This window comes from Indicator indicator, chromosome 17 (genome assembly GCF_027791375.1).
Source record: "Indicator indicator isolate 239-I01 chromosome 17, UM_Iind_1.1, whole genome shotgun sequence".
Classification (NCBI taxonomy): Eukaryota; Metazoa; Chordata; class Aves; order Piciformes; family Indicatoridae; genus Indicator; species Indicator indicator.
This window is the reverse complement of record NC_072026.1, coordinates 20,435,517-20,503,580: the sequence shown is the minus strand read 5'-3', so window position 1 is coordinate 20,503,580 and position 68,064 is coordinate 20,435,517. Positions and strand designations below refer to the sequence as shown.

The 68,064-nt window shown below is 54.1% G+C and overlaps 3 protein-coding genes across 3 annotated transcripts in view; 1 reads left to right on the top strand and 2 right to left on the bottom strand.

Moving 5' to 3' along the window:
- Positions 1-6,215, bottom strand: part of LOC128972489 (sestrin-3-like) — a 6,297-nt gene extending 82 nt beyond the window's left edge. The window contains exons 1-10 of the mRNA XM_054388501.1: positions 6,150-6,215; positions 4,293-4,295; positions 3,118-3,318; positions 2,772-2,954; positions 2,436-2,666; positions 2,241-2,352; positions 1,880-2,001; positions 1,328-1,518; positions 543-687; positions 1-8 (exon numbers count right to left, since the gene is read on the bottom strand). The exon at positions 1-8 is cut by the window's left edge and continues 82 nt beyond it. Coding sequence (XP_054244476.1) covers positions 1-8; positions 543-687; positions 1,328-1,518; positions 1,880-2,001; positions 2,241-2,352; positions 2,436-2,666; positions 2,772-2,954; positions 3,118-3,318; positions 4,293-4,295; positions 6,150-6,215 — 1,262 coding nt within the window. The remainder of the gene's footprint in view (positions 9-542; positions 688-1,327; positions 1,519-1,879; positions 2,002-2,240; positions 2,353-2,435; positions 2,667-2,771; positions 2,955-3,117; positions 3,319-4,292; positions 4,296-6,149) is intronic.
- Positions 6,216-10,085: 3,870 nt separating this feature from the next.
- On the bottom strand, positions 10,086-14,129 carry IL2RG (interleukin 2 receptor subunit gamma). The gene is made up of 8 exons (XM_054388579.1): positions 14,009-14,129; positions 12,104-12,194; positions 11,683-11,867; positions 11,387-11,529; positions 11,117-11,279; positions 10,550-10,658; positions 10,393-10,477; positions 10,086-10,289 (listed from the first exon to the last, which is right to left on the bottom strand). Exons 1-8 carry the CDS (start codon positions 14,127-14,129, stop codon positions 10,086-10,088), a joined length of 1,101 nt encoding a protein of 366 aa, XP_054244554.1.
- A 1,224-nt stretch (positions 14,130-15,353) lies between these two features.
- On the top strand, positions 15,354-60,383 carry MED12 (mediator complex subunit 12). Its single transcript, XM_054388578.1, has 44 exons — positions 15,354-15,452; positions 15,815-15,919; positions 16,706-16,897; positions 18,091-18,250; positions 19,525-19,700; positions 19,959-20,069; positions 23,495-23,749; positions 25,797-25,943; positions 27,421-27,520; positions 27,932-28,068; positions 28,876-29,007; positions 29,403-29,529; positions 30,185-30,414; positions 30,831-30,911; positions 31,460-31,633; positions 32,860-33,061; positions 33,871-33,989; positions 34,109-34,252; positions 35,011-35,174; positions 35,426-35,557; positions 38,620-38,847; positions 39,494-39,638; positions 39,905-40,025; positions 40,717-40,818; positions 41,521-41,634; positions 41,904-42,067; positions 45,369-45,548; positions 45,725-45,796; positions 46,086-46,246; positions 46,338-46,499; positions 46,579-46,690; positions 46,902-46,991; positions 47,380-47,489; positions 47,969-48,104; positions 48,368-48,529; positions 49,029-49,406; positions 49,715-49,868; positions 50,064-50,260; positions 50,700-50,780; positions 53,803-54,020; positions 54,744-54,897; positions 57,919-58,065; positions 58,192-58,273; positions 60,074-60,383. Exons 1-44 carry the CDS (start codon positions 15,354-15,356, stop codon positions 60,115-60,117), a joined length of 6,501 nt encoding a protein of 2,166 aa, XP_054244553.1. The 3' UTR covers positions 60,118-60,383.
- Positions 60,384-68,064: the final 7,681 nt, after the last annotated feature.

Here is a 68,064-nt window from a genome sequence, read left to right as displayed (position 1 = left end):
ACATGGACCTAATGGAAAAGCAGGAGAGGTTCAGGCAACTGCAGTGTGCAGCCAGCAGTGCTACAAGCAAGCACCCACTCAGGCTACTCAAGTCTTCTGGCATGGGAAAAAATGCCACCAACTTTTCCAGCACAGGCAGCTGTCCTTTTCCCCTCTTCCCAGTCCTGCAGGCTGTGGCTGCCTCCCAGAGCCACATGCCAGGGACACTTAATACCATCATGCCAGGCTGGGGTTGGCATTGGCACAGTCCCCACCACCCACAGCAGCCACTCCTTTGAGTTACAGCTGGACCAACAGTTCACCTGGAGGCATCCACTGATGGGCTATAATGGCCTGGGGGATGCCCGTGCTGCCAGGGGCCCCTGTGCTCACCACAGTGCAGGCACCCCCATGCCATGCCAAGCCCAACTCCTTACAAACAGCCAATTTCCATTTCCCCCCTGCCTGCCTCAAACTCATTTGGTGGCTCAAAGGTTTCTGGTACCCCCACAGCCTGCAGCCCCTGCCCGCTCCTGGCCCCAGCACACCAGTGGCTATCTCACCTTTTCACTGTGCTTGAATTGCTTCCAGAACCTGTTGAACATCTCGGTATTGGTCTTCTCTGGGTAGCAGGTGACGGTTTTGATGTACACCTTGAGCACCCTCTCCAGCAGCTGGTTCACCTCTGCATAGTCATAGTCATCGTACCTGCCAGCACAGCAGGGAGTCACAGCCAGCATCACGGCCCCACGCAGCACCTCCTCTGCTTTGCCCCAGGCACAGCACCACTGCAGGCCAGGGCACACGGCCAGAGAGGCTGAGCAGCTCTCCACTGCCTGGCCCAACATCCAGGCAGGGAATTCACAGAACTGAGGTTGTTCAGCCTGGAGAAGAGAAGGCTCCAGGCAGACCTAATAGCAGCCTGCCAGTACCTGAAGAGGGCTACAAGAAGGATGGAGAGAGACTGTTTGCAAAGGCCTGCAGGGACAGAACAAGGGGCAATGGCTTCAAACTAGAGCAGAGCAGATTTAGATTAGATGTGAGGAACAAGTTCTGCACCAGGAGGCTGCTGGAACACTGCAACAGGTTGCCCAGGAAGGTGGTTGGAGCCCTGTCCCTGGAGCTATTCAAGGTGAGGCTGGACAGGGCTCTGGGCAACCTGATCTAGTGGAGGATGTCCCTGCTGACATCCCTGCAGGGGGGTTGGACTGGATGAGCTTTGGAGGTCCCTTCCAACCCAGACCTTTCTGTGATTCTTTTTCATTTGCAAGCCAGCCCTAGGGCCCCACCCTTCCCCTGCTCCTGGCAGCTCAGTTGTGCCCGGGGCACCATGAGGTTGTTTCCCTACCTAATGCCAAACATGCAGTGGATATAGTTCCAGATGCCCCGCTTGAAGACAGAGGGTTCACAGCCCTGCCTCTTGGCCATGGCTGTGCTTTGCAGGCCATCCACCATCCGAAACTTCTCATCTAGAAGATGCCCAATGTCCGAGTAGAGCCGGTTGACCAGCGAGAAGCCATGGTCCTCCCAGGAGTAATCCTGTTGAGCACACAAAGAGGCTTCTGCAACTGCAAAAGGGGTCCAGGGCATGTTCCCAGGAAGGGCTAGAGACTCTGGGACACAAATCACAATATCTCTCATCAGCCAGCTTCTGAATGCTTCTGACCCTTGCCTCTGTGAGGCCCTTGAGAACAGAAGTCACAGGATCACCTCCCTCTCCCCAGGCCTAGTGGGGCAGGTCCCCTCTCAGGGCTGAGCTCCCCTGCTCAAGCATTTTGCAAAAGCAGCTGCACCAGATCTGCATGGGTCCACCCCCTCCAGACTGTCTGCTCTCCACCAGGAGGCAAGAGGAGAAGACAGGAGCCCGGGCTGCTGCCCATGGGGAGAGCAGGAACCTCACCTGGACTCTGAATACCTGCGTCTGATTCTCGTCACGCCGTGCAAAGTCCTGGTATCCAAAGTCAGGGTCCTGCATGTAGCAGGCAAGGTTGGTGGCACCGGTGACTTCCCCGATGGGATCAGCTAGAGGGAAGAGCCCTGCACATGAGTCAGTGACACAAGGCTGCCCTGTGCCCAGCTGCAGCATGCAGCAAGATCTGGGCCTTGCTTCTTCAAGAAGCACCACTGCCTTCTTCCCGCCCCGCCAGCATCCCAGGAGCCCCTCTGCAAGCCATACATCACACAAGATGTAAGTACAGACATGGAGGGACAATACTCACGTACTCCCATCCTGCTTACCCCCCTCCATCCCTGCCCCTCACCTTCCTCCTGATCCTGCTGCAGCAGCCTCATCTCTTCCCTGCCCTCGGTCTCCACGTGGATCTGCTGCATGCGTTCCCGCAGAGAATCCAGCTCCATGCAGGAGTCCAGGGACTGCACAGACACAGGTTCAGGGGTGAGGGCAGCAGCCCTCGCCATGTCCCCATCCCCCTGCAGACCCAGCCTGCAGAGCTCACCTGCTTGCGGCTGATGCGCAGCAGCTCCTGGCCACAGCTGTTGCTGGATTCACAGAAGCACTGGGTGCCAGGGGACAAGGCCTTCAGTGAACCTCGGCCCCCCAGCCCCTCGTCATGCTCGCAGCCACAGCCGAAGACAAAGCTGGCAAGGGCATGGCAGTGTGCCAGGAGGACAACAGCGTGCACCAGCTCTGCCAGCGACCAGCTCCACTCACTGATCTTCAGCAGCTTCTGCAGGACACAGGCAGACATTGGTGTGCTGCGGGCAGGGTGCTGGCACCCCTGGGCATGCCGCTGTCTGCACCGCCACCCCACACCCAGAGGTCCCCTCAGTACCTCAATGTGCTCCTTGGTGATGAGCCACGGCCGGTGTGCCAGGATCTTGTTGATCTCATTGAGGTTGCGGATTTTGGGGGGGATGTAGTCGAGGCCACGCAGCCACTGGGGATCGCCCCCCGCCTGCAGGAACTGCAGCACGTGCAGGTTCACCAGGTAGCGGCAGTGGTGCCGGGCAGCTGCCTGCAGGAGCAGTGTGTCAGCATCCCCACACTGCACCCCTGGGGCAGGTGTCCTGCTACCCAGCGCCCCCCTCCCACCCACCCTCCAGTCTGTCACACTTACGGCCTCTGCAGCCAAGCCCATGGCAGGGCCAGGCAGGAGCCCCCTGCCCTCGGCAGCTCACCATGATGGCAATGTAGTGGCGGCAGTCGAAGGGCAGTGGCCCGTCCATGTGCATCAGGTAGTGCTGCGTCTTGAGGAAGCTGTCGAGGTACTGTGGATGGTAGCCCATCTGCTGGGTCACTGCCTCCAGCCGCCCTCGGTTTGCCAGCACCTTCACAAACAGCAGCTGGGGGCGCTCGGGGTCGCTGCTGGACATCTTTACCTGCCAGGAACAGGCTCTGCTTAGCTCTCCTAGAGCAGTTCCTGCTGCAACAGCCCACGTCAGCCAAGCCTGGGCTCTGTTGGGGCTGGGATCCACTCTCCCAGCTTGGTGCCCCTAGAGGGACACCTTCAGAGAGCTGGGGAGAGTACTGCTCAGTGGGGTCACTGCTAGCAGGAGCACAGGCTGCAAGAAACACAGGTTGGTCTCTGCCTGGGTGAGGGCATTACCTGAGGAGCAGAAGCAAAGGGCCAACTACACTTGATGTTTCCTTGCAGCCTTAGTGACAAATGCAAGGCCAGAACAAGAGAAATGTGACAGGTGGAAGACCTTCCAGAATGGAGCAGCCCATGAGCCTTATCTCCTGACCCCTGCACCACCAGCACTGAGGCCTCCCACCCAGCACTGGGACAGGAGAGAGCTGTGGTGCTAGCTGAGCCGCTCCCATGCTTCTACCTAACAAGCCAAGGGGCAAGAGATGCTCCGGCATGCACCACAAGTTTGGGAGCACACAAAGGGACTCACGGGTCTCCCTACACGCTTCCCAAGGAGGTCCCACAGCATGTGGTTAAGTGGCACAGATGGCACCAGCTGTACCCACTGGTGGAAAGACAGATGGGCAGCTTGGTGAGGGAGGTCCATACACACCCAGCAGCACCCACCCCAGCCATGAGCCGCACTGCCCCTGGCCCTCCAGAGAGGGTGGTGGGACCAGTGGGTGGGGATGCACAAAAGTCACCCTGGCAGCTGCTGCACCCCAACAACCCCCTTGCCACATCAGCCTCCTGACCGCAGGTTCTGCACCTGCAGCTCACCTGCACCAAGTCATGGGTGCAGAAGATGCCAGATCCTGTCACACAGCCACGGCTGCCACTCACATGCAGCAGCCCAGGCAGCACCCTCAGATGCAGAGGGTGCACCTCCCACCTGGGGCTCCAACCAAAGTCTCACCTGGGAGCAATCTGCCACCCTGACACCACCTTCCTCCCACCTGTCTCTCCAAAGGCTGGTGGCACAGTGACCATGGTGACACAGCAGCATATCAGAAGCATATCTGTAAATCAGCCCCAGCATGGCTGCGAGTTGTCACTGCTGGCAGGACACACACAGAGCCTGCAGAGCCCTAACCAGGAACCCTGATGCCCTGGGCACCTCACCTTGCCAGCAGCTATCCTGCCAATCAGAGAGCCATTAGGGCCTTCGCTTCTGCAGCAGCTTGATGTGCTGCCATGGGGTGACCCAGAAGGTCGAGGCAGCACCAGCAAGGATGGCAGAACCAAGGGGCATGCAGTGGAGCACCCCAAGGTAAGGGGGAGGCAGAGAGGGACTGAGCCACACAGCTGCCTGAAGCAACTGCACTCACGCAAGCAGCACAGGGAAGCAGCTCTGGCTATTTAATGCTGTCCTGCACTTGTGACACTCTGGCTCAGGTATCAAGAGATGTACATTGTGCCATTTGAAGCTTTCTCTCCACTTTTGGTCAAGCGGGTCCAAAAAACCCCCAAACCCTACATTAAAACGGGGAGAAGAACAAGGAGTTCTCTGTGCTTTGAGAGAAGGTGCAAATCAGAAGTGACCTGCAAAAGTCCCTGACAGAGTCCCTCTGCTAAGGGAAATTAGCTGCCCTGAGGACACCCCTGGGTCTACAGCTACTGGTCTTTTTCTGGTGGGCAGAGGTGGAGGAGCTGGGGACCTTTCCACTCCAACCAGGGGAAGATGGTCCCCAGTGATGAGCCTTGTGGGAGCCCAGAGATCAGCCCCCAGGCCACCAGATCTCCTTGTTCTCTTCCAGGTGGTGACAGCTGGATTGGAAGGGGAGGATAAAGGAAAGGTGCAGGGCAATTCCCCACCTCAGTCCTCATCACCCAGCTGGGCACTGCCTGCTCTCCATGATACCGGCTCAGCCCAGGGAGCCTCCTGATGTCACCATACACAACCCCCCCCGCCTCACCTCCCTCTTTCATCGCCCCCGGTGCCACCTTCCTCACCTTTCCTGGCCATAACCCTCCTCCTTCCCTGTGCCCATTCAAAGACCTGGCCACAGGGGACCATCGCCCCCTCCCGCTGCCTCTCTTTCCAGGGGGGGGTTCATGTGCCCACAGCAACCTTGAACCTCAGCAGCACCCCCAACCTCACCCGCTCCGTGCCCAGGCAGGGGCTGTTGGGGAGCTATGCCTGGCGCTGCCCGAGCAGTCAATCGCCGAGCAGCAGTTTGCATGTAAAGCAGGCAGGAGGATGGAGGAACTCGGCCGCTCCAGTGTCCCGCGACCGGGAGCAAGCCCGGGTGGTGCCGGGAGCCATGGGAGAAGGGCTGGGGGACCCCGCCTCGACCCCGGCCTGGCAAAGCTCAATGATGTGATCCCCACCTCCTTCCCTTCACGAGAGGAGACCACAGCTCCGCCAGTGCCAGGGACCCTGCCGTTGGTGTTCGCTGGGGGCGCAGCGAGCACCTCTCGTCCGGTCCCCTGCCCCGGTTCTCGAGGGGACAGGGGAAGTGCCAGCGCCTGCGGTGCGAGGCCCGGCGCCGGCAGCCGGTAACCGGGGCCCATTGTGCGGGCGGCCACGGCGCCCCCGGTGGCCGCTGCGGGCAGTGCAAGCGGAGAGAGAAAAACAAGTTTGATTGGCAGTGATGGAGGCACGGCGCCTCCCGCATCCCGCACAAAGGGGACGGGGAAGGCGCCACTGCACTGGCATCGCTACTGGGCTGCCGGTCACTGTATCAGGAGATTAGGCCTTGCTGGCCCCACAGCCGCGCCGGGCCGGAGGCGGCGAGCAGGGCCGAGTCCAGTGCTCCGGCACGGGCTCCGGCGGCGGCGGGGCGGGTCTGGTCCTACCTGTCCCGGCAGCCGCTGGCACCGACTCCCTTGGGGATGCTGCACGCTCTGGGGACACACGATCATGGTGAGACGGTGCCCTCTGCAGCGCCAGTGACCAGCGCCGGTCCCTACCGCTCGCCCCCTCCTGCCCCGTCCCGGTTGCCGGCAGCGCTGAGCCGGGCACCGCGGGGGCGGGGTCACGGCTCCGCTTCCATCAATCACCGCCGTGAGGGGGCGGGGCCATCGCCTCCCTTCTACCAGTCACCACTGTAAGGGGGCGTGCCCCCGCTCCGCCTTCACCAATCGCCGCCGCGAGGGGGCAGGGCTGCCTGCGCCGCGGCCCCTATCGGCCGCGAGGGAGCGGGACCCGACGCACCACGTGGGCAGGTGGAAAATTTCCTGTCCGCCAGGCGCAGAGGCACCGCCTGCCCTGGGCAGCCGCTAGGGAGCGCAGTGGGGCCGGGCTCGAGGCGTGTCCCGGTGTCCTCGTCTTTGTTTTCGCCTGTCCTGGTGTCTCACTGTCCTTAGGTCCCCCTGTCTTTGTTACCCTTTCTCCTTGTGTCCCCCTCCCCTCGTCCCCTTCTTCGGTTTCCGCCCGCCTGCTCAGCCCAGGGTGCCTCCTGCTGTTATCACCGGCCACGTCCCACCGGCCTTGCCTCTCCGGCCTCGCTCATCGCCGCCGGTGCCCCCTTCCTCACCCTTCCTGGCCATAACTCTCCTCCTATCCTGTTCCCACTCGAAGATCAAGGCACGGCAGAGCATCGCCCCCCTCCTGCTGCCTCCATTCCCAGGAGAAGAACCCCTCCACAGCACCCCTGAACCGCGGCAGCACCCCCGACCCCTTACACCCTCCCCTGCCCGGGCAAGGGAGCTATGCCCGGCGCTGCCCGCGGAGCCAGTCAGCCAATGGCTGGACAGCAGTTTGCATGTGAAGCAGGCAGGAGGATGGAGGAGTTCAAGCCGTTCTTGTGCCCTGCGACCGGGAGCCATGGGAGAAGGACTGAGGGACCCAGCCTTCTGCAAGGCGAGACCAGGGCTGTGGTGGTACCAGTGGCTCTGCCAGTGATGCTGGTGTGCCCCTGTCCTCATCCCCTCCCTCAGCTTGCACCCAGCCGTCCCCACGGATAGCCGCAGCCAAGGAGCAGCCCTGGCCTTCACTGAGCCTCAGAGCTCAGTGTTTCTGTTTCTTCGTCCCCAGCCATGCTCTGGAGGGTGAAGCCACCTTGTGCCAGGGCCTCTCCATCTCTCTACCTAGGCCTTGCCCCAATGCCCCTTGCCTGCACAGAAAGGCAGAGCACTGGGGGCTGCAGCAAAGGAGTGGAGGGGTGTGGGGACAATGAGGATGTGGTCACAGGGTTGGCAGGGCAGGGGAATGGAGCTTTGAGGATGCTGGAGGACACAAGGCATGAGGGTATTGGGGCATGGGGACAGAGAAGCACCCCATTTTAAGCCAGCAGTCATGCGGACAAGCCAGGGCATGAGGGTGATGGGCATGGGGCACAGCAGACATAAGGATGGGGCAGTGGGGCATGAGGGGAACAGGGAAGTGGGGAGCAAGGGAGACAAAACATGGGGACAGGAGCAGCTTCTGCCTTGAGCTGTGTGCCCACAAGGTGCAAGAGCCCTCAGGCGGGAAGGGCTGGCCTGTGACTGATAGTGTCTACCTGTTCCCAGGGCAGAGGTGGTCTTAGAGAAGGTTGTCAAGGCCATGCTGGCTGCCCTAGGGGCCACCAGCAGCCCCTTACTGCTCCTTGGCCTTGCACCATTGAGAACAGTCTCCATGTTAGGTGTCCTCTCCTCCAGCATCCGCAGCACGCCAACCTGCTTCCTGTGCAGGTGCTCACCCTGCAGCTGTGGGATCTTTGCCACCAGAGCCAGGCCCTGATGCCTGTGCACACCTACCCAGATGCTCCCCATTCCTGTCCCCTCACCTACCTGTCAGCACTGGCCTGAGGTGCTCTAGGAGGGGTGTGAAGGACCAGCATGTGTGCCCCACCTCAGTCCCTGTGGGACAGCCCTGTGGTCCTGCCTGCCTGCTGTGCCTCACTGCCAGGATCCCCAGGGACTGGAGGGCTCCATTTGCCTGGACATCTCGTAAGCAGTCCAAACTCCACCCTGCACACACAGGTGCCATGAGTCTGGGGAAATTCATTGGCCCTTTCACTCAGGACAGACAACTGTAACAGCAGCCTCGGGGTTCCCAGCTCATCCTGCGGGTCAATAACATCTGGAAAATCCGGGAGGGGGTTGTGGGCTGCCAGCATGGCAAGCTGGGGAACCCTCAGCCTGTATGGCATCCCCTGCCAAGGCAAGGGGAGAGCTGCTGCCCTACAGCCAGGGCTCACTGGTATCAGGGACCCCCACCAGGATGGCACAGCTGGTGTTGGCTAGAAAGCTTTGGACATCTGCAGGGAGAGCAGTGGTGGCCGAGGGCGGCAGTCGGCCCTGACAGAGCCCAGAAGCTGAGGGCGCCACCCATTGTAGCCACAGTGCGTTCCACCCTGTACTCGGGTAGCAGCACCCAGGGGATGTCTGGCAGGAGCCTCACCCTTGTGCTCTGTATAAATGAAGGTGCTGCTATGAGCCCAGGACCGTGGGCTGGGCCCCACCCCCACCCCACTGCACCACCCCACTGCACTGCGGGAGTCAGAGGTGAGCCAGGCTCTGCCAGCACTGCCCCGAGCAGATGAGCCCGGTTGAACCCCCGGTGCCAAGGAGTTTTATTGCAGCAGGAAAGCTCAGCTCGCTGCGGGTGAAGGAGTGGCGAGGCCCCGGAAGGACAGCTGGGCTCGCTCAATGCCCCAGCAGCCCTCGGGGTTGGGAGTGGCATGCCGGTGGCTCGGTGCGAGTGCTGGCACAGGTGGGACACAGGAACAGCCACACAGCCAAGGACGAAATGCAAAGAGTAGATTTTTTTCCAGCACCTCGCCGAGGGGGGATCCCTGAAGCAGCAGCCGAGTAGAGGCAGGCGAGCAGGGGTTCAGGCACCGCGGAGCTGGGTCCGTGCTGCAGCATCACTGCCCCTGCTGGTTTCGACTGTTCGTCAGGGAGCCCTGCAAGGCAATTCGCCACTCTGCTTTGATATTTCCTACATCAGGGCAGGAATCTCAGGCATGTTCCACAGGGTGCCTCTAAGTCTATCACAGGCCTATGTCAGCCAAACACAGATGTTCTGCTTATCAAGCACACAAGGCTAAACAATTACGTGATCTGTGTGTTTTCCTGCACCTGAGCTGCAACTCACTTGAGCATGTTCACAATTCTCCTTGCCAATCTTATTATTGTCCCACACTTGACCCTCTGGCCCTTGGTACTCCTCAGCCCCTGTGTCCTCATCAGTCAGCCAGTGGTTCTTGCCTGCTACACTGCAGCTAGGCTTGGCATCAGCTACGGGTAGGCCCCTGGGCAGCCCCCTTGCCACGACGCATCCCTGGGTGTACTTGTGGACACTTTGGAGCAGGAGGTGGGCTCGCAGCAATTCCAACATGCTGAATGTGGAGCCCCACAGGAGAGCTCCCATGGTTCCATTCTGCCATAGTGACCCTGTGAGGGATGATGTACTCAGAAAGGCAGGATGCTGCCCAACTGTCCTGGGTGTCCCAAGGACAGGGAAGGTGCTGGCACACCATGCACTGTGCCCAGTGTGCTGCAACACACCCAGAGCAGCACCCAGTGCCTCAAATGTATCAGATGCATACAACAAATAGTGCCCCCAGGATGCCATGGCCTACAGCACACACACTGAACATTGCACCGCCCAGTGCCCCCAGCACCCTGCAGGGCAGCCAGCACGCTGCAGGACAGAACAGCCGCCATGGCACTGTGGATCAGGGCTGGGGGCCTGGGCATTTGGCAGAGGCAGGGCAGGAGCAGGGAGCAAGACCACAAGGCAGCAAGTTTTCAGGCAGCAGGGTTGCAAAGCACATGGGGTGCAGGGGTGCAGCAGCATGGGGGTCACATTCCCAGGTAGCTGCTGTTGTAGGGGCTGTGCTCACGGGGGGCAGCCATGGCCCCAGGCAGCACTGACAGTGAGTCATTGCTGCTCTCCCAGAAGGGCTCGTAGCTGTCTCTGGGGGACAGCTCGCTCACATAGCAGATGTTCTCACTGTAGTTGGGTTTGAAGCTCTCCACGAAGTCTTTGGGGACTCCAACCCATTCCTGCAGGGAGCAGAGCAGGGTGAGAGGAGCCACCACAGAGCCCCGTCCCACCCCTGCAGAGCCAGCTATGAGCCCAGGGCAGGGCTGCCCACAGCAGCCTTACCTGGAAGTTGCCATTATGGGTGGTGAAGAGCTCATCAAATTTCTTGCTGGGGTTGGGGATTTGGGGCATCAGGATGACCCAGACCCTGTGCAGAGGAGATGTGTCAGAGGGGAACAGCCCCAGCACCGCTGCCTACTGCCGGCCCTCCACCACTCACCTTTCCATTCGCACCAGCAGCACCACGAGGATCAACAAAAGCAGGCAGGAGGCAATGGGGATCAAGACTGTGTGGATCCAGAACCAGTGTGGCTGCTCCTCTGCCATGCCTGGAAAGAGACAGGGTGACACAGACCCCTGGCTGGGGCACTACCACACAGCAGGGCAGGCATGCCAGTGGTCCTTCATGGGTGGCCTTGGGAGCTCAGCATTGTCCACAGCAGGGCTCAGCTGCAAGTGGAAGATGGAGAAGGGGCCCATCCCCAAGACCTGCCACACTGTCAGCACAACGAACTGGTTGTCCTGGACCAGCTGTGCCAGAGCAGCCCTCCAGGGCTAAGAAACCCCTCGTAAAAGCCATCAGGTCCCACTAGCAGGGGATATTTGGCTTCCAGAAGTGCAAAGGATGCAGGGGCGGATGCCACTGCCTGCACCACAGATGCCTGTGTGGGTCTTGCCCCTCTAGCTGCTGCCACAGGCCACTTTTCCACTTGCCTAGCCATCTCCAGCCTGCCAAGCCCCACTGTGCCCCAGCCCATCCTGTCCTGCCCCAGCCCTCAGCACCTACCTTTGCTGGTAGTGTTGCTGCCCCAGACCACAGGGATGCTCCACTCGCTCCAGAGCTGGGTGCTGCCACAGAAGGTGTTGATCTTGCTGCGCACATAGAAGGTGTAGTACTTCTCATAGTCCACGCTGGGGAAGGAGAAGATGTCTCCTTTCACATGATGCTCCTGCAGAGAGACATGGGCCATGCTATGAGAGCCTGCACGGCCAGGGATGCTGGTACGAGGCTTGTCTTTGGGCACAAGCGTGGGGTGCTGTGCCTGGTGCCTCTCACCGTCCATCTGGTGTCCTTGTTGCTCTTGTACTTGACAGTGTGCTCCAGGCACTCAGCGTTTCTGTACGGAGAGGTCCAGCTCAGCTCTAGCTGGTTGCCACTCATGTTGCGGACGGTCAGGTTCACAGGCGCCTCTGGTTTCACTTCAAGGAACAGGAGATTCCCAGTGAGTGCTGTCCCCATGCCCTGGTGGCCCTGTTGCCAGCCAGGGTGTGGTGTGACAGTGCCCAGGACCCACAGCCCTGCGCCTGCCTCACCGCAGCTCCACAGAGGGGGTGCCCCTCCGTGCTCCGTACCCAGGTTTTGCAGCTCCATGGTCTTCCTAGAAGTTGGCAGGGTCTTGCCGTTGAGGCTGGCATTGAGGAGGACGTGGAAGGGCCGGAACTGAATGATCTCACTCTCGTTGAAGTGGCAACCAACACGAATACCCTGGTCCTGCAGGTACTGCTGGCACTCCACCTCAGGCAAACTGTCCTCGTACCTGTGCCACAGCAGGTTACCAGGGCTCCCCAAGACTGCACACCCCAGCCCTTCCCAGCAGCCTTGTCCCCAGCACATCTCACTCTGTGTGCCCTGGAGTCAGAGCCTCCGCTCCTGCAGGCTTGGGGAAGAGTGGCAGGCTGATGCGAAGCCCAGCAATGCTGGCAGCAGTTGCCCATGCAGGGACCCTCTGCGGGACATTGCTGTGGGGCTGGGCCCTGAGGAAAGAGCACCTACCAGTAGTAGAGGGAATAGTTGGCTGCGAGTGTCTCTCTGCTCCCCCAGGTGCAGGTCATGTACTCGTCGTTGAACAGGACACAGTCCACCCCTGCAAGGGACAGACGCCACTGGGCACCGCAGTGGTGGGTGGCTGCGCCGGGGCCCAAGCATGCAGCCGAGAAACATTGCACATGGCAGGGTCCCTGTACGTCCCTGTCAGCCTTGCTCTGTGTCTGCCCAGCTCTTCTAGCGGGACTGCGCTGCCGCTTGCCTGCAGTGCCTTGCCGAGTGCCTGCAGACCCCTCCCCCACTGACACATGCTACATTAGGGGTGCCTGGGCTCCGGGCAGGCTCATGGCTTCCTTCAGAGCACTGCTGCCCAAGCAGCTATCCCTCCTGCCGCGTTACCACTGGCTCTTCACGCTGTGGCTATGGTGTCTCATCCGGATTTCTCAGTCTGCTCCTCTTAATCACCCCATGGCTGCCATTTGCAGCCCCCGGTACTGTGCGATGGGATGGAAACCCCTCCTTGCCAAGTAACTTTGCTTGTCCTATGAGAAAAGTGGAAGTTTTCCAGGATTTGTGCCTGATGTCTCCATTCTGTCTAAATTCCTTTCGCTGTTACCCTTTTAGGTGCTTGCAGGTGCCCCTGTGTCCCTGTGTCAGGGGCTACACTGGGCTGTGCTTCCCACCACAGCCACTTTGCCATGGGGCCAGAGGGGGAACCTCAGCAAACTGGTCTCTGCAGGAAGCACTGTGGAGCCTTGAGGGGCTGAGTAGCTCCACCAGGCACCCACGCTGGCTTCTTTGCCCCCTCCTTCTGCCACGCTATGCCAGCGCTGGTCCTGCCCACGCACCTGGAGGCCACATCCTGAGCTGGCTGAGGGCTGCAGGGCTACTGGGGTGGTGCCAGTCACCACATCAGTTATCACACCTCTGTACACTCTGGTGGCTGAGGGCATGGCTTGCTGCAGGACAAGCTCTTCAGATGGACTGAGCTGCCTTGCAGGGACCTCGAAAGTGCCAAACCAGCAGCTGAGAGCTGTCGTGGAGGCTGCCAGAAAATGGGATTTTCTCCCCCTGAATATCAGGCAATGGGACACCTGGTCCCTTCCAAGGTTAAAACCCACCAGCCAGCACTGTGGGGGCAGGAGAAAGTTGGTCTTCCCTGGGCTGCAAGGGAGCACAGCAGAGCAAACCGGCGCTGAACTCCAGCTTCTCCACACATGGCGATGGCAGGCATCTTCCTGGCAGCCCAGGGGCACAGAGGGGCTGCTTTGCCATCCAAAGCTGATGTATAACTGACAGCCAGAAGTGGGGTTTTTCTCAGAAAATGACAGCTGGGATGAGGACACCAGGTGGAAAGAGGAGCCAGTGTCCTCCATCCCCTGTCACTCACCTGCATGCAGTGGGGATGGCAAGGGCAGATGGCACAGATCTGCTGGCTGCTGCCCTACCCGGCTGCTGCCTGGGGACAATAGGATCTGCACACATCATCCTGGGGCAGCCCCCTGCCCGAGCCCACCAGAGGAGACCCCTATGGCCAGGAGCCTTCCTGGCAGCACTTGTGGGGCCAGCAGAGCCATGGGGCCAGGAGCTGCAGGGCCAGTATTGCTGCAGGCTGGTAGCCCTGGGGGGCTGTGCTGCCAGCAATGTTCCAGTGCGGAGGTGGGAGCAAGGACACCCCAGCAGGGCTCCCTGGCACAGCTGGTTGCTCCTGGCAGCCTCATTGCAAGGGGCCACGTAGGTGCTGGGGGTCCCAGGTCACACTGGCAATCAAGGGCTTTCCAGCACACGCCCTAACAGCTTGCCAGCTGACAGCCCTCCACTTGCCTGCCATCAGTGAGGAGCAACATCCTCCAGCCCTACCACCCACGGGCACGGTGCCATACTGCCCTTCTTGGGGCCCATGTTCCTCCTTACCTGGGGGGCTGTGGGCAGCAACAAGGTAGGGGCCCAGCCTGCAAAGGAGGAGGAGGAGGAGGAGGATGGGTGTGACGAAGGTGCTGGGCAGCACCATGGCGGGGTGATAGATGAAGGCCATGCAGCAGTCTCTGTGAACAGCCTACCATGCGCTGGCTGCCGCTTCCGTATCCACAGCACTTCCTGCCCAGCAGCAGCACCCGGCACCAGGGGCCTCATCCCACGCAGTGCTCCATGGGTCACTGCGGTGGGGACTGTGGCTTACTGTGCCAGGGCCATGCTCTAGCAGGGGCCCACAGCTCATCCCACTGAGGCCCTACCACCCTTCCTGCCCAGGTGCCAGTGCTCACCCCTCCAGGCCTTGCTGCCTTCCCTTCCCTGCTCCCCAGGGGCAGGACCAGAGTAGGATTCCTGAGCTGTGGGTGTCCTGGGCTGGGGCCCTGAGGATTGGGCAGAACTGGGAATCACTGGGGCAGTCCTGGGCAGCAGCTACAGGGAGAAAGGCACAAACGGGCTTGTGGAGGCATTTGTAGGGAGCAGGGGGCAATTATGGGAGGTGGTCATAGAGGCTAGCGATGGTACCAGTGGTGACAACAGTGATGAGGGTGGGGTCAGGTGGACCGTAGCTGTTGGGCTGCCAGGGAGGGCACAGGGAGAAGTGTCTGGGACAGCTGGGGCAGCGAGGGTGATGGGATGCAGGGCAGTGCCAGAGGTAACGGTGAGGGCAGCCAGGGGTGGTGTGGTGCAGGGCAGTGCTGGGGGTAAGGGCTGCAGGGCAGTACTGGGGTAAGGCTGAAGGCAGGCAGTGAAGGAGGGGGCTGTGAAGCAGTGCCAGGGTAACGGTGAGCACAGCAGTGGGCTACAGGGCAGTGCAGGGGGCAAGGGTGAAAGCAGCAGAGGGGTGCGGGGCAGTGCTTGGGTCAGGACAAAGGCAGAGGGGAGTCGGGGGCCTGCAGGGCACTGCCGGGGGTCAGGGTGAAGGCAGCCAAGGCCGGGGGGCTGGCTGTGTCGGGTATCCGTGTGTAAGGTGCGTCACGTGACCTCGAGCTAGCGCGTCGCCGGCGAAGCGCTTCCGCCAGGGGCGCCGGGCCGCCCCTTCCATCTTCGGCACGTTCCGCCTGCTCTCGGCGCAGGCTCGCTCTCTCTCCGGCAGCGCTCGGGACTCGCCGTTTTTCTTCGGCCCGTTTCGGGACGCCTCGGCTTCCCTCGGCGACGCCCGTGACAACGCCGTGGCGCTCGGGCCTCTCCGGCGACGCTCGGACGACCCCGGCGCACGGCGCACGCGCGAGTGGCTCCAGCGGCCCTTGTTGTGGCCCGGCCGCCTCCGCCAGCCCACCGGCTCGGGATGGCGGCCTTCGGTGTCCTCAGCTACGAACACCGCCCGCTTAAGCGCCCGCGCCTCGGCCCGCCCGATGTCTATCCACAGGACCCCAAGCAGAAGGAGGTGCGTGGCCTGGGCTTGTGTGGGGTGCGGGGCCGGGGCTGTGGGGCTGGCAGTGAGGAGGCCCGGAGGGGGCACTGGGACTCGCCGGGGTAGGGAACCCTGCGTCCCCGTGGTGGCTGGGCGTAATGGAACCTGTCCTGCTGGGCCCCTGTGTTGTGAGCGGAGAGCCTGTCCGAGGGATCCGCGCTTCCTGTGTCTCAGCACTGGCCTAGGGCACTGCCTGGGGGAGGCCTGCCGGACCCACTGGGCACTCGTCTTACCCTGTGCCCATGATGGCTGAGCACCCGCGACGGGCACAGAACCTGTGGGCGTTTGTCGTAGAGGGGCCTTCTCGGGCCCTTCTGATCGTCCTTCCCTCGCAGGATGAGCTGACTGCTCTGAACGTCAAGCAAGGCTTCAATAACCAGCCGGCGGTCTCTGGGGACGAGCACGGCAGTGCCAAAAATGTCAATTTCAACCCAGCGAAGGTGAGAGCCATCGGGAAGGTGTGGGGTTTTGGCAGGGCTTGATGCTCGTAACGACAGGCTGCTGGGTTCTGGACAGTCCTGCATCTCATTCCTTCTCCATGTCTGGCATCGGGAGGCCCATCTCCTGTAGGGATGTTTTAGGACCTAACTCTCCGTCCCGATAGAATCAAGGTTCTACATTTCTTTGGAACTGTGTCCCACCTCCATATGTCTTAAGGGCAGGCCTGTGTTTGCTGTATCTGTTAAACCAGTGTCTAGAACTCCTTATATTCTGCAAATAAAGCACAAGACTAGCATGCCAAAAGTGGGAATCTTCTTATTGAAGAATTCCACTGGCCCCAGTGGAAGAGAAAGAAGATTTCTTGAAACATCCAGCATTTTACACAGGGAGCTATATAACAGGGTTCAGCTCTGCTTTTCCAGTCTGTAAAATCAAGGTGTTAACTTTCTGGCCTCCCCAACAAGAGGACCTGGGATGGAAGGTGATCAATAAACACAGTAGATGTGTTTTTCTTGGCTGATGTCTGTCCTAGAAGCCTTCTCCCTGGTTTGACAAGCATTTCTAGAAAGTGGTGTTGGTCTCAGCTCCAGTCGCTGCTTGGTTACTGTATGAGCTGTCTGGAAGCTTTCCTTTTGCAAGTGTAACAAAGGGAATTGTTGGCAGGTTTTTTTCTGTTTCAAAAGTTGATGCTGTTGAGACTCCTGGTAGGAATAAGGGATGAGTTTTTAAGCACACTGAATAGATGTCTGCCATGTAATTCATCCTTTTTGTTGGGTGTTTTGCAGATCAGTTCCAATTTCAGCAGTATTATTGCGGAAAAGCTGCGGTGCAACACGCTTCCCGACACAGGAAGGCGGAAACCTCAGGTCAATCAGAAGGATAACTTCTGGCTGGTGACAGCACGTTCCCAGAGTGCAATAAACAACTGGTTCACAGATCTGGCTGGAACTAAGCCCCTCACTCATCTTGCTAAGAAGGTGTGTTGTAGGAGAGGCTGCCTGTCAGGCAGTCTTTGCTCGTTTCTTAAGCATTTATGCAGTAGAAGTTTTTTACTGTGGGTTTTTTTTCTCTCCATCTTGGAAGCTTTCAGTTTGAAGAGCGCATCCTGATGCTGTAGTGTACTGACTGTGGTTGTCCCCGCTCAAAGAACTGGTCTCTTTCTGCTGTTTGGGGATTGTGTTTGACTTTGCCTTTTGGTTTGTGTGAGCACAGACTGATTGGTAAGGTTCAGGTGTTTTTCAGAAGAACTGCTACTGTTGCCTTTGGGCTATTTAGATTACGACCATTCTTGTTGTGGAGGATTTCTCAAGTTCTCAAAAGTCATAATGACAATTACTGGAAATAATGAGCTGAGAGACTTCCCAGACTTCTGTTGCAGTGCTACACTTCTGATTTTAAGCTGAGACGAGTATGTCTCCATTGATCTCCACCAGCCTGGGGTCTAGGGCTAGGTATTTCCCTGGTAGCACTGAGTTCTGTGGAGTGTGAAAGAAGAGTCTTACTTTGCCATTTGATTGGAACAGGTAGCAGGAGGAGCTAACTGTTTGGGTGAGCCTAGAAGTGGGGAACTCTGCACTCCAGTATGTGTTACGGAAAACCACAACTCCTAGTTGTGGAATGGTATCAGAGCATCTAGTTTAGAGGCTGGAGTTTGTCTGGTCCTTGGTGTTCTGAGTCACTTCTGGGGGAGAAATAATCGCATTTTCCTGCCTCTTTGCAAACTTAGTCCTTGTGTCCTTCTTTGTGTGTTGGCTGTCATTCTCCTGAGGTTCTTGTGAAACCTTGAACCTCTCAAGGCCTCTTCCAGTTTCCTGCAAATGGGCCCCATCAGCTTTTGTCAACTTAGACACGACAGCAGCTGCTGTTGGTAGGCAAGAAGCCTGTGTCTTTAAAGCACTTGGGTATATTTGGGAAGAATTCAGGGCATGTATTTGCAGTGATGTCTTTCTGCCTCCTTTCAGTTTGTTTTGTTTCTGCTTATACTGAAATGCAGCTCTGGTACTGCCCAGAGGTGAATACTTGAAGTAGGTGTTCTGAGAGGCAGAGCAACAGAGTCCCTTGTTCCTTTTGACTTCTTGCACAGCTTGCAGTGCCTGCAGTATGTGAGGTTGCTTCGGAGATGTTCTATCTAAACCCTTGGTTCCAGCTCTTCCTCTCAATTCTGCCACAGGTGCCCATCTTTAGCAAGAAGGAAGAGGTCTTTGGTTATTTGGCTAAATACACTGTTCCAGTAATGAGAGCAGCCTGGCTCATCAAAATGACCTGCGCCTATTATGCTGCCATCACGGAGACCAAGGTGAAGAAGCGTCACGTCATCGACCCCTTCATTGGTAAGCCTCTGTGTGGAGCATTGCTACTGCCCTTGGCAGATATTTCCTTCTCAGCCTGCTCTTGAATAGCAAGAGCTAGCCTGCAAAGCCTGCTTATAAATCCTGGTGCTTTGACGTGCATAACTATCTGAGACAGCAGGGCCCACCTGTGAGCATACCACTGAAAAATAACCCTTAGCAACCACAAACCCTGCCTGTGAACCTTCCTCTGCTTCTCCCTGTGGAGCTCTGTGCTGCTCCTCTGCTGCAGAACTTGTTTTTAGTTACCCTACAAAGACTGTAAGTGTTAGAATTTATCAGTGACTGATTAGCTTGTTCTGGAGTGAGTAAGCACATTTTCCAGAGAAGTCCAGTAGGCTGCTCTCTGTTTTCAATTTCCTTAAGCCTTACTGGATGCTATTTCTAACATCCTTTGCTTCCTGGCCTCTCCAGATTACTGTGGTCTGGAGGAGCTCCTCTGGCTTCCTTGTATGACTAGGACTGCAGGACCTGACCGTACTGCTTTGAAAAGCAGCATTAGCAGCTGAAGCTCATGGAAATGTTGGGGTTTTAATTTGTTCCTTCTCGTTTATCTTTGGTGTAAACATTACACAGCCTTCTTAGCTCTCTTTCTGGAGGTTGATGGATTTGTTAGATACTTTTCTTCCATTTTGTGTTCCTTTGGGTGTTTGTCCTACTGCTGCCCCTCTAAGTGTGTGTTTTCACCTGCTTTATATTTTGCCTTGACATTGCCCCAGAGGAGTGTAATCATACTGTTACTTTGTGTATTGAGTTTCTCTCTTACGCAGTTATGGACTTACTAAAAACAATGATTTTCAAGGTGTTGCTCATGGCTTTACACTGATACCTGAAAGAGCTTAGGAACAAGTTCAGAGCTGAAGTGTTTGCAGTATTGTGCTGTCAGATTATTGAAGATGCTAAACCAAGCTGGCCCAGCACTGCTCCCCACTTCAAAGCCTCTTCTCTCCACTTGCTGATTCTCAGTAACTACATTTGAGGAAGCTTTTTTTCCAGCTTCTCTTGTACAATGTAGCCCTGCCCCCCAAACACAGAAGTTTTTCCCCTTGTTCCCTGTTTCTGTGGATGCCTCTTTCTCCCTCCTGCCCCAGGTCATAAGCAAAGCTAATACTGTGGCACTTAACTTTTTTTTCTTTGTCTTGCTGTCTTTTTCAAAGGACAGGAACTTTTCTGAGTTCACAGCAGTGCACCAGTCTGGTTCTTTCCTGCTTGTGTTTGCCACAACACTTGTTGCTGACCTGTTTCCTCTTCCCCAGAGTGGACGCAGATCATCACCAAGTACCTGTCGGAGCAGCTGCAGAAGATTGCGGAATTCTACAGGCAGCTCCCAGGGCAAGGCTGTGGTTCACCATCTGGGCCAGTGTCCCAAGAGGTGGAACAAGTTCTGAAGCAGTGGGACTACAATGAGAAACTAGCTATGTTCATGTTCCAGGTGAGGGCCTGGAGGGAACTGCTGGCTCGGTGTGTAGCAGAGGAGGGCTGTGGGAAATGGATGCAAATGGATTTATTTTTCTGTGAATAGACTGTTAGGATTGGATGCAGTTTTGAGCTCAGAGAAGTAGAACAGAGGTAGTACAGAACTGTGCAGCATCCCAGAGTTATTTCCACTGTTAGAAAGCAAGCAGTGAGCTTCCCTTGGTGGATATTGCCTCAGATTTTGTCCATTTCCTCTGCCCTTGTCTGTGTGCAGGATGGCATGCTGGACCGGCACGAGTTCCTGACCTGGGTCCTGGAGTGCTTTGAGAAGATACGTTCAGGAGAGGATGAGTTCCTGAAAATGCTCTTACCCCTGCTGCTGAGGGTGAGAAATGGCTGCTGGCTTAGTCAGGAGCACTGACAGTCCCCTTCCTGTCACCTAAGGCATGATCGCAGAATCACAGAGTTAACCCAGCTTGGAAAAGACCTTTGAGATCATCAAGTCCAACCTATCACCCAGCACCATCTAAACAACTAAACCGTGGCACTAAGTTCCTCATCCAGTCTAATTTTAAACACTTCCAGGGATGGTGACTCCACCACCTCCCTGGGCAGCCCATTCCAATGGCCAATCTCTGTGAAGAATTTCTTCCTAACATCCAGCCTAAACCTCCCCTGGTGCAGCTTGAGACTGTGTCCTCTCCTGTCACTGGTGCCTGGGAGAAGAGACCAACCCCCATGATGAGTTGTTTTGCACCACCACCACTAGGGAGCATCCCTCTGAGCATCCTTTTTAGCTCATGCCAGGATAACTTTAGTCCTACTCTCTTCTGTTTCTTTCTCATTTGCTTGTTTCCCTGCTCTGAACATGGTAATCACAGAATCATTTTGGTTGGAAAACACCTTTATGATCATCCAATCCAAGGATTCCCTGACAGTATCAAGGCTGGTGCTAAAGCACGTCCCTCAGTTCTACATCTCTGCCTCTTTGAAAATACCTCCAGGGATTGGGATTCCACCACCTCCCTGGGCAGCCTGTGCCAGGCTTTGACAACCCTTCCAGTGAAGAAGTTTCTTCTATTGTCCAACCTAACCCTCCTCTGGGGCACCTTGAGACCATTTCCTCTCATCCTGTCACTTGATGCTAGGGAGCAGAGCCCAACCCCCACCTCACTGGAGCCTGCTTTCAGGGAGCTGTGGAGAGCAATGAGGTCTCCCCTCAGCCTCCTCCACGCTGAACACCCCCAGCTCCCTCAGCTGCTCCTTTCCAGCCCTGTTCTCCAGACCCTTCCCCAGATTTGTGGTTTTTCTCTGGACCTGCTCCAGCCCCTCAGTGTCCTTCTTGGAGTGAGGAGCACAAAACCGAACCCAGGACTCAAGGTGTGGCCTGACCAGGGAATCCTGGCTGTGGTCCTGCTGGCTACATTTCCTGATCCAGGCCAGGCTGCTGGTGGCCTTCTTGCCCACCTGGGCACCCCCTGGCTCTCATCTTCAGCTGCTGTCACCCAGCACCCCCAGGCCCTTTTCTGCTGGGCAGTGTCCAGCCACTCTGCCCCCAGCCTGGAGCCTTCATAGGATTGTTGTGACCCAAGTGCAGGACCCAGCCCTTGGCCTTGTTAAACTTCATCCCACTGGCCTCAGCCCATGGGTGCAGCCTGTCCAGATCCCTCTGCAGAACCTTCCTGCCCTCCAGCAGACCAACACAGCCACCCAGCTAGGTGCCATCTGCAAACTCCCTGAGGGTGCCTCAGTGCCCTCAGTGCAGACCCTTGCTAAAGACAGCAAAGAGACACAGCCCCAGCACTGAGCCCTGGGGAACACCAGTGGTGACTGACTGGCCAGCAGCTGGGGTTAACTCCATTCCCCACCTCCCTTTGGGCCTGGCCAGCAGCCAGTTTGTAACCCAGGGAAGCATCTACCCATCCAAGCCATGAGCTGCCAGTTTCTCCAGGAGGATGCTGTGGGAGACAGTGCTAAAGGCTTCACTGAAGGCGAGGTAAAGGACACCCACAGCCTGTCCCCATCCACTGAGTAGGACACCTTGTGGGAGAAGGTTCATCAAGCAGGACCTGCCCTTGATGAACCCCTGCTGACTGGGCCTCATCCCTTGGCTGCCCTGCATGTGCTGCATGGTGGCACTCAAGATGATCTGCTCCATGACATCCCCTGGCACTGAGGTCAGGCTGGCAGGCCTGCAGTTCCCTGGGTCCTCCTTGCAGCCCTTCTTGTAGGTGGGTGTCCCATTCGCCAGTCTCCTGTCAGCTGGCACCTCCCCAGTTAGCCAGGACTGCTGGGAAATGATGGGAAGTAGCTTGGTGAGCAGCTGTGCCAGCTCCTGCAGCACCCTCAGGGGCTTGCCATCCAGCCCCTGGCTTGTGCGTGTCTAGGTGGTGCAGCAGGTCACTGACCCTCTCCTCTTGGACTGTGGGGGCTTCATTCTGCTGCCCATCTTCCAGCTCAGGGGACTGGGTACCCAGCAGACAGCTGGTCTGACTGCTGAAGCCTGAGGCAGGGAAAGTGTGGAGCCCCTCAGCCTTTTCCTCACCTTTGGCCACTGCCCCCAGCAAAGGCCATAGGTTCTCCTCTGGCCTCCTCCTGTTGCCAAGACTTTTGCAGAAGCATGTCCTTCTCTCTTAGGTGTGTCCCATCTTTGCCAGCAGACCTGGTGTCCTGTAAATCAACCCAAAATGAAAGAACCCAAGTTCTCCTGGAGGCACCTGGCTTGGTGCCAGGCATTGAATAGCTGAAGTCAAATCTATTTTCATCTGGGCTTTGGCCCTTCTCCTTTACCCCTGCACAGTATCACGGCACCCTCACAGCCCTCTCCAGTGTGCTGCCCCTTCTCCCATTGCCCCCAGAGCTCTTCTGTCCCCAGGCAGCTCCCAAACCTCTGCTCAGCCAGGCTGATTGTTGGGCCTGTGGGGCCAACCTGTTTCTGTGCATTTGGGGCTTCCCTCTGAGTAGAACCAGCCTTGCTGGACTTCTTGGCCCTCCTGGGCTGCCTCCCAAGGGCGTCTGCCCACCAGTGTCCAGAGCAGGCCAAAGTCTGCCCTCAGCAGTGCCAGGAGCTGCTCTCCTGACCCCTTCTTCACTTCTGCCACACCTGAGAGCTCTGCATTTGGTGGTGGCTGTGCCTCAGATAGCCCCCAGCCATTCTGGCCCCCATCAGTGCTTCTCTGGTCACAAGCAGCCGGTCCAGCAGGCACCTTCTCTCCTTGGCTCCTGGCAGCTGTGCCAGGCAGTTCTCATGCAGACACCCTAGGAACCTCCAGCACTGCTCCCTCTCTGCTGTGTTTCCATTCCAGCAGGTGTCATGGAAGTTGAAGAGCAAGGGCCAGCGATCGAGAGGCTTCTGCCAGATGCCTCAAGAGTATTTTTTCTGTCTCTTCATCCTGGCTGGGTGTTCCAGAACAGACTTCCACCAGGATATCTGCCTTCTTGGGTTCTTACCCATAGACACTCAGCCCTAATGTCACCATCATCAACTTTTAATCCCTGCCTGTGTCACAGCTGTGATAGTTGCACTCACTGTGCACCACCACCACATGGAAGCTGCTTTGCTTTCTGTTGCAGCAGATCCTGGGCAGGCTTTTCAGCCCTGGGAAGGCTGGGTGTGGGTTCATTTTGATCCATGAGGTTGTTGCCATAGAGCATGCAAATGTTTTTTCTGATGCTTAGTAGCCAGTGGGTGATGAGTGATGCAAAGGGCCTGTTTCTACAAGGCAGTGCCACACTGTGTCCTGCTGTGGGCCAGTCCAGGCTTTCTTGTGTTGCTTACAAGGATGTTTTTCCTTTTCCTCTTCCCTGCAGTACTCTGGAGAGTTTGTGCAGTCTGCATACCTGTCCAGACGTCTGGCCTACTTCTGCACCCGCAGGCTTGGCATGCAGCTGGATGGTGCTGGTGGGCACCCACCCCACATCCTGTCTGCCCAGGCAGGGAATGCTCTTCCTTCAACTCCCACCCCTCAGCCAGCTGCAGTCAATCCTCCTCCCAGCCCTTTCAGTGACTTACTCCTGTGCCCCCAGCACCGTCCCGTAGTGTATGGGCTCAGCTGCATCCTTCAGGTAAGTGTGGGTAGTGGTTGGTGATAATGAGGTCAACAGAGGCAGTTTGTGTGGTGTGCCATCACAGGAAAACCATTCCAGTCTGAGTCAGCAGCTTCCTGAGTACAGAAATCTCAAACCAGGACTGGCACAGGGTAGGTCTTTGCTGATGTGTTACAGAGCATCAGTGCTGTCACAGCGCCCTTGACTGACTTGCGTGAGAAAAATAGGTTGGATGGGGGCCTTTTGCTATAGTCACAGGTTCCTCAGGTGGCTGGAAAGCTTTGCAGAAGAGGGGATGGGAAGGGAAGGGATTGTTCCATCCTGTGGAGGTCAGTAGCAGGTTGTCACCTAGGAAAGGCAATAATGCCAGCAGTGAAAATGTGCTTTGTAATGTTGTAAACAAACATGAAAATCCCACCCCCACAGGACAGAAAGCCCAACAACCAGATCACACAACCAGCACACCCACCCTACCTTCCTGAGGGAAGAACTGCTGGCTGAAGCAGAGCACTCCCCTCGGGGATGGCTGCAGGCCATGAAAAGGAATGACTCTAAACTCGTAATCTTTAGACTTGAAAGGGATTAAACTTTACTGGTGATAGAAGAGCAAGTTTTATGGATAGGTGTTTGAAGGGCAAATGCTGTTGTGTCACTGTGGGATTCAGTCCATGCTGTGCTTGTGTCAGAGGGAGGTAGGTGAGTTAGGTTCAGTGTGTGTGTTCATGCATGTGTTTTTCAAGAGGAGACTGGGTCAGATGAGTCCCTGCAGAAGGAGTGGAGAGTGCCCCTTACAGGAGAAGAACAGAGCACATTATAGCAGACCCCAGAGAATGCAGGATAGAGCAGGAGGTGGAGAAGGGTTTAACATAGGTTGAAAACCTGCAGCTCAGCAGAGGAACTTGTGATCAGGGAGCCCTGAGAGGATCAAGAAGCAGCAAGCCAGCTCTCAGGGTGGAAACGAAATTCCCACAATATGGGTGGCTATCTGTCTGCAAGGGCTAGAGAGCAATATGGGGTTGTAAACAAGCCCTTTGTATTCCTACTGAGTATTTCTTGGTCACTTTCAGTTAAGGTTGTTTTTTTTCCCTTCTAGTTTCTCTGTCGTAAAGCATGTATTTTGAAATACAGAATTCCTTTGTTTGGGAAGCTTGCTTCAGGGAACATACATATGCGCCTATGGCCCAAAGACTTGTCTGAGCTGGGGTTTGAACACAACCTGCTCCAAAAGTTCCAACTGGCTAATGATCATCTGGTCCTTTTTAGAAGAAAAAGAAAGAGTTCTGATAGAAAATTCACAAACCTGATCTGCAGAGGGGAGATTAAGGCAGAGGCAGAGCTTGGGACTTGGAGCTGGGTGAAGTCAGGCTGCAGAAGATGCATTTCTAACAGTGTACATAGGTAACCTTTGCTCAGGTGTCCTTGAGACACAATGGATTCTTTGATTTGAGTGTTTAAAACAGCCTTGGTTGTCCACCCTCATGTCTGGCTGCTTGTGAGCCAGAAGCAGTAGGGGTGCATCCTAGGAGTCATTCAGGGGTTTTTGTGGGTGTCTGCACAAGATCATAAGCCAATGCACATCTAATGTGTTGCTTTAATCATGACTGCAATCATGGTTGTAATTATTACATGAGAGTAGAATGAATTTGATTTTTATTTCTTCTCACACTCCCCTTGATGTATGATGTAAATGCTGCTCCTGGACCACCAGGGCTGTATTGTGTGCTCATGGTATGAGCTGTAGAGAATAAGCTCTGGTTAGAATCAGAAGGGAGTCCTGCAGTAGCATAGTGCTGCTTTTGGATAATGTGGAGCCTCTGGTTGTGACTTCCTAAGCATACCCAGGGCAAGTAACTCAGTGCAGCAAAAGCTTCTGCTCTAGTATGGTCTTTAGCCTAAAGATTCTTTCAGAGCTTAGAACATAAAAACTCTAACAGTAAATATGCACACAGGCTGATGAATGCCTGAGCAGGAGGACAAAGGAGTGGTTATTTCTCTAGAAAATAATCTGACTAAATTGTTTGGGCCTGATTTGATGGATGCTAACTGACTCTTCTGTGTGTTGCAGAGTATAATTTTATGTTGCCCAAGTGCCCTTGTCTGGCATTACTCACTGACAGATAGCAGAATAAAGACTGGCTCTCCACTGGACCACCTGCCTATAGCCCCATCCAACCTGCCCATGCCAGGAGGGAACTCAGCCTTTACACAGCAGGTGAGCAGCCTTCAAAAAAGGAAGCTCTTGTTGTCCAGGATAATGGTTGTGTGTGAGCACTGTCAGGACTTTCTTCTCATGTTGTGTGATAAGCAGAGCTGGAGGTACTTTCTCGCTCCAGAGCAGTTAACTGCTCCATTCTGCTCTAAGCAAGACAGCCATATCAAGAATCAAGAATCAAGAAGGTTGGAAGAGACCTCAAGGATCATCGAGTCCAACCTGTCACCCTACACCTCATGCCTATCTAAACCATGGCACCAAGTGCCACGTCCAATCCCCTCTTGAACACCTCCAGGGATGGTGACTCCACCACCTCCCTGGGCAGCACATTCCAATGGCCAACCACTCTCTCTGTGAAGAACTTTCTCTTCACCTCCAGCCTAAACCTCCCCTGGCGCAGCTTGAGACTGTGTCCTCTTGTTCTGGTGCTGGTTGCCTGGGAGAAGAGACCAAACCCCTCCTGGCTACAACCTCCCTTCAGGTAGTTGTAGAGAGCAATGAGGTCTCCCCTGAGCCTCCTCTTCTCCAGGCTAAACAGTCCCAGCTCCCTCAGCCTCTCCTCATAGGGCTTGTGCTCAAGGCCTCTCACCAGCCTCGTTGCCCTTCTCTGGACATGCTCCAGCAATTCAACATCTTTCCTAAACTGAGGGGCCCAGAACTGGACACAGGACTCAAGGTGTGGCCTAACCAGTGCTGTGTGCAGGGGTACAATGACCTCCCTGCTCCTGCTGGCCACACTATTCCTGATGCAGGCCAGGATGCCATTGGCTCTCTTGGCCACCTGGGCACACTGCTGGCTCATGTTCAGCTGCTGTCAACCAGTACCCCCAGGTCCCTTTCCACCTGACTGCTCTCCAGCCACTCTGACCCCAGCCTGTAGCTCTGCATGGGGTTGTTGTGGCCGAAGTGCAGCACCCAGCACTTGGATTTGTTGAATGCCATCCTGTTGGACTCTGCCCATCTGTCCAGCCTGTCAAGGTCCCTCTGCAGAGCCCTTCTACCTTCTAACAGATCAACACCTGCTCCCAGCTTGGTGCCATCTGCAGATTTACTGATGATGGACTCAATCCCCTCATCCAGATCATCAATAAAGATATTGAACAGGATGGGGCCCAGCACTGATCCCTGGGGGACACCACTAGTGACAGGCTGCCAGCTGGATGTGGCACCATTCACCACCACTCTCTGGGCTCGGCCCTCCAGCCAGTTCCTAACCCAGTGCAGAGTGCTGCTGTCCAAGCCGCAAGCTGCCAGCTTGGCCAGGAGTTTGCTGTGGGGGACAGTGTCAAAGGCCTTGCTGAAGTCCAGGTAGACTACATCCACAGCCTTTCCCACGTCCACTAGGTGGGAGACAAAGCAACATTGACCCTTGAGTACAGTTACTGCCATGTGCCCATGTGCTTTGTTTTCTGGTGGTTTTGTCCATAGGAGTCCTCAGTCATCCCTTTGTTTGTTTACACAACTGCCTTGCTTTCAGGTTCGGGCAAAGCTGCGTGAGATTGAGCAGCAGATAAAGGAGCGTGGGCAGGCTGTGGAGGTTCGCTGGTCCTTTGACAAGTGCCAGGAAACCACAGCAGGTAACTTGCTGCCAGTTACGTTTTCTCTCCGTCTGTTCCAAGTATTACTCTGAGAAACTTTCTGCCTGGCTATTTTGGGATTGTTTTTCCTGCTTGCTGCCATTGGTGTTTACTGTCAGCAGTATTAAAATCCCAGGTGGCTCTTTTTCTTTCCAGTACAAGATCTGGTATGGGTTCATTTCCTGAGGTAAAGGGGGAGTTCTCTTACTGGGAGCTGGAAATGTGTAACAGGCGGCTCTGCTCTTGTGTGTGTGCCATGTTCTGGTGCTTTCCCTAGCATCTGCTGTTGGCCAGTCTAAGAGTCAGGAGACTAATCTAAGTGGACCCTGACTGCTATAGCAGTCTCCTTGGCTCTGGAGTCTGTTGTACCAGTTGTCAAATAACACATTTGTCTTCTCTGTTCCCTTCTAGGTTTCACTATTGGCCGTGTCTTGCACACTCTAGAAGTTCTGGACAGTCACAGCTTTGAAAGATCTGACTTCAGCAACTCTTTGGATTCCTTGTATAACAGGATATTTGGGCTGGGTCCAACCAAAGACAGTCATGAGGTGCCTTGGGACTTTGCTGCTATGCCCTGGTCTTGGACGTGGCTCTGTTCTTTTCTATCCCATGGTCACTGTCCTGTGTCTATAGAGATAACCGAGTAGTGGCCTTTGCTCAAGGGATGATCTCCGTCAAGAAGGATTTTGTGCGCCTTAAGTTAGGGAGGTACTAAAGTGAGAATAGGGAGGTCTGCACTGCAGAAAGCCTCCACTGACAAATCCATGTGTGCATGAGAGAATCCAGCCCTCGCTGTGGGGAGTCTCCTGGTGGAATGCATGTGGATGGTAGAGACAAGTCATATGGCTGAGAGAAGCACATCCCAGCCTTGTCAAATTCTGGGCTGGCAGCTGCTTCCCTAGAGTCTGGGAGCTCACAGTTCAGGTTCCTCTCAGCATGGGAGGTGACTTTTATTTAGGATCATAATGCAGCCAGTATTGCCTTGGTTCCTAGAAGTGAGCTGCAGAACTGGTAGTTTGCATACTTTATGTATTGCTGTTGAGAAGCAGTGTTTGTGCTAAGATTAACACTCCGTAAATGTGATGCTGGAAGAGAGATGATCTTCTGAAGTGAAACCAGCCTGGAGATTTGTCCAGGGCTGTGGATCAGCTCATGTGGCGAAGTGGAGTCAAAGCAGAGATAAAGCAGGAGGGCTCTAGCTTGACATCTGTCCTCCAGGTTAGGATGAGGGGAATGTAGCACTCTTCAGACTGTCTCTGCTAGAGGTAGACTCAGTGTTCTATCCAGCCTGAGTCCTTCAGATTGCACACTCATGCTTGGCTCAGGCTCTCACTGTAGTGCTCCTATCTCAACAGATCTCCCCAGATGACGACGCGGTGGTAGCCCTGCTGTGCGAGTGGGCAGTCAGTTACAAACGCTCTGGGCGCCATAGGGCTATGGTTGTTGCCAAACTCCTGGAGAAGCGTCAAGCAGAGATAGAGGCTGAGGTAACTCCTTGTTCCTGGAAGGCTGGCAGCAGTGCAAGGGAGCAGAGGCTACCTAATTGGTATTGTCTAACCATTGTACCAAAAGGCAGAGACTGATCAGCACAATGCCTCTCAGTGCTGGTGCTGGTCATTACAGCACCTGTTCCATCTGATCCCAAGAAGGTCCTCAGTGAGCCCGTGGGATGGTCTGTATCCTGTGTGCATGGCTGAAGACAGGTGATTGCAGTATGGAAGTACTGCCATACTTGGGAGACACTGAAGTGGCTTGCAGAAAGCTATGTGATGACTTTCCTATAAGTGCAAGATAGGGAAAGTCTCCTGAAGGCTCCTTTTGTGCTCTTTATGGATTGTGGGTCTCTGCTCTGTGACAGCAGTTGGTAACTTTCTTTCTGCAGAGATGTGGGGACTCTGAAGTCGTGGATGAGAAGGGCTCCATCTCTTCGGGCTCTCTCTCAGCAGCCAGTGCTCCTGTCTTTCAGGATGTCCTTATGCAGTTCCTTGACACTCAAGCTCCTATGCTAAGTATGTAATAAGAACCTGTGGTCTCCCAGGTTCTGGCCTTCCCTCTCCTGCAGACTCTGAATTTGTGTGCTGTTCCCTTGTGTGAAGGGCTTGATTGTGCCTCGGTTCTCTCTCTAGATTCCTTGCAATCCAGATCACACGTTGGAAAGGGGAAGGGAGAGCAGCCTGGAGGGGCAGATAACAGAAAGATAATGCAGAAACACTTCCCTTAGCAGGGTGTTGGCCAAGAATAGATGAGCGCAGCCTAATGGGGAATGAATCTGGCTGAGAACTAGCAGCAGGTTTCTTACTAGTAAGAAAGTGTCACTAGTAAGTGACAAAGCTCTGGAGTAGTCTCAGTAGAAATACTGTAAACAGGTTAAGGGGGACAGAATAGATCTCTGAATGATGCAGACAACTCTTCCTGCACCCAGGAATGGCACTTCCAGGATAAAATCCTATGTCTCTGGTCGTCTGTGAGACTAACTGGAGAGCTTTTGGCTTGCTTAACTGACACCTGAAGCTGGGCTGTTCTGCTGTTATCTCAGAACTGTGTATCAGTCACTTACTGTGTGGGGATCTCTGGAAACACCTTCTCTAGTCCTGGTGGGCTGGAGTTGCTCAGTGTGTTGCAGCAGAGCTCTGATAGCCCTGCCTGTCCATGTTCCCCTTTCAGCTGATCCTGGGAAGGAGAATGAGAAGGTGGAGTTCTTCAACCTGGTGCTGCTGTTCTGCGAGCTGATCCGCCACGACGTCTTCTCTCACAACATCTACATGTGCACACTCATCTCCCGTGGGGACCTGGCCTTGGATGCCCATGGCCCGCGCCCGCCCTCACCCTTCGATGACCCTGCTGAGGAGCACGACAGAAAGGAGACAGAGGGAAACAGTGGCATCAAGCTAGAGGTGAGAGCACAGGCACTGTAGCCCTCCTGTGCACATCCCTGTGCTGTGCTGTTCAGCAGCTTTGCAGCTTCCTCGCTGTCCCTGCTGGCGGGTGTACCTGAGCCTTGTACCTTCCCCAGCCTATTTCCTGAGTATTTCAGTTTCCGAAGTAGAAGACTGCGTTCAAAGTGGGTGAAAATGGCCTTCAGGATGTAAGGGATAGGCAGGAAAATCTTGCCCTGCTTGGAGCAGAACAGTGTATTGGGAGGTACTGTGTGAAGCCTGCCGCTGGTGCTTGCAGTGTGTCAGGCTCCAGCTTGCCAGGGACCGTGGCTGTGCTGTTGCTGTCACATTCCAACATGGAGTGTTACACTAAAATAACACTCTCTGTTCCCTGGTGCATCACTGAGCTGTAAAGCTGCTCTGTCTGTTCCCAGGACACAGGTCTTTCTGAGCCTATGGACATTGACCACAACTCCAGCATGCTCTTTGATGACATGGAGAAGACGGACTTTTCGGTATGTTCCTGCGTTTTCTATCTGCTGCTTGTGAATAGGTCAGGATGTTGTAGTGGGACCAGGGACTTACTCTTGTGTGAGTACTTCCTCTCTGCTCTAGAGCTGCTACACAGGAAGTGGCTGGGTTGTAAAGCAGCCTGTAAAGGACCCTGTAAAAAGGTCCATGTAATCTTTTTATGCAGGTCAGGGTCCATCAGAGTAGAGCAAGTCCCAATTGGTTATAGAATCACAGAATGTTAGGGGTTGGAAGGGACCTCTAGAGATCATCCAGTCTTTCCCAGCATCCTCACTTGTTCCATGGAGGTGGTTGTCTCTAAAATCCTGAGTCTTATTTTACTTAATATACTTATTTCCTGTTGTTTTTAACTCAATATACCACATGAGCTGGGAGCACAAACAGGAATAGTGGCTTAGAACATTGCATTGGTGATTGCCCTAAGAGCTGGATGTTTCTGCAGCTCTTCCTGCTCCGTTTAGGCCTTCAGCAATCTGCGCTATTTTGTGATCATGTTCCCTAACTGCCTTTCCTTGCTCTTACTCCTCCCTAGATGTTTTCTCCTCCAATGCACTGTGAATCTAAAGCCAGCCCTTCCCCTGAAAAAACAGACCCTGAGAAGGAAGCAAAGCCCCTGCTGAAAGATAAGTCTGTGGAAGGAATGTTGGCATCCCTCTACGACCAGCCTCGACACATTCAGTATGCCACACACTTTCCCATTCCCCAGGTATGAGACCTGCTGCCCTGTGGCTGCCCTGTGCTCTGGCCATGAGGCTGCTGTGCTTCCCTGTGGTACTGCTGAGGGTGGGTAAGGAGCAGTCATGATTTCCTGCACTGCTGTAGGAGGTGATCTACTTTAAGGTGTCTCCTTTCTTTTCCAGAGCAACTGCTGAGATGAGCTTTCCTTTTTTTTTTAAGGGGTTCATCTGTGAAACAAGACTGAAGTGTTTGGCCTCATGGGTGCTAAAATACCCATGAGATTTGGGTTGGAAAAGGCCTCTAAGATCATTGAGTCCAACCATCAACCCAACACTACCATGGCCATTAAATCATGTTCCCAAGTGCCATGGGACACGTTCCTTGAACACTTCCAGGGATGCTGACTCCACCACCTCCCAGGGCAGCCTGTTCCAAACCCTGACCACTCTTGCAGTGAAGAAAATTTCCCTAATGTCCAACCTAAATCTCCCCTGGGGTGCCTTGAGGCCTATCACTTGATACTAGGGAAAAGAGACCAACATCCATCCTGCTCCAACATCCCCTCAGCCTCCTTCTCCAGACTAAACCCCAGTTCCCTCAGCTGCTGCTCTCCAGACCCTTCCCCAGCTTTGTTGCCCTTCTTTTAGACCTGCTCCAGCCCCTCAATGTCCTTCTTGGAGTGAGGGCCCCAAAACTGAACACAGTACTCAAGGGGTGGCCTCACCAGTGCCCAAGGGGCATGATCACTTCCCTCCTCCTGCTGGCCACACCATTGCTGATCCAGGCCAGGGTGCTGGTGGACTTCCTGTCCCACCTGGGCATACCCTGGCTCAAGCTCAGCTGCTGTCAATCAGCACCCCAGGTCTTTTCTGTCAGGCAGCTTTGCAGCCACTCTACCCCCAGCCTGGAGCATTCATGGGGTGGTTGTGACCTAAGTGCAGGGCCCAGCACTTGACCTTATTAAACCTCATCCCATTTACCTCAGCCCATGGATCTAGCCTGTCCAGATCCTTCTGCAGAACCTTCCTGTTGGTTACACCAAGCTTGGTGCCAGGCATTGATCTGCTGGCTCTTCCTGTTCGTTCCCTCATCTCAGCCCTCAGCTGGGGGGATAGAGGAGAGCACTGCTTGTGCTCCGGATCCCTTAACCAGTCATCCCAAGGCCCTGAAGTCTCTCTTCATTGTCTTTGGGCTTGTTGTTCCTTCATCAGTGCCCACCTGAAGGAGCAATAGCATTGTCTCTTGGTGCCCTAGGAGGAGTCCTGCAGTCACGAGTGCAACCAGCGGCTGGTGGTTCTCTTTGGGGTGGGGAAGCAGCGGGACGACGCTCGCCACACCATCAAGAAAATAACCAAAGACATTCTGAAAGTCTTGAACAGAAAGAGCACTGCAGAAACAGGTGAGGAGGCTTTGAGCCCCTCCTTTCCAAAGGAGGAGCATCTTTGCAGCTGGCTTAGTCCTTTGTCTGGAGTCTGCCAGTGGAAGGATTTCCCAGAACCTGTAGTAAGCTGTGTCACTCACTGAGAGCCTGCAGTGGTGCTCTATTCCCAGCCACAGCAACCAGCAAGTAACAAGGTTGGTCTCCTGCCAACAATATCTGTTTCACTGAACAGGTTGTGAGGATTGACTCACATCCAGTTCAGAGCAAGACCCCAGCCAAAACTTTGTTTTTTCAGATGTAATTTTCTTTACTTCTTGCATTGAGATCCTTGCACAAGAAATAGAGGACCATGCCTCTGCCTGTTTGGCAAAGACTCTGATTAAATGTAGGTTACTGTTGTTCTTGGAGCACTGCTTGGTGGAAGGGATGAGGAATTTGGGTAGCTGTGTCCAAATCTGACCTCTACTAGCTGTGATTTGGCTACAGTTCTTTTTCTGTTGGTCTGAAATGTGGTAGAGAGAGGATTCTTTAAAAGATGAGGTTCTCTGATAAATGTTGAGGCCAAACATCTCCAATCCAGAACATCTGTTCTCCTCAGGCAATCAAAACATCTAAATTGAGAAGGTGTTTTTCCCTTTCCAAGGAGCACCTTCACTTGGGATGAGCAAGGTGTTAACCCTCCTGTCATTCCTTCCTCAGCAGCTGGTTGGTTTGGATTCAGTGTGGTCATCATCACTTTAGGGTCTGGGGCTCTGGCTTTTTTGCTGTGCTGCTTAGGAGCTGATCTTCCTGAGGGACTGGCAGGTGTTGATGTCTGGTGTTTAATCCTCCTCTGATGAGGGTGGTAGCCTAATACTGTTTTCTGATCCACTCACCTTTGGTAGGTGGAGAGGAAGGCCAGAAGAGAAAAAAGAGTAAGCCAGAAGCATTCCCAACAGCTGAAGATATCTTTGCAAAGTTCCAGCATCTTTCTCACTTTGATCAGCACCAAGTCACATCTCAGGTATGACACTTTCAAGACTTCTTGACTGTGTCCCTTTGTGTTACTGAGAACAGCTTCCTGGAGCATGGCCCTGCTGAGATCCTTGCACAGGGGCAGATGATAGCCTCTTCTGCTTGCAGGTATCTCGCAACGTCTTGGAGCAGATAACCAGCTTTGCATTGGGCATGTCCTACCACCTGCCTCTGGTGCAGCACGTGCAGTTCATATTTGACTTGATGGAGTATTCCCTCAACATCAGTGGCCTGATTGACTTTGCCATCCAGGTGAGTGCTGCCAGCTCCAACTCTACTTGTGCAGGCCTTCGTCCACCTGAAGGGCAGCAGATCTGTGCTGGGGACCCTCTGACCCATGTCATGGAGGTGGTCAGATGAGGTGGGCGTTCCAGTGCTTCTGGGCTGCAGCTGTTAGGAGCAGGCTGTTTGTGGTAGTCTTGCATTCCAAGGGTAGTGCTTCCAGAGGCTTCAGGGCATCTCCAAAAGATTTCTGTCACATCTCTGTCCCTGGCTGCAGCAAGGCCTTGTTCTGAGTGAGAAGGGGATCATATGTCTCTGGCAGTTCTCCCACCTTGCTCCCCTGGAAGGATCCTTGGCACATAGCTGCACAGGCTGCCTTCTGGATCCTGCTAAAATCCTCTTGCTGTTTCTGCAGCCTGTGCCAGGTGTCTCTGGAAGTTTTGCTGTGGCTGCTGGCAGAATTGAGGCTGTTAGCCTTAAAAAGGGAGCTGAGTGAGGTTTATGCTGGACAGAATTTGCCAAGCCAGCTGTCTGCTACTGTCTGTGGCCATATCCCAATCACGCTGTAATTCCCAAGCACTGACAGACCCTTATGCTGCCTGAGGGAAAAATTGTGTCTACGTATGAGGCCCCAGCTCTTCCAGAGGTACACCTCCAGGTTGAAAGTGCCTGCATGAACCTCCCTTTGGTAGCAGGTCCTATAGGCCATGGCTGTGGTATGTCTGCTCCATTTCTGACCATACCTTACCCCTGTGGCTGTTGAAGGGTTTTTCTGTCATTGGGTGCAGTTGCTGAATGAACTGAGCGTGGTGGAGGCAGAACTGCTGCTGAAATCCTCCGACCTTGTTGGCAGCTACACCACCAGCTTGTGCCTGTGCATCGTGGCTGTGCTGCGGCACTACCACTCCTGCCTTATCTTGAACCAGGACCAGATGGCTCAGGTCTTTGAAGGGTAAGGGATTCTTCCCCTTGCTGTGTGGAAGGCAGCAGTGTATCTTCTGGGGGGTTGTGAGGGATGGATGTGTGTCCTTCCTAAAAGTCAGCAACTTTGTGCCTGAGGCTTCAGCTCACAGAGTTTGAGGGGAATGGGATATGTTGCCCAGTGAACACTGCTGCTGTGAGCTCAGGGACATTTCTGTGTAATGAGATTATTCCTTCAGTTTTGCTTTTTGTGTTGCTGCAGCAGTTTTTGTCTCTATACAGCCTATGTGGGGTGGTGAAACATGGCATGAACCGCTCAGATGGCTCCTCAGCAGAGCGCTGTATCCTGGCCTATCTCTACGACCTCTACACCTCCTGCAGTCACCTTAAAAGTAAATTTGGGGAGCTCTTTAGGTGAGTCTGAGGCAGGTGGGATGCTGTGGGTGCTGAGCTTGGCTTAAGCTTTGCTTGTGATCTTGTTTGATGCTATTTTTCCTCTCAATGGGGAACTGAAGTCTTGGGAGTAGTACCTGTTTTACAGGCAGAAATGACCCAGTGCATGACCTTGACTCATGATCATGATGTTGGTTTTGTTAAGCGTCCTTCAGTGGTCCTCTACACCTCCACAGGTCTGTTTTTACCAATCTCTGATGACTGATCAGTTCATTCTGAAGGTTATCTGCTTCTGTTCAGCTCCCTAATAATCTGTGGACTGCTTCTGAACCTGCTTTGCTGGGTTCTGGGTTTGTTCCTGTTCTGTTTTGCTTTCATTATCCTTGCTCTGCCCCTGCTGGCTCTTAAGGTTCTGCTCTGGTGATGTTGCCCCAAGGCTCTGTCGTGTGGGCTTATATTGTGGCTTTCTGCCCTTTGCAGTTCTTCTCTTGGAAGCTGTTCCCCCATTAGATCCCTCTGAAGCTCCCCCCTGAGCAGCCCAGATCTGTGGAGTCTGCAGATTTCCATGTTTTTTGCTTACCTCATCCTGTTAAGGAGTAATTCTCCTGACAGCCCTGTGGTCCTATGCAGTGCTTCACCTCATCTTCTCCTGCAGTCCCTGCTCCCTGTTGGTGTCCCCAGGGTAGGTGTGCCATAAGGACATCTAACCAATGGTGTCACCTCCCCTCGAGGCACTGTGTGAGTGTCTTGTGCCTCCATGTCAGGGGCTAGGGGCTGGGCTCCTGGCTGCTGAGAGCCTTTGAAATCTCTCTCTGGACTGAATGGAGAGCCACAGGGTCACGAGAGCATTGGGTTGTTTGAAGGTGTCCTTACACATGCAGCAAGGAGAGACCTGTTGGTAGGCTGTTGAATAGGAACCCCCAGAAGCTGTTCAGCAAAGCTTTTAAGTGAATGGCCACAGAGAAAAGGGATATCCTCTGGGAGGCAAATGAGTGCCAGCTGCAGGAGGTTCACCAAGTCACAGGGCAAGGTCCTGCAGCTGGGCCAGCCCCAGGCACAAATCCAGGCTGGGTGCTGAGTGGGTTGAGAGTAGCCCTGCAGAAAAAGCCTTGGGGGTGTTGGGTGCTGAGCAGCTGCCCAGGAGCCATCAGTGCCCTCCTGCAGCCCAGCAGGCAGCTGTGTGCTGGGCTGCAGCCAGGAGAGGGGATTCTGCCCCTTGACTCTGCTCTGCTGAGACCTCAGCTCCAATCCTGCCTCCACTTCGATGTCCCCAGCACAAGAAGGACACAGAGCTGCTGGAGAGAGTCCAGAGGAGAGGCCACAAAGATGATCCAAGGGCTGGAGCACCTCTGCCATCAGGGCAGGTTGAGGGACTTGGGGGTGTTCAACCTGGAGAAGACTCTGGGGGGACCTTAGAGCTGCCTTCCATGCTTGAAGGGATCCTGCAGGAAGGCTGCAGAGAGACTTTTCATGAGGGTGTCTAGAGACAGGCCAAGGAGGAATGGTTTGAAGCTGAGGCAGAGCAGGGTTAGACTGGAGCTGAGGAAGAAGTTCTTCAGTACAAGAGTTGGGAGACTCTGGAATGGCTTGCCCGGGGAGCCTGTGGATGTCTCCTGCTTGGAGGTGTTCAAGGCCAGGTTGGATGCAGGGAGGTTGGAGTAGATGATCACTAAGGTTCCCTCCAACCTAAGCCATTCTGTGAAGAGGTTAGAGGCCTCCCAACTGGGGAGTGGAAAGGAGTTTGTATTTTCAGGGTGATCACTCCCTGAAGAGTCCCACAGGACTCTGCTGGTGTTTGTGCTGTTCCACTCGCGGGAAGCGAAAGTTTTTGTGAAACTGGTATCCTGCCCTGGAGCAGGCTGCCCAGAGAGGTGGTAGGGTCTCCATCTCTGGAGACATTGAAAGCCATCTTGGACATGTTCCTGTGTGGCCTGTCCTAGGTGACCCTGGTTTGGCAGGATGGTTGGACCTGATGGTCTCTGGAGGTCCCTTCCAACCCATACCATTCTGTGACTCTGTGGTGTGTCAGTACAAGTTTGCTGCAGTTTGTTGCAAGAGGGTGCAGTGATGGTGAGCAGGTGATAAGCTGATAGACGAAGTTCAGTGCTGGTAAACAGTAAGTAATGCAGGTGGGATTGTCTTTGTTCCCTTCTGAACTCCATGTAGGGATGGATTTCTTCTACCAGGTAGGTAAAGGATCTTGGAGATCTGTAATTGAAATACAGATCTGTAACTGAAAATGTCACCACAGTGGTTAGGAATAGTCAAAAAGCAAAAGAGATGTTAGAAACGTTTGGGAAAACAGATCCGAGAGCATCTCTAGGCCACCATTTAAGCCATGGTGCAATTGTGCTTCCCTATTTGGGGAACTGGACTCAAAAAGCATCTCAGGGAGTTGGCCCCAAAGGAGGCTGAAGGGATAGATGAGACCAGAGTTTGGAAGTGACTTCTGAGGAACTGAATCTCCTCCCCACGGAAGAGGAGGACTGAGAAGGAATGATAGAAGTTTGTAAGGTTCTGGTTGGTACGCAAAATAAAGCGAATGGTCAATGTCTTATAAGGAGGCACAAAAGAGAATGAGCAGAAAATGACAAAAGGTAAGTTCAGAACAAAAGAACAAACTACCTAGTTTTCATGATTAACATGGAACTCACTCCATGGTGTGAAGGTCAAGAAACCACTGGATTCCAAAAGCAGGTGGACAAATGTAGGATTTGAAAGTCTTGAGGAGAGCATTTTCTGTGAGCCCTGAGTTGCGGCAGGGCAGAGCAGGATGCTAGAGCAGCATCGCCTTGCTCTTCAACTCCCTTTGGGTGTCAGCTGCTGTGACACCAAGGGCTGGGTTAGATGTTTCCATGTCTGCCCTGGAATAGCCATTCCTATGCTATGGCTATTAAACCCGTGGGAAACTTCCAGGTGCTTCCACAACAAAGAATCAGCTTCACTCTTCCAGGAGAGTCTTGGCTGGTACTTTCCACACAGGCTTGCCCAGGAAGGGCCTGTCTGGCAACAGGATTGCTTTGCTCAGAGTCCAGCACAAGCTTACTTCTGTGTTCCTGCTCTCTCTTTGCTGTCCTGTTAAGTGACTTCTGCTCCAAGGTGAAGAACACAATCTACTGCAATGTTGAGCCATCTGACTCCAACATGCTATGGGAACCAGAGTTCATGATTGACACTATTGAAAATCCATCTGCACATAACTTCACCTACACCAACCTGGGCAAGAGCCTCAATGAGAACCCAGCCAACCGCTACAGTTTTGTCTGTAATGCACTTATGCACGTGTGTGTGGGACACCATGACCCAGACAGGTGAGACACAGAACTCTCATGGCTGTACTGAGATAGTAAAATCATAGAATTATTAGGGTTGGAAGGGACCTCAAGGATCATCCAGTTCCAACACCCTTGCCATGGGCAGGGACACCTCACACTAGATCAGGTTACTTGGAGCCACATCCAGCCTGGCCTTAAAAACCTCCAGGGATAAGGCTTCCACCACTACCCTGGGCAACCTGTTCCAGTGTCTCACCACCCTCAGGGGGAAGAATTTCACAGAATCAAGATCGAGCTTTTGCCCTTCTGCTCCACGGGAGGTTTCTGTCCTCCCTGAGCTCCTAACTAATTTCTTCCTAACGTCCAATCTGAGTCTACCCATTTCTACCCAAATCGTTAGGTGGGGGTAAGAAGTCTCTGGAGACTTTCAAAACCCACCTGGACACATTCCTGTGTGACCTGCCCTAGATGACCCTGCTCTGGCAGTGGGGTTGGACTTGATCTCCAGAGGTCTCTTCCAACCCCCAGCATTCTGTGATTCTGTGAAAGCCAGTTACCATTCTTTGACTGCCCTTGGGTGTGAGGAAGGAGCCCAGGCTGGGACCCCTTAGAGCATCCCTGACGTGACAGTGTGCAGGAGTAGCAAAGCTGACCCTCTGCTCTGTCCCTGGTTGTCTGGCAGGGTGAACGACATCGCCATCCTGTGTGCTGAGCTCACCGGCTACTGCAAGTCCCTCAGCGCCGAGTGGCTGGGTGTGCTCAAAGCCTTGTGCTGCTCCTCCAACAATGGCACCTGTGGCTTCAATGATCTGCTCTGCAACGTTGATGCAAGTGCAAACATTCAAAAGGGGAAAATGAATTGAAGCAGGAGTGGGAGAAGGCAGGAATGAAGAAGGGATGGAGACTTTGTCTTCTGAGGGGAAAGGCTCTGAATACTGGGGCTGCATTTTGGTGTTTGATGCAGCCTGTGCTGATCATGGACACTGGCCTGGGGTTATGGGCCCTTCTACCCCACACCTCCTAGGCAAACTGACAAATTGCTGACAGGAAAAATGAGGCTGTTGTGATCATTGGCTGATCTCCTCTCTTCCAGGTCAGTGACTTATCTTTCCATGACTCCCTGGCCACGTTTGTTGCCATTCTGATAGCCCGGCAGTGCTTACTGCTGGAGGACCTGATTCGCTGTGCTGCTATCCCCTCACTCCTCAATGCTGGTAAGTGCATCCCTGCAGCAAGCTGGCCTTGGTCTCAGTTCTGGCCCAAAGGCCTGTGCTGCACAGACACCTTGTGAACCTGTGAAATGTGCCTGCAATGCTTCTTTTATAGTGTGGCACTTAAGAATTCAGTGCTTTGCTTTGGAGAGTTTCTAGCCTTTTGGGTTTTATTATAAACTGGTTGTGCTAAGGTTTGGCAATGTTCTGCTCTCTGGAGTTTGTGTGCAAGCTGAAATTAGCATTGAAAGATGTTACCAGCCACACTGTCTGACCAGTGCAGTCAGCTCTGACCTGCAGAAGTACAGCTCTGACTGCTCATACGATTCAGCTAAGCATTTTGCCGGCTGACCAACTGGACCTACAGCACCTGGCTCGCTCTGCCTTGACTCTGCCATCAGCCTTCTTAGCTTTGCTTTGGGGACTGCAGGTCACAGCCCCCGACAGTTTCCCAGTGGGAAACTGGAAGGATGGAGCAGCAGAATGCAGTTCATGTCACTGGGGATGGTACTGATGCATTTGCTCACTTGCCTGTTAATTGCTGCACATGCACCAAATTTGTAAATGGAACTAGGCTGCTGCAGCTAGAAGCTGCCACTGGGCTGCTCCAGGGCGGTGCGCTGTGAATAGCTGTTGGACTGAGTCAACTGTCCCAGTGCTTAAGAACTCTCAGCTGACTGTTTTCTTTACACAGCTTGTAGTGAGCAGGACTCTGAACCAGGAGCACGTCTGACCTGCCGGATTTTGCTCCATCTGTTTAAGACTCCACAGCTGAACCCATGCCAGCAAGATGGCAGTAAGTGAATGAAAGTAGAGCTTTTCTTTGTTGTGGAAGTACTGAGGCTCACGAACCTCAAGAAAGAGATGCTGGAACCCTATGTTTAGAGATCATGACCTGCTTCTTGTGAATTACAGCTTTCTGCAGAGGACGAAGGACAATATCCTTTCATTTATGTCACTCCATGGTAGCTAGGTATCTTGGGGAGCAGGCCTTCAGAGGCAGGAAACCAGCCAGTAGAAGTGGCCTTGCTGTCACTAAGCCATTAGAGTAACGATCACTCCTTTTTTTTGTGTCTTAAGCTTTGTATAGCCTCTTAACTTGGTGCCAGAAGCTGCTGTTTTACAGCACTCTCTTTTTCTTGCCTGATGATGGAAGCAGTCCAGGGAGCACTGTTCTTGGCTCCTCATCAGTATCCTGATAGCTCAGATTTTTCAACCCAGCCTGTGTTCTAGGTGAGGGTTCTGCTGGAGCACAGGGCTCGTGGCAGAGTCTCTGCTCAGCACTTGAATTTCACATTTCAGCTGTCACAGTGTGCTCTCCACTGTGCTTTGCAAAACTTAATTGAATTGACCCTGTGTTACAACTGGGAGAAGGCCTGGCCTCAGCTTCCCCTGTGCTGGATTGCACAGTAAGGGCTGGCATGTAAGTTAGGCAGCTCTGGAGCTTTCACCTCTCTCTCTTGCTGAGCACTGCCCTTCCCCACTGTCCCCTCTGCAGACAAGCCCATGGTGGGAATCCGCTCCTCCTGCGACCGGCATTTACTGGCAGCCTCCCAGAACCGCATTGTGGACGGGGCAGTCTTTGCGGTGCTGAAGGCTGTCTTTGTTTTAGGTAGGCACCTCTCTTGGCCTGAACCTGCAAGAATGTGTGCTGTGGGCCTGGCAGAAAGACACTGAGTTGCATGTGTTGCCTGAACAGAAGACCAGAGGAAGTCTGCTTTGGTGGATGTGTGGCTTGTCTGAAGCCCTTGGGTTGAGCTGTCAGAATGAGTTGTATCTCTTGGCTGCAGCAGATCACTGAGGTTACAAAAACTCGTGTTTTGTGGGCCGGGTTTTGGGTTTAGAATTGATGATTAAGTGATTTTTGTGCTTTCCTTACAGGAGATGCAGAACTGAAAGGCTCTGGCTTTTCCCACCCTGGAGGTGTGGATGATCTCATGGATGATGAGCTGGGCACCAGGAAGGCCAGTGGTCGGGTTGTAACTGTAGAGACAGCTAGCTTGGATATTTATGCCAAGTATGTACTGAGGAGCATATGTCAGCAGGTGAGTCTGTCTCATCTGTAGGTTAGTCCTTACCCCTCGTGTGACTTTCTGCAGGTTGGCTTTGGCAGGCATTTCTTTGAAAGGTTCATCAGGAACCTTTGATGTTTCTGCCAGTGATGGTGCTGAGGATTGCTCTCCATCAGCAAAAAATGGACAAACGATTGTCCAGAATCAGGTGATACAGGGGGGCAGGGGCTGTACCTCCTGTTTGTTCTGGCAGCAGCACAGGGCTCCTGTCCAAGGAGGGGAGTGCTGGAAGTTGTCTGCAGAGATGTGTGCTGGAGGCCAAGAAGATAAGCATGACAAGGACAGGTTGTTGAAGTGACAAAAAGTACCTTTCAGAATGCAGCTTGCAGCTAGGCTGGTAATATATCCCTGAGGTTTGCAGCATCCTGTATAGTCAATTAAAGGAACAACAACAAACCCCCTTAGCCTAGCCTAAGCTGACAGCTGACAGTTCCTTTGTGGAATAGTGGCATTTGAGGAATTGAAACCTGGCTAAAAAGGTACCTAGCTGCTGAATGGAGTGGCTCTTACCATTCCTGAATGAAAATGGATGTTGAAGGGTGTCCTTGGCCTTGGTTGCAAGTTTATGCTGTCCAGAGGAAAGATGCAGAGTTGCCATTTGAAATCAGAGAACAAGCCCTTAGCTCTGTGTTGTGCTCACGCTTTCTTGTACTGTCATTGGCTGCCTGAGGAGCCAACTCAGCAGGGTACCAGCCCAACAAAGAACAACTGGAGGCACCTGTTGATAAGCATAAATTCAGCATCCTTGGTGTTACTGAAAGCAGGCTACAGCAGTAACAGAAGTAGAGGTTCCCTTGCTGGTCCCAGTCTGTGCAGGAAGAATTCTCAGTAGGCAGAAGGTCTGTGTAGGCAGAAGAGCAGTGTCACTGCTCACATCAGTTCCTGGCAGCACTGCTTACGCAGGAGTGAGCGTTCCAGTATACACCGGTGAGTACCACCACACTGGGCCACAGCTTCTGCAGGGTTACTGCAGCTGTTAAGAGCCCATAAAGTGACGTGTTTACTATTAGCACCTCAAGTGTAAGCAGTGGATGCTCACTGCAGAACTCACACTGGCAGTTCTGAAGTGTCTGCAGGATGTCTTAAACTACAGGCTGTGATTTCTCCAACGCAGAAAGTTTTGCGTTGCATATTCAGGATATATTTTATAACAGACTTCATAGGGAGTGGGGAAAAGTGGCAGATTATGGAATTAACATAAAGATTTGTTATGTGAAGGTAGTGGCTGGTCTGCCCTTTAATTAGCCTGTTTAAATTAATCAATGTAATGGTGACTGGCCTTTTGGAAAGGTTGATTACACAGAGCTGTGGTAAACCACAGTGGGAAGCAAGACAGAGGCTTGAGTCAAAGGTGCTTACCTGAATCTGGTGATGGGAATGGAAGAGGTCTTCACAAGGCTTGGAAAAGATGTTCACAATGCAGTCTTATAAGGAGGCAGGGGAGGAGCTCTGGTTGGGTAAAATGAATCCTGGGGAGGTGGCTGTTTTGTAAAGAAACACTGCAGAGAGCATCAGAGAGAGGCTAGAAGTCCCTCAAGGGTGAAGATTGCAGCTGACTTGATACTTATTTGTGAGATCATACCAATAAAGTGGGTCAGAAGTGGAGTTTAAATTCTTGTAGGAAGCTGGGCAAGTGACAAAAAGAGTCTTCCCAAGGATATGCATGAAGATCCAGGAGATCATGGCATGGCAATACTGAGGGGAAGAATTACCACAGGCATGGGAGAAGCCACCAGGTCACGTGTAGTGGCAGAGCAGGAGCTTCATCTGGGCTGAAGGTGAAGATGGATGCTGTGGTTCTGCAAGGGTTTCAAGCCAGATTCAGCCTTCTGGTCTTTGTGCTGCTGTCAGTGCCTGGAGTGCTCTCTGCTGCTTCCTGAGCTGCATCCTCAGCTGCTCTGCTAGTCACTTCTCAGCAGAAGAATTCCACAATCAGGTGTATTCTGCAGTTGCAAAGGTGCTTGTCTAGAAGTCCTCGGTAGGTCTGAATTTCAGGAATTTGCCTGATTTTCAATATGAAAAAATCCTGCAGGTGAATCTTTACAAATGGTGTGAAGGAGAACCTGCCTCATGTTTGCTTTGGAAACTGCTGCTGTTATTTTCATACACTTAGGGACCACCACCTGAACCTGGGAGGCTAATAACTGTATTTTTGTCTGTCTTCCCTTCATGATTTGTGACTTCATGAATGACTCGTGTCCAGTCACAGATTCACAGATTGCATTGGGTTGGAAGGGACGCTCCAAGGTCATCTTGTCCAATGCCTCTGCAGGCAGCAGGGACACCTCCAACTAGAGCAGGTGACCTTGAATGTCTCCAGGGATGGAGCCTCAACCACATCCCTGGGAAGCCTGTTCCAGTGTCTCACCACCCTCACTGTGCACAACTCCCTCCTGATGTCCAACCTAACTCTGCCCTGCTCCAGTTTCAAACCGTTGTCCCTCATCCTATCCTCACAGCCCCTTCTGAACAGTCCCCCCCCAAGTCTTCCCTCTAGGTCCCCTGCAAATACTGAAGTGCAGCTCTAAGGTCTGCCTGGAGCCTTCTCTTCTCCAGGCTGAACAGCCCCAACTCTCTCATCCTGTCCCCATAGTGGAGGTGCTCCAGACCTCTGATCATCTTTGTGGCTTCCTTTTGGATCTTCTCCAGCAGGTCCATGTCTCTCTTGCAGGTGAGGTCTCAGCAGAGCTGAGCAGATGGGCAGAATCACCTCTCTTGACCTGTTGGTCAGTTGTGTCTCTTTGCAGGCTTTGGGAATTCAAGTAATTGGCTTTCAGGGAGGACAGTGGCATGTTTTCCATCACTGAGAAGCTAAGGCCATGCTTTTCCTGAAGACATGGTCTAACTCAGCCTTCGCTCCAGCCCTGGATGATTTAATTTAAGACAGCTCCAAGGCTTTGTTCTGCAGGAAATAGATGAAATTATTTTAAGTGATCCCTTCTGATCTTTTGAGCCAAAGCAGCAGTGTTGATGGAGCCTGGACATGGCAGTGGCCAGGTACTTTAAATCATCCCAGAACTTCATGCAGAGAGGCAGCAGCTACTGGGTTTCACCACTGCTGCCTTGCCAGAGCTGATCTTCCCTCTGTTGTGATTGCTGTGCCTGGTGCTCCCTGAGGCAGGAGTGTATAGCTTGAGAAGAAAAGTGGTTATCAGGCATAACTGCATGCTGATAAGGATTTTAGGAGTTGGATGTGTGCCCGTCTTGCTGAGGCTGAAAGCAGTGGTGCTGGCTTGGAATCAGACATCAGTTTGACTCTGCCTTTGTCTTGCAGGAGTGGGTAGGTGAGCGATGTCTGAAGTCCCTCTGTGAGGACAGCAATGACTTGCAGGACCCTGTGCTGAGCAGCACCCAGGCCCAGAGGCTGATGCAGCTGATTTGTTACCCACACCGCCTGCTGGACAACGAGGAAGGAGAAAATCCTCAGCGGCAGAGGATCAAGCGCATCTTACAGGTGCGAGCTCCTGGCAGCATCTGAGTGCCCCAGAAACTGCCCAAAGTGGCATTAGAGTGGGGTTATCTGAAACGCAGCCCTCTGAGGGGTCTGAAACTCATTATCCTAGGAGCTGAGCATGTGGGTGGATGTGGTTTGAGATAAGGCCTCATGAAGTGTGTATGTATGTGTTGTAGAATCTGGACCAGTGGACTATGAGGCAGTCCTCGCTGGAGCTGCAGCTCATGATTAAGCAGACAGCAAGCAACGTGAGTTTCTGCTCAGAGCCGTCCAGCAGGGACGTGTATTGCCAGTGGTGAAACGGCTGCTTCTGACGCAGTGAGGAGGTGGCCTGGCAGAAGTGGGAATAGGGAGAAAATAAAGTCAGGCCTGTGAAAGGCAAACCTGAGAAAGATGCTTTGAGCCTGAGAGCCAAAGAGCAGCAGCCGTGGGGCAGGTGGCAAAGTGCGTTTGCAGGGGGTTGTGCTGAAGCCTGCAGGCTCTGTCACTGGGTGCTCTCTCAGGATGATTTGGCTGTATTTTCCTCCCTCTTTCCAGGAGATGAACTCCTTGTTAGAAAACATAGCCAAGGCCACCATTGAGGTATTTCAGCAGTCAGCAGAGACCAGCTCTGCTAGCTCAGCTGGCAGTGGAGTCAGCAGTATCAGTAGCTCAGCAAATGCTACATCTGCCAGCAACAAATCCAAACCCATCCTCAGGTGGGTGCAGTTCCAGCACATGGCTGCCTGTGGGACAGGTCTGAATCATAGGCTGGGTTCCAAACTGCTTTTTTCTCCTGTGTTTTTGTAGCTCCCTGGAGAGATCAGGAGTGTGGCTGGTGGCCCCTCTGATTGCTAAACTTCCAACATCAGTGCAGGGCCATGTGCTGAAAGCAGCTGGAGAAGAACTGGAGAAAGGACAGCACCTGGGGTCATCATCCCGCAAAGAACGAGACCGCCAGAAGCAGAAGAGGTGAGTGCTGGGGACAGGCCACGCTTGCTAGGCTGGCCTCCAGCCTGGCAGTGCAACTCCCTCGCTGTTCTTCCTGCAGCATGTCCCTCCTGAGCCAGCAGCCATTTCTGTCACTAGTCCTAACATGCTTGAAAGGACAGGACGAGCAGCGGGAAGGCCTCCTCACCTCTCTGTACAGTCAAGTCCAGCAGGTAAGTGTCTTGCTTCTCCTCTCACTTCCTTGCAGGGCTTGTTCCTTCAGCGGGCAGGCTGTTGGGCATGTCCTCAGGGATGTGGTCTGGTTGCATGCTGTAAGGCACAGGGTGCTTGACCATTTCTGAGGCACTGGGCAGTGAGCAGCAGCAGCCGCTCTGTGAACTGCAGTGTGCAGCTCGTGAGGTCTGTCCTCTTCCTGTGCCTTAGATTGTTACCAACTGGCGTGAAGATCAGTACCAAGATGACTGCAAAGCCAAGCAGCTGATGCACGAGGCCCTGAAACTGCGGCTGAATTTGGTGAGTCGGTGCAGAGAGAGCTGAACCACACGCACACTGGAGGGGCTATGTATGTCCTGAGGCGAGGAAAGGAGAGACGTTTGTGCTCATTCCAGGTCTTGAGTCCTGAGCACGATAGCATGCATGGGGAAAATTCCCCTGCTGCATTTCACAGGATGAAATCCACAGCCTTGGTCTCTTTGAGATGAGCCTTCTCATTTCAGTGCCTTTGCAGTGCATAGCACTGCTATCTGTGTCTGAGGTTTGTCCTGCTGACTGCAGTCTCCTTCAGCTCTCATCTGGAGTTGCTGTAGCACAGAAGTTGCTCTGGCTTTGTTCCCTTTTCTCACTACTCAATCTCAATGTTTCCTCATGGTGTCCTTGTGACTCAGCTGCTTTTCTCTGCCAGGTGGGGGGCATGTTTGACACGGTTCAGCGCAGTACGCAGCAGACAACGGAATGGGCTGTGCTCCTCCTGGACATCATCAGCAGTGGCACCGTGGACATGCAGTCAAACAAGTAACTTTCTGGCTGACTTCTGATGCAAACCCTTCCCAGCAGAGGCAGTCATTAGCATGGGCCCTTTTCTCATGTGAATTAGCTGTCTCTAGAGCAGCTGTCAGAAGTACTGTGACAGCCAAAAGAGACTTCAGAGTAATAGCAGCCAACAGCCTAGGTCCTAGTATCCAAATGCACTCTGATGTATCCAGAGCAAACCTGGCTTTCCAGATGCAGGGGAGAGCTGGGTTTGGACCTGCTTTTTGGAGAAGTCGAAGGGATAGACAGGGCCAGTCTTAATCTATACTGCACTGGGCTCAAGTGCAAATGCCCCATGGTGTCTAAGCAGAGGAGGATGAGTGTGGAAGGTTATTCTGAAGAGCACCCCTGGCTGCAGGCAGTACTCCTGGAAGTCTAACAATGTTTGGTGTTCCTCTGATGGCAGAGGCTTTACAGATCTGCTTCTCAGGTCACTCTGACCTTTCTGCTCTGCCCAACAGCGAGCTCTTCACCACCGTGTTGGACATGCTGAGCGTCCTCATCAATGGCACCCTGGCTGCTGACATGTCCAGCATTTCTCAGGGCAGCATGGAGGAGAACAAGCGAGCCTACATGAACCTTGTCAAGAAACTCAGGGTGAGGGACAGCAGGCCCTGTGTGGGGAGCAGTGTGTTCTGTGCTGTGGCTGTCCAGCTGTGTGGATTTACCTGTGCCTCATGAATAGTGCTTGTCCTGTTGCTGCTATTCAGATGAAGCAGGGTGGGAGGCCCCAGTAGCTGTATAGGGCTGAAGGGTGTAAAGGTGAGAGGTAATGCAGGGATGGAGATTGTCACCAGAAGAGGCACAGATGGGCTTTGGGTGATTTTGCCCTTCAAGTGCTCTCTATTCCACTGGTGCAGAAGGAGCTGGGGGACCGGCAGTCTGACAGCCTGGAGAAGGTGCGACAGCTCCTGCCGCTTCCTAAACAGACCCGAGACGTCATCACCTGTGAACCTCAGGGATCACTCATTGACACCAAAGGCAATAAAATAGCTGGATTTGACTCCATCTTCAAGAAGGAGGTATGTGAAGCTTTGATTTGTCTGCATCACAGCTCCTTGTCCTCTTATGCCTTGAGTCTACATAGCTTGGGAGGCATCTAGTTGCAGCACCTTGTTGGCTGCTGAGCTTGGCATGACTGGCTGCACAGGGACAAGCTGGCACATAGCTGTGCCCAGAAAGGGCAGAGCTGGGTGGTAATGCTCAGCCATATCTGCTGCTGCTATGGCTTGGGAAGTTATTTAAACTTCGGGTTTGTACTTATGGCTATAGAGAGCATAAAGAGAAACCCATTGTCCCTGCTACTGTGCTGAAGACTGGCAGAGAAGAGTGAAGGTGTCTGGCAGTTGCTGATGAAGGCCTTTAGAGGTGACTGCTTCGCCATGTGGAAGAGGAGGCATCACTTGTAAGGGTTCAGGCTGTTTACTGGGACATGTGGAGTAGGGCCTGAAGAAAGCAAAGAGTTTTCTGTACCCTCATAGGAAAAGATCTTGGAGGTTCTTATCCCTTTTGTTTTTAAAGGGTTTGCAAGTCTCTACAAAGCAGAAGATTTCCCCTTGGGATCTGTTTGAGGGCTTAAAGCACTCAGCCCCTCTCTCCTGGGGCTGGTTTGGCACAGTCCGGGTGGATCGCAAGGTGTCTAGATTTGAGGAGCAGCAGAGGCTTCTTCTGTACCACACACACCTGAAGCCCAAGCCCCGCAGTTACTACCTGGAGCCATTGCCACTGCCCCCTGAAGAGGAAGAGCCTCCTACACCTGTGACTTTAGAACCAGAGAAGAAAGCTGTGGAACCAGCCAAGGCTGATAAAACAAGCTCCAATCCTGCCACCTCTACTGAAGAACGCAAGAAGAAACAGAGCAAAACCAAGAAACGCAACCAGTCTGCCAGTAAAACTGAGGTAAGGACTGCCCAGTAGCTGTGGACTTCTGTGCCCACCCCTCCTACTCGCAGAACACTCTCTTGACTCTTCCTGAGGAGCCTGCCGGTGGTGTAATGGGGAAGATGGGATGTATGTCCTCCCAGCTGGGAGTGTTGAGCTCTGTGCTGCTCTCTAGGCTGGGGCAGGGCAAACCTTTTCTTAATCCCTGATCCACCCAGCTCAGGTGGCATGCCAGGATTCCTCCTCTGGGCTTTGCAACCCTTCACGCTCTGCATGCATTCCTGAGTTCACAGTGCACATTGGTCTTTCTGGCTCCTTCTTTGCAGGATTTTGTGTTGGGCCCCAGCCGAGGGGTCTCCTGTGGAGTTGGCATGCCTACAGATCTCCTGCACCACCAGTCAGGAAGCACTATGTCCAGGCTGGCCTATGGGCAGGCTCCAGTCACCAGTATCTATGCCCAGAATCAGCCTCTTCCAGCTGGTAGGTGCACAGGAGAGGTGAGCATACTGCACCTCTGTGGAGCCTCCTGTAAGAACCCCTCCTGGGAGATGGTCCTACGCAGTCCTGACACTTTCCCCTCTCGCCTGTCTTGTGTGTAGACAGTGCTGAGCAGTCCTGGAGCTGCCAGGCTCAGCAGCAACATGGCTCCAGTTAGCACATCTCTGCCTCTTGCAGGAGGCCCTCGCCTGGACACATCCTACAGACCTGTACGCATGCCCCTGGGCAAACTGGTTCAGAGCCGGCCTCCCTACACTGGGGTGCTGCCTCCAGGGATGGGCAGCATGATGGGCATTGACCCCTCCTACAAGCCAGCAGTGTACAGACAGCAGCCTCCAGTGTCCCAGGGACAGATACTGAGGCAGCAGCTCCAAGCAAAGTTGGTAAGTCAGAGCTGTACTCTTGCTGGACCCATAGTACAGCAAGCCCAAGATGTTTCCTGAGGCTGTCCCTTCTAGCCAGAACTCTCCACCCCTGCCCTGGAAAGATGCCTCTTATGTCTGTTGCTCTGGTGCAGCACTGTTTGCCCCCTGCTTTGTGAGCCTTCATCACTGGTGGAGCCTCTCAGTGAGTTTTCTGAGACACCTGTGGCTGTGGGGCAGCGAGAGGGGCATCCTGCTTGTGGGGCGGGCGGTAAGGACGTTGGTGGCCTAAGCCAGGGAGAGGCAGAAGTCTTTAGCACCTCCAATGCTGTGCAGCAACCTTGTAGGTATAGCAGTGAAGCTCCTTGTCTGGTCTGGTGGGAGCTGTTGAGAACAGGAGCATCCTGCCCTCCACAGAGGTTGAAAAAAGTGTTTCTCTGCTGCCTTCCAGCAGGGCCAAGGCATTATGGGACAGCAGCCTGTGCGCCAGATGGCTCCAACCCCATCCTATGGAGCACTGCAGCCCTCCCAGGTAAATGGCAGTGACCCCAGGTAAGACTGGAATCTGACTCAAGCACAGAGCAGCATCTTCCTTTCTGCTGCTAAATCCTGAAATCTTCTGGTTCTTATTCCTCATTTACTGGGAAGTGTGAATCTGAATCCCAGAGGTGGAATCACAGAATTATTTTGATTGGCAAAGCCCTCTAAGGTCACTGAGTCCAACTCAGCCTAGCACCACCATGGCTGCTAAACCATCTCCCCAGGTGCCATGTCTACACATTGTTTTTTTTAACAGCTCCAGGTGGTGCAGTCACCATCCTGGGCAGCCTGTTCCAATCCCTGACCACTTTTGCAGTGAAGTAGCTTTTTCTCATCTCCAACCTAAAACTCCCCTGACTGAGGGTGAGAAATGGCTGCTGGCTTAGTCAGGAACACTGACAGTCCCCTTCCTGTCACCTAAGGCATGATCGCAGAATCACAGAGTTTACCCAGCTTGGAAAAGACCTTTGAGATCATCAAGTCCAACCTATCACCCAGCACCATCTAAACAACTAAACCGTGGCACTAAGTTCCTCATCCAGTCTAATTTTAAACACTTCCAGGGATGGTGACTCCACCACCTCCCTGGGCAGCCCATTCCAATGGCCAATCTCTGTGAAGAATTTCTTCCTAACATCCAGCCTAAACCTCCCGTGGTGCAGCTTGAGACTGTGTCCTCTCCTTCTGTCACTGGTGCCTGGGAGAAGAGACCAACCCCCATGATGAGTTGTTTTGCACCACCACCACTAGGGAGCATCCCTCTGAGCATCCTTTTTAGCTCATGCCAGGATAACTTTAGTCCTACTCTCTTCTGTTTCTTTCTCATTTGCTTGTTTCCCTGCTCTGAACATGGTAATCACAGAATCATTTTGGTTGGAAAACACCTTTATGATCATCCAATCCAAGGATTCCCTAACGGTATCAAGGCTGGTGCTAAAGCACGTCCCTCAGTTCCACATCTCTGCCTCTTTGAAAATACCTCCAGGGATTGGGATTCCACCACCTCCCTCGGCAGCCTGTGCCAGGCTTTGACAACCCTTCCAGTGAAGAAGTTTCTCCTATTGTCCAACCTAACCCTCCTCTGGGGCACCTTGAGACCATTTCCTCTCATCCTGTCACTTGATGCTAGGGAGCAGAGCCCAACCCCCACCTCACTGGAGCCTGCTTTCAGGAAGCTGTGGAGAGCAATGAGGTCTCCCCTCAGCCTCCTCCATGCTGAACACCCCCAGCTCCCTCAGCTGCTCCTTTCCAGCCCTGTTCTCCAGACCCTTCCCCAGATTTGTAGTTTTTCTCTGGACCTGCTCCAGCCCCTCAGTGTCCTTCTTGGAGTGAGGAGCACGAAACCGAACCCAGGACTCAAGGTGTGGCCTGACCAGGGAATCCTGGCTGTGGTCCTGCTGGCTACATTTCCTGATCCAGGCCAGGCTGCTGGTGGCCTTCTTGCCCACCTGGGCACCCCGTGGCTCTCATCTTCAGCTGCTGTCACCCAGCACCCCCAGGCCCTTTTCTGCTGGGCAGTGTCCAGCCACTCTGCCCCCAGCCTGGAGCCTTCATAGGATTGTTGTGACCCAAGTGCAGGACCCAGCCCTTGGCCTTGTTAAACTTCATCCCACTGGCCTCAGCCCATGGGTGCAGCCTGTCCAGATCCCTCTGCAGAACCTTCCTGCCCTCCAGCAGACCAACACAGCCACCCAGCTAGGTGCCATCTGCAAACTCCCTGAGGGTGCCTCAGTGCCCTCAGTGCAGACCCTTGCTAAAGACAGCAAAGAGACACAGCCCCAGCACTGAGCCCTGGGGAACACCAGTGGTGACTGACTGGCCAGCAGCTGGGGTTAACTCCATTCCCCACCTCCCTTTGGGCCTGGCCAGCAGCCAGTTTGTAACCCAGGGAAGCATCTACCCATCCAAGCCATGAGCTGCCAGTTTCTCCAGGAGGATGCTGTGGGAGACAGTGCTAAAGGCTTCACTGAAGGCGAGGTAAAGGACACCCACAGCCTGTCCCCATCCACTGAGTAGGACACCTTGTGGGAGAAGGTTCATCAAGCAGGACCTGCTCTTGATGAACCCCTGCTGACTGGGCCTCATCCCTTGGCTGCCCTGCATGTGCTGCATGGTGGCACTCAAGATGATCTGCTCCATGACATCCCCTGGCACTGAGGTCAGGCTGGCAGGCCTGCAGTTCCCTGGGTCCTCCTTGCAGCCCTTCTTGTAGGTGGGTGTCCCATTCGCCAGTCTCCTGTCAGCTGGCACCTCCCCAGTTAGCCAGGACTGCTGGGAAATGATGGGAAGTGGCTTGGTGAGCAGCTGTGCCAGCTCCTGCAGCACCCTCAGGGGCTTGCCATCCAGCCCCTGGCTTGTGCGTGTCTAGGTGGTGCAGCAGGTCACTGACCCTCTCCTCTTGGACTGTGGGGGCTTCATTCTGCTGCCCATCTTCCAGCTCAGGGGACTGGGTACCCAGCAGACAGCTGGTCTGACTGCTGAAGCCTGAGGCAGGGAAAGTGTGGAGCCCCTCAGCCTTTTCCTCACCTTTGGCCACTGCCCCCAGCAAAGGCCATAGGTTCTCCTCTGGCCTCCTCCTGTTGCCAAGACTTTTGCAGAAGCATGTCCTTCTCTCTTAGGTGTGTCCCATCTTTGCCAGCAGACCTGGTGTCCTGTAAATCAACCCAAAATGAAAGAACCCAAGTTCTCCTGGAGGCACCTGGCTTGGTGCTTGGCACTGATCTGCTGGCTGCTTCTGTTCATTCCCTCATCACAGCCCTCAGCTGGGGGCATAGAGGAGAGCACTGCTTGTGCTCCAGATCCCTTAACCTGTCATCCCAAGGCCCTGAAGTCTCTCTTCATTGCCCTTGAACTTGTCATTGTTTCTTCATCAGTGCCTACCTGCAGGATCAGCAGTGGTTAATGGACTGATGGCAGAGGAGCTCTGTGAGGGTATCCAGGGGGTGCTGTGCTGTGCTGTGTTCCCTGTGCCTTATCCCTTACCCTGTGACTAATGCCTCTCTTGTTTCTTTCAGGGGTACACACCTTACGTGTCCCACATAGGCATTCAGCAGCATCCCTCCCAGTCTAGCACCATTGTACCTCCCACCTATTCTGGCCAGCCCTACCAGAATTCCCACCCCAGTTCCAACCCTGCCATGGTGGATCCTGTTAGACAGATGCAGCAGAGACCCAGTGGCTACGTACACCAGCAGGCCCCTGGCTATGGACACACCCTGGGCAGCACACAGAGGTACTTCCACCCTACTGGATGGTAGAAACTTGTGTTTTAGCAAAGGCTTCCCAGCTGTGCTCCCAGACAGGCCTGGCAGCAGTCTGTGAAGTGCCTGCTCCCTGTGCTGAGTCCTTGTGCTGTCACAGAAATATCAGTCATGGAATAGTTTGGGTGGGAAGGGACCTCCAAAGCTCATCCAGCCCGACCCCACTGCAGTCAGCAGGGACATCTCCACTAGGGCAGGTTGATCAGAGCCCCATCAAGCCTAACCTTGAATATCTCCAGGGGTGGGGCCTCAACTTTCTCTGGGCAACCTGTTGCAGTGTTTCACCACCTTCGTGGTGCATAACTTTGTTATCCAGTTTTCAGTCCTGGGAAAGACCAGAGAGGATGAAATGATGAAATTCAGAGGTGCTAGCTGCAGGCAGGAGGCACTGTCACCAGCCAGAGTGAGGAAATGACATGGGGAGTCACTGTTCTGGTTTTATTTCTAACCATAAGATCCCTGTAAAAGGGCATAAACCCAGTGGGGAAATCATGCAGAACAGTAGGCTGAGGACTGTCACTGAAGGCTTTGATAGGCTCTGGTGCCCCTCACTTTTCTGCAGAGAGGCATCATGGATTGCAGGAGGCTTCTTGGGTTATCTGGCTTGTTCATAGAAGTAGAAGATATGGGTTAAAGAAGCTGGCAACCTGTGAATCTTCTACTGAAAGAGCTTTCTTCCTCCGTTCTTCCTGCAGGTTTCCTCACCAGTCCATACAGCAGGCCCCCATGATGAGTGGGATGAACCATTTGGGTCCACAAGGAGTCTCCTCAGGAATTCGACCCAGCCAGATACTACCTGACCAGCAGCAGCAGCAGTATCTGAGGCAGCAGCAGCAGCAGATGCTGAGGGTGAGTGGCTGCTGACAGGAGGAAGGCTGCTGGAGCTGCAGGAGGCTTGCCCAGCACTGCTTGCCTCTGTGCCAGCAACACTCTGCTCTGCCCCTCTATGGCAGGGAGAGCACCAGCTCTGTAATATTCCATGAGGGGACCTTCCCCTCCTCACAGCCACTCCTGATGGAGACACTTGCTGCACTGCCTCTTGCCAGTCACCCAGCAGGAGCTGGAGGGAAGTTAGGAGCAGAACAGTCTTTTTAGTTCTCTGTAACCTGTATCCCACCTCCTCCTGTTCCAGCTGAGCCCAGAAGGTTGTGCAGAAAGCTCCCTGTCTTGCAGGAGCAAGACCAAGGGCAAACCAACTTGTGCCCACACAAGAGCAGGCAGAATTTTAGGAGCATATTTGCATCTCCACAAGATCAGAATGAGGGCTTGCCGTTTCCAGGGGCAGGAAGTGTAGTGTGAACAGCCCCATGTACTCCACATCTAACAGCAGCTGGTGAAAACTGATCCAAAGGGAGATGTTGCACCCAAGGCTCTGGAAGTCCAGAGGTGTGTGTCAACAGGCAGGAGTATTCCATGGGTTTGCATCATGGTTTTAAGAATATTAAAGACTTTATACAGAGAGAAATGCATGCTTACAGAAGTGTAGTCAGTTGACAGAAGAACACAGAAGTAATTTGGATTTCTTGGTAAATTGCTGACTTGAAAACAAGGCCTAGAAAACCTGTGGAACATCTGGAGGCTCTACAGAGCATGGAGCAGTGAGGCTTTGTGTCCTGAGAAGGGCCTGAGCAAGGCAGTGGTTCCTGAGAGAGCTGCAGTGTCACAGACTCACAGAATGGCTCAGGTTGGAAGGGACCTTGGAGATCATCTGCTCCAACCTCCTGCCATGGGCTAGGACACCTCTCAACTAGACTTGGTTGCCCAAGTCTAGTCTGGCCTTGAACACCTCCAAGGAGGAGGCATCCACAGGCTCCCTGGGCAAGTCATTCCAGAGTCTCCCCACCCTTGTACTGAAGAACTTCTCCCTCAGCTCCAGTCTAACCCTGCTTTGCCTCAGCTTCAAACCATTCCCCCTTGTCCTGTCTCTAGACACCTTATGAAAAGTGACACCTTATGACTCTTCACTTAGTTTCTTTTAGTATTCACCCCTCCGGTTTAGAAAAAGGATAAGCAAATTGCTGGCACTTCTCCTGGCTCAATAACTATCTTCAGCTTTTAGCTGACATTATTTGGTTGCTTACCAAAAGGCCCCAGAAAGCCCCAAATTTCCCTTATTCCTGTGATTTCCGCTGCAGTATCAGAGACACACAGATGAGGAGCACACTCTTGGTGCCAGGTTTTGGCTGCCATGGTGCAGTGGCTTGTAGAAAGGGCAGCTGGCCACCTGCTTTGTCCTGCATGGGTTGGTAGTCAGCTGCTGCAAGCATCCAGGGGGTAACCTGTCTCATTTAGTCACCTGCCTTCATGGTCAGTTCAGTGGTCAGACTAGATAGGAGCTGCTACAGAAACGCACTCCCTTTGGCTTGCCCTGAGCCTCCATGTGTTTGTGACAGGCTCTTGTATCCGGTTATTGTCCTCTGTGCCCTGCTTTTCACTGGCTCTTCTTTCCCTCTGGTGCTTCCCCTGTGTGCTTCTAGGGAGCACCTACAGCTTCCACAGGCCAGGGGTTTCTGTCCTCCTCTCCTGACTGTAGTTGTCTGGGTTTTGAGTCTGGTCAAGGTTTGAACCTCACCCTTCTGAGCCAGTGATCAAATCTGTACCTAGTATCACTATGTTACTTTCCTATGATGGTGTTGGCAGCTTTCTGTTGCTCCTAGAAATTTTTCTGTCCATCCGGGGAGTTCAAAACTTGTTGGCAGATGGGAAAAGTGGATGAAAATTAGAAGGCAAAACCCCTTGAGATTCATGGGCATATCTGAATATTCTTCTCACCATGACTAGTTCTGGATTAGAGCACTACATCCAGTTTTATCTTCATCCTCTCACTGAAGTGCAGCACCAGCTGGCATGAGTGACCACTGAACCATAGAACTGTTTGGGTTGGAAAACCCTTTTCTAAGTCTATTGAGTCCAATCATCAACCCAACCTGTTCTCCAGACCCTTGCCCAGCTTCCTTGCCCTTTTGTTGGACCTGCTCCAGCCTCTGATTGTCCTTCTTGGCTTGAGGGCCCCAAAACTGAACCCAGTACTCAAGATGTAGCCTCACTTCCCTTCTTCTGCTGGCCACACCATTGCTGATCCAGGCCAGGATGCTGGTGGCCTTCTTGGCCACCTGAGCACACACTGGCTCATGTTCAAGCAGCTGTCAGCCAACACCCCAGGCCCGTTCCTGCCAGTCAGCTTTGCAGCCACTCTGCCCTAAGCCAAGAGCAGCAAGATCTGGCTAATGTGACTGATAAGATAAGGCTGAAACAGCTGGACACCAAGTTAGAGAAGAGGCTAGAGGAGAGAGAAGTGTCCCAAGGTTTTTGTCTTCAAAAATGGCAAAAAGCTCTTTAGTTTTGGCCCTTGGCTGCAGGACAAAAGATGGCCTTAATTCAGGTAGAGATTAGGGAAAACTCCAGTGGTAGGGGATCATTGTGACCTGCAGTGGACTTCATAGGGAAGTTACAGGAGCTTTGTTGGTACCTCTGGAAAATATCTTGAGAGCAGGTCAGACCAGTCCCCAGAGAAGTCACGATTTGTGCCCTCAAGCAGAAGGCAAGAGATGAACCAGCCAGCCTCTGAAGGGAGTGCTTAGTTGGTTTCTGTCCTTGTATCTTATTTGCTTCTAATCACTCCTCAGCTGACAGATTCCTGGGCCTCTCCATGCCACCTGTTGATAGCTCATCTTACAGAAGAGCTTTGTTACTGACCCTGTGTTTCTTCCCATTTCTCAGACCAGGGGAGTGTCCTGGTGAAGTCTGGGTGATTGGGGGAGCTGTGAGGGCAGTGGAGTTAGAGGGCATGTTACTGTCCTGTCTATGCCCTCTCTCTGTGCACATTGCCCAGACACTTCCCTCACGTTCCCTTCTCTTTTGTCTTGGCAGCAGCAGCAACAGCAGCAACAGCAGCAGCAGCAGCAGCAGCCCCCACAGCCGCAGCAGCAGCCCCAGGTCTCCACAGTGCCTCAGCCACAGGCGCAGGGCCAGCCCCCTGGGCTGGGGATGCAGCCCCTGCCACCCCAGCAACCCATCGTGAGTGTACCCCAGCAGTGTTCCCCCTGCAGCTCCCTTTTCTTCCTGCCCTGCACTGCCCAGGCCCCGTGTGAGTGCTCAGGCTGCCAGCCTGTCACCTGCAGCTGTGACTTTCTCTCTCTGCAGTTCCAGCGCCAAGGCCTTCAGCAGACGCAGCAGCAGCAGCAGACAGCTGCTCTGGTTCGACAGCTTCAGCAGCAGCTTTCCAGTAAGCCTTCCTGTTCTTTGTCCTGTCCCTAGTCGTCTCCTCACTGTTTTCTGTTGCAGGTACCCTGGTGTAGAGAAGCAAAGCCAAGCCAGACTGTTGTTCTGAGGCCTCAAAGGATGCTGGCAGGGAGCTGGCGTCAGGACTTAAAGCTCCTGGCCCAAGGGGACACAGCAGCAGGGCAGACACCGCTTGCCAGCTTGTGAGCTTCCAGACCTTCCTTCTGCTGCCTGCAGAGGGACAAGGGAGCTGAGACTTTGTAGAGGTTGCCATGGAGCCTTCTTGAATGGATCCAGTCTGCAGCTCTGAAGTATTCAGAGATGTTTCCTCTTCTGCAGATGATCTCTGAGTGGCACAGGGAGGCTGTAGTCCTGAAGCACTCATTTAGTGGAGTGTTTGTGTTGTAATCAGGACAAAACTTCTTGGAGTTAGGACACCCTGGGAGGTGTTGCTGCACACTTGCTGTGTTTGCTGTGCTGTGAGCTTACATGACTGCTCTCACAGCTGGGGTGTAGGTGGTGCTCAGTGTTCCAATAATATGCATGAACTGGGGATCTGGAAACAGATCCCAGTGTCTGTGCTGCCCCGTTCTGACTGGCTGCTGTCCCACTGGAACCTCCTTGGCTTTTCTGCCAGAAGAGTGACAGACATGCTATGGAAGCACCCAGACATGGCACTGCACAAGGTTTTTTGCAGTGCATCAAGTCTGAGACTGTGCTAGGTGTAATAATGTATGGGGTGGGGGCTTGGAGATTATGCTTGTTCCCTGATGGAAAATTCTCAATCCTTGTGCCCAAAAAAGCACTTCCCCAAACTGAAATTTTTAATGTTCTAAGTTTCCTGCTAGCTTGATTCCCAAACCAGAAATCTGTGCCAGAATCCCAGCCAGGACACTCAGGCACAGGAAGACCTCCTGTGAGGATCTGAATATAGCAGAATAGCCACACTTCTCTATCCTGTCTGCACAGCACATGGAGCTGGCCTATATAGGACACATGCGTGGGTCCAATGCAGCCATGTGGCAGCATGCAGCTCCCATGCTCCGTCCTAGGGATTGCATCAATTCCACCAGGAACCATCTGGAGCTCTTATTTGTAGAGCCTGGGATGGAGTGGAAAGGAGGACATAAAGCAAGAGCAGCCTGCAGGGGGGACAAGCATGTTTGGACCTGGGATAGGTTGTGTTAGGAGGCTCCACAATATCCCTGGATATGTTACTGTCCATCACAACTCAGGAGAGCAGGCTCACCAGGTTATGCTGGGCTCCCTTTCCTTAGTCTGACTTAGGGTCAAACCTGCTGATGGGGTTCCAGAAAAGAAACTACAGCAGTTTATTAACTGGACTGTAGCTAAGTCTGCTGTGGGCACTGTGCAGCACCAAACCCCTGGTCAGTCCCAGGGTTTTGGAGGCTCATGACCTTCTTGACTCTAACTTTATCATGTTCCCTGCCCTTTGGGTGCCATGTAGAAGTCCTTTGGGACTCTACTCATCCTCCCAGCCAGCTGCCACCTTTCAGGACTTTGTTTCAGTGCACCAGTTCCACCACAAGGGATGAAGTGATCTCTTGTGGAGCTGCAGGATGGGGACTGGCATATAGCTGTCTCTTCCTCAGAGTGTGTGGGGTCCTGACTGTGCTGTTGCCTCCAGGCTCAGACAACTGTGTGGAGCAGAGAGTGCCATAAAGGTTGCATTTTTCTTGCAGCCTGTGGCAAGTTCCTCATGCTGTGCTGGTGATGGTGGGGAGACAGATCTCCTTTCTGGAGCAGACTTTGTGACTGTCTAACTCTATCTTGCCCTCAACAGACACACAGACACAGCAGAACAACAACCCCTTTGGGCGCTACTGACCTGTGGTCTTCAGCCTCATCTGTGAGGGAGACATCGCTGTTGATTGGATGCCACCTCTTCAGCCTGACCCACAAACTGGGACTGCCCCCAGCCTCTGCCCTTGAGTCTGTGCCCCCAGTGCTGCTGCTGCCCATCTCACAGGGAGATGCCAGGAGGATGGTTTTTATTGTACAGAAAAAGTGTTTTTACTATCTCATTTCTACAGACATTTCTGGAGATCTCTTGTGGCTGATAGTCTCTCTTCCCACTTTGGTTTCAGTTTTTACTCAGTTTTTAGTATTTTTGTTAAAATAATGATTAAGACATTGTAAAATTTTGTACTTTATTTATACCAGATGAACCCCGTGCTGCACATTCTTGGATGAATACAGAGAGCTTACTTTACAAAAGCTGTGTGTGTTCAGAGCCTGCCTTGCCACCTCAGCACTCAGCCCAGCACCACCTCTACACATGGTCCTCATCTGTCTCTCAGCAGCTTTTGCGAGTGGCTAAACAATTTGGTTAGGTTTGGGAAGGGAAGGGCCCTTCCCTGTTTAGCCCACAAGCTGCTGTTTGTACAAGCCTGGTGGGATCTGTGTGTTGTTCAGAGCTCCACCAGCACTCTATGGTGTGTTGCAGCAGGACAGAGGTACAGGGCAGAGGGAGTTACACTGCAGGGTAGTTCTGAACCCTAACAAGCCCAGTTGTCCCATCAATCCCCCCAGCTGCTCAAGCTGGTGCCTCTGCAGTCTAGGAGGAGCTGCAGGTCAGTGCCCGCCCAGCCCTGATTTTGCCGCTAAGTGCCAAGGCTCTTCTGCTGACTGCGTGGTGCCAAGCACCAGTGCTTTCTGTGGCTGGGCGATGTGCCGCATGCTCAACTCTTCACCTGGCCCATCTGGTCTCATCCCTGTAGCAGCCTGCTTTAACTTGGTGCTCTTCATTCTTGCTGTGTAGTGATCCTGGATCCCTCCATCACCAGTATTTTCCTTCTCTCCTTGGCTCTTCCCCAGCAATTTTCTTGACCTGTGGTCCCTCTCCTATCTTTTCTTGGCCAATGTCTTTCTTTTCTGCTGTTCCTATGGGATAGGGTGAGGTTCACAAAGACTCATGAAAGAGCTCCTTTGATCTTAATCTAGGTGCTTCTGGCAAGGCCTCCTTAATAAGGACAGATGTGTGTGCAGGGTTGCTTCTTTTGTGTGTTCCTGCTTGTCCCTTTCCATAAGGATAAGGTTGGGGAACAGCCTTGAGCTAGCTCTTACGGCCTGGAGAAGGCCTGTGCCAGGGGCTCTGCTTGCCTGCAGCCTTGTGCTGTGTAACCCCAGAAATGGAGGTCCTGTTCATGGCCATTCCTGTGCCAGCTGGCCTCTGCTCTGAGTGGCCCATGCCTGGGGCAGGAGGAGGGCTATGCTACCTCCATCCTGCCTGGGAATGCCCCAGGGCTAATGGAGCAGAGCCTGTGGGAGCTGGGTACTGTCTCTGGGCAGAACAGGTCCCTCTCCTTGTCATGTGGGGCTGCTTCTGCAAAAGGCCCCCAACTGTGCCAGCTGCTTGTCAGTCCATGGTACTCCAGATGAGGCCTTACTAGGATGGAATAGAGGGGCAGAAGGATCTCCTTTGCATGCTGTCCTTAATGCACCCCAAGATACCACAGGCCTTGGCCACAAGGGCACATTGCTTTCTCAGGGGACAGGTCTCCAAGGTGTTTCTCCACAGAGCTGTTTTCCAGCAGGTTAACCCTTATCTGTACTGGTGCAGGGGGTTATTCTTGCCCAGGTGCAGGACTTTACGCTTGTCCTTGTTGAATGTCATTCACACCCAGCAGCCTGGCACAGGTTCTCCTCATGAGCCATGCCCTGGCCAAGGATGGCTCATCAGGCACTGTCAGAGCTGGTGTTCAGGAGGATCAGCTGCTGCCCACTCAAGCAGCTGAAGCTGGGAGTGGAGCAGCTCCCTGAGTGCTTGATCCTCCCCCCGCCAGCCAGGCTGGGCCGGTTCTGCTGAGCAGTGGGACACAGGGAGTCTTGCCTGGAGCCCCACTTGCTGCAGTGCAGCTGGTCCCATGGCCCTTACAAGATGCTTCTCAGGGCTGATGAACCCTGGTGGGCACAATGTAGGGTTGTGCATCCATCCCACAGGATGCTGGACCTTGAGCCATCTGCTCAAGGGCATACAAGGTGGCAGTGTGCATAGCACCCTGCATATAATGGGCCAGCAACAAAACTCATCAGGCTTGCAGCCATCAGCAGGCAACAGCTGGGGGAGAGAAAGTGGGGAGAGGGAGTGGTGCAGGAAGGACAGGAAAACTCTGCCTTACTCTGCAGTGTCAGCCAGAGGCACTGGGGCAGGTGAAGCCCAAATTGTGCCAGGGTGGGTTATTGTCTCTGCAGCTGCTTGTTCACCAATTCAGTGCACGTGGCAGTGGCATGCAGGGGAGCAGAAATAAATGCCTGCCCTTCACATGCTGCCACACAAGCATCCTGAAGGGGCCAGCTGTTCTGCAGAGCCCGGGTAGGGGCTGTGCTGCAGCTCTGGCAGTGCAAAGGAGGCAAAGCCCAGCTTCCTTTGTCTGGATCAGAAAGCATGGAAATGTCTGCAGTTGTACGTCCTCCTCTTTGATCAAGCATCACATCTGCTACTGCCCTGCCTATGGCAGAACAATGCAGACCAGACACATCCAGCAAGACCCAAATTCATGCCCTGTTTCAAATGATTTCTGTAATCTCATCAGGAAGAACTGAAACAGAAAGGTAGTCCCACCGTGAGAAGAAGCAGGCTGAAGGAGAAGTGGCTTCTTGCAAGGAGCCCATGTGTGAGAGGGGAAGGTACCCCTACACCAGGAAGGGTCATGCCGAGAGGAAAGGGGAATGGCTAAACGATGCTGCTGGGGCCTGTGGGGCTGCAGCTGCTAAACCCACAGCTCAGTGCATGGCAGGGGTCTATGTCTGGCCTCAGGGCAGAGGCTGGGATAGGGCATCCCCTACAGGACCACTGGGCACTGTGGAGCAGTGGAAGAGGCAGAGGATGCTCCCCTGGCCATAGGGAAAGATGCCAGGGCTGGAGGACATGGGGTGCTCCAGCTGCTGTGGGATGTGCCAGGGCAGCACAGCCCAGGGCTATGTGGTGGGGTGGAGGGCACCTGTGTGGAGCAGCTGGGGGAGGTACAGAGGACAGTGGGGAAGGGTTCTGGATATCCAGGATTGTGCTGGATGCCCAGGGCATTGCAGGGCTGCCCACGGTGATGCAAGATAGCCAGGGTAGAAGAGGTGGTGCAGGGATGCCCCCTCAGGCAGGGTCGTTACCTGGGGCGGTGCGAGGTGCCCAGGGTAGCGCCGGTGCCGTGAGCAGGGCAGGGTTCTAGGGGCCGTGGGGGATACTAGGGGTGCAGGTGCGGTCGTGCGGATACCCAGTGGGCGCGGTACCGGACTGCGCGATGCACGGCGGGTGTGACACCCGTTCGGTGCATTACCCAGGGCGGTGCCGGGGCGTGCGGTACCGGGGCCGGCCGGCGTAGCGGCGGAGCCGTGGAGTGGCCCATCAGCGCCGTACACGTACCAGGACCAGCGGCGGCAGCGAAGGGGTGCTGCGGCACGGCCCCTCCCTCGCCCGCCCCCGCCGTGCACGCGCCGCGCGCTCCCGGTGCGGGGTCGGGCCGGACCGAGCGGGGCGCGGAGCAGCCGCTGCCGCCTCCGACATGGCCCAGCCGCGCCGTCGCCCCCGACGGTGAGTGCGCCCCGCCCGGCCCCGCCACGGCTCTCGCTGGGGAGGGCGGCCGGGACGGGACCGGCCCCGGCAGCACGGCACGGGGCCGGGGACGCCTCGGCCGCGACGGGGTCCCGGGGGAAAGGGTTGGCGGCGGGGCCGGTCGCGCCGCCGGCTCTGAGCCCGATACCGGGGTCGGCGCGGCCGAGGCCGGGCGGTGGGGGTGGCGGGCAGGACGGAGCGCGATGGGTAGCGGGGAGGGTTAACGGGGCCGGATGAGCGGCCGCGGCGAGCCGGCGGGTTGCCATGGCGACGCGCTGAAAGGGGGATTGTACGCCCGCCCCAGCTGCGCGGGCCCCGGCCTGCACCCTCCTGGCCGGTACCGCCCGGCCCAGCGCGGGGAGCGGATCTTGCGCCGGCTCGGATGCTCCCGCCCCACACACTGGGGCCCGGCCCGAGTGGGGGTGCTGGAGGTGCAGATGGCGTCGGTCGCTTGGAGCGGAGAGATATGCCCGGTGCCGCCCAGCGCTATGCTGCTAGTTTGGGCATCCCCGGGTGAAGGGCAAGTGGGAGATGCCTTCGGCTCCGTACTCCTCGCATAGCCTGGGATGGCATTAGCCATGAGGTGCCCGTAGCTAAAGGGCCATCCCCGGCCTGATGTCCAGCAGGAGCTTTGTTGCACTGGCCGTGTGTGTCCCTGAGCAGAGCTGTGGGTCAGGTGCATGGCACAGGGGTTGCTGTGCCAATGCTCCACCACGCTGTGGGTCGAGCTGGCATCGTTCCCTGAGCTTGGCTCAGTCACTCTCAAAGCCATAAAGCAGGACTGGTGTGGTGGGTGATGGTCAGTGCCAAGGGCTGTCCACGTGCTGGCAGCAGTGAGAGAAAGGGGAAATAATGACCCACATGAGGCTTTTTGCCAGACAGCCCCTTCTGGACGAAGGTCTTCCAAATGGTGACATCTTCCGGTGCCTTTGCTGGCAGCCGTTCCCAAGGCCATGGTCCTGGTGAAGCTGGGATTTTCCCTGTATCCTTGGAGTCTGCCTAATCCAGTGCTGCTGCCAACTTCACCCCAGGCAGTGGCATAGAGACTGGAGGGGTACATATGAGTTCAGTGGGAGATGTAACAGCCAGCTTCCCATGAGCTCCTATGCTGCCATGCTTCATGTCAGCCTAGTGGAACCATCCTTCCCCTGGAAACCAAGATGCTATGTGGAATCTGCCAGTTGGGTAAAGGGTGGAGGTGTCCCTAGGGAGGGAGCTGCATGTTGCCAAGGCAGGGATCACTCTGGGAACATGTGTTATCTTTGCTCCCTGCTCTGCACCAGAGCACCCATGCCTAGCTCTGGCGCAGGGCTGGATGCCCTGAGGTCCCTGTCGGAGCAGACCTCCTCCTGGTCCACGCACTGCAGGTGACCGCCAGAGGTGGTGTCTGCAGAACGGTTAAAGGCTGACATTCAGAGGTCACACTTCCAGCATTGTGCATGTGTTTGCTTTATTTGCATTTGCAGTTAGCCCAGCTCAAGGCTTTGTCACTTGCATGTGCAGTTGCCATGGTTACATGTGCAGTCAAGATGTGGAGTTTGGTTGGACACCTGCAAACATGCAGCTCTCAACCTCTGGAGCACCAGGGTATGAGAGAAAGCTGTCAAGACACAGGGCAACCCTTGGACCTGAGCACGTGGGCCCTGTGCAGTGATCTGCTGAGGAAATGGGGTTGCGGTGCCCATTTTGGCAAGGTCTGTGTGCTGCTGCCTTGCACAGCCTACAGCTGTCCATGTTCAATACACAAGGTGCACCTAGGGCAGTGTTGTTGAAGGGAAGAGTTATGCCCATGCTAAGGATGTTGCCCAGCACCTCACATCTGAATCTGTCTCTTTCCCAGAGCCCATGCAGAAGCACTTCTCCCAAAAGGCTGGCATAAAGGTGCTTGAGAGCAGGATGGTGAGGGCAGGCAGAGCCTCAGAGTGACAAGATGAGCTGCTGTGCAGGCAGGCAGGGGCCTGCCAAGGCTTCAGAAGGCAGTGTGGGAACTGGCAGAGCACTGTGGTGCTCAGGTTCAGGTGCGGTCGCTGCATCCATCCTGGCTCTCTCTGAGGGCTGCTCTGAGTGTTCAGGTGTAACACAGACCAGGTGCTTTTTTGAACAGGATCACAGAGTCCACGAGCAAGACTAAGGAGATAGTGACTATCAAAATCCTCCGGCAGGTCCACATTGGCCTTGTCTTTGTGTCAAGGGAGGAGGACTTTTAGGACAGTAGCAGGTGTAGAAGGGACCTTGAGGTCATTGAGTCTCTAAGCTCCGACCCATTCCTGAGCAGCATCAGTTTACCCAGCTCTTCATGAGGCTCAATAAGGCAAAGTGCAAGGTCCTGCACCTGGGTCAGGGCAGCCCTGAATATCAATCCAGGGTGGGGGATGATGAGATTGAGAGCAGCCCTGCAGAGAAGGACTTGGGGGTGCTGATGGGGAAGAAGGTGGACAGGAGCCAGCAATGGGCACTGGTAGCACAGAAGGCCAAGGGCAGCCTGGGCTGCATCCAAAGCAGTGTGGGCAGAGCTGGAGAGAGAGGATCCTGCCCCTCTGCTCTGCTCTGCTCTGGGGAGACCTCACCTGCAGTGCTGTGTCCAGCTCTGGAGCCCCCAGCACAAGAGGGACATGGAACTGCTGGAGAGGGTCCAGAGGAGGCCACCAATATCATCTGAGGGCCTGGAGAACCTCTGCTGTAGGGACAGGCTGAGAGAGTTGGGGATGTTCATCCTGGAGAAGAGAAAGCTCCAGGCAGACCTTATAACTGCATTTCAGTCTCTTAAGGGGACCTACATGAAGGCTGGGGAGGGACTGTTCAGAAGGGGCTGTGGGGAGAGGATGAGAGGCAATGGTTTGAAAGTGGAGCAGGGCAGATTTAGGTTGGACACAAGGAGGTAGTTCTGCACAGTGAGGTGGTGAGACAGTGGAACAGGCTGCCAGGGATGTGGTTGAGGCTTCATCCCTGGAGGCATTCAAGGTCAGCCTGGATGTGTCCCTAGGCAGCCTGCTCCAGATGTCCCTGCTGCCTGCAGGAGGTTGGACAAGGTAACCTTTGAGCATCCCTTCCAACCCAATGCATTCTGTTATTCTAAACCTCTCCAGCCACCACAGTTCTGCTGCCTCTCGAGCAGTTTGCTTTCATCTTCCTGTCTCCTTCCTGCTAGGAGCTACTTCTGCATAGCACATAGGGAAGAAGGGAACTCCTCTTGGCCATCCAGGAGCAACTGTGGACTCAGACAGACCAGTGTGAGGTGTCCATGCTATGCCAGTGGCAGCTGGAGGAACCCAGTAAGAGGAAGAAAATGCAAGGATGGTGGGGAAGTGGTGGAGATGAGGACATGGAGCATGTGTGTGGGCGTGAGCTGTGGGGGACCCACAAAGGAAGCTGTGAAAACTGACAACAGAGCATGGAGGGGCTCAGTGTCTGCTTTCCGGGGGTGATGCACTAAGGGCAGAGGTGTGGGGCAGCTTTTAGTGCCGATGGGATGGGACAGATATTTGGTTCATGTGGGATCCCAGACAGAGATTTCTACCCTGATGGTCTCTGGTTGTTGCCTGCTACTGACAGAGCGTTTCAGTAGATGCTTGATCAGGGTCTGGCATGTGTATCTTCAGCCACAGGTGGGTTGTGCACCAGTCTTGGGTTGGCATGCAGGAGAGTAGAGGGCAGCTGCATGATGTGCCCCTCATCATCAGGAGGCAGGGTGGAACCTAGTAGCAGTGTGCTTAAGGAAAGCTGGATTTGAGGGCCTATGGCAGGGTTGAGTGGTGCTGCATGGTGGCCTCAATGCTCTGATGGTCTCCTAATGTGATGCTCCCCAGAGCTGGGGACAGGGAGCAAGCTGTGACCAGTGCTGTGTGCTGCTGGCCTCAGCAGGATTCTGGAATGGGTGTGAGGGGAATGAATAAAAGGTCCTGCAGTTGCCAGAGCTGGCAGTTTGAACCCACATCATTCACACCCTGGAGTGAATGTGACTGAGGGGAAATAGGGATGAAGCAAAAGCAGTGGAAAGACCTGGGGGCTTCTGACTGCAGCTGCCATGTCCTGTGTGGTGTACACAGCTCCTGGAAGTTCCCCTGTTTAGCAGGATACCTGCTGTTTGCTTGGAGGCTTATCTGGGCTCAGTAGCAATGTGGTGTTGCAGTTCATGATGAAGCCTGTGGTCCTGCTTAGTCTTGCAGCTGGCTGTGGAAATTCTGCCCTTGCAATATACTCCTTTTGCCACATTGTCTGTCCAGCAG

Excerpts from the sequence above, each read along its gene's own strand:
- IL2RG (XM_054388579.1), bottom strand. The coding sequence starts at position 14,129 with ATGGCCTTCATCTATCACCCCGCCATGGTGCTGCCCAGCACCTTCGTC. Across the intron at positions 12,195-14,008 it reads TGCTGCCCACAGCCCCCCAG|GGGTGGACTGTGTCCTGTTC; the intron begins GTAAGGAGGAAC and ends TGTCCCTTGCAG. Across the intron at positions 10,659-11,116 it reads CAGCAACACTACCAGCAAAG|GCATGGCAGAGGAGCAGCCA; the intron begins GTAGGTGCTGAG and ends GTCTCTTTCCAG.
- MED12 (XM_054388578.1), top strand. The coding sequence starts at position 15,354 with ATGGCGGCCTTCGGTGTCCTCAGCTACGAACACCGCCCGCTTAAGCGC. Across the intron at positions 47,490-47,968 it reads GTGGACATGCAGTCAAACAA|CGAGCTCTTCACCACCGTGT; the intron begins GTAACTTTCTGG and ends TCTGCCCAACAG. Across the intron at positions 58,066-58,191 it reads TGCCACCCCAGCAACCCATC|TTCCAGCGCCAAGGCCTTCA; the intron begins GTGAGTGTACCC and ends CTCTCTCTGCAG.